The sequence below is a fragment of the Oncorhynchus nerka genome, linkage group LG4 (assembly GCF_034236695.1).
Source record: "Oncorhynchus nerka isolate Pitt River linkage group LG4, Oner_Uvic_2.0, whole genome shotgun sequence".
In the NCBI taxonomy this organism is placed as follows: domain Eukaryota; kingdom Metazoa; phylum Chordata; class Actinopteri; order Salmoniformes; family Salmonidae; genus Oncorhynchus; species Oncorhynchus nerka.
This window is the reverse complement of record NC_088399.1, coordinates 101121630-101193718: the sequence shown is the minus strand read 5'-3', so window position 1 is coordinate 101193718 and position 72089 is coordinate 101121630. Positions and strand designations below refer to the sequence as shown.

General features: G+C 42.1%; 2 protein-coding genes across 2 annotated transcripts in view; one reads left to right on the top strand and one right to left on the bottom strand.

The window, feature by feature from the left end:
* necab1 (N-terminal EF-hand calcium binding protein 1) overlaps positions 1–19437 on the bottom strand; it is a 163984-nt gene extending 144547 nt beyond the window's left edge. The window contains exon 1 of the mRNA XM_065018070.1: positions 19193–19437. Within this exon, the coding sequence (XP_064874142.1) occupies positions 19193–19282 (90 nt within the window). The 5' untranslated portion in view covers positions 19283–19437. The remainder of the gene's footprint in view (positions 1–19192) is intronic.
* An 8401-nt stretch (positions 19438–27838) lies between these two features.
* tmem64 (transmembrane protein 64) lies at positions 27839–71447 on the top strand. The gene is made up of 3 exons (XM_065018068.1): positions 27839–29296; positions 66326–66481; positions 68602–71447. Exons 1-3 carry the CDS (start codon positions 28580–28582, stop codon positions 68788–68790), a joined length of 1062 nt encoding a protein of 353 aa, XP_064874140.1. The 5' UTR covers positions 27839–28579; the 3' UTR covers positions 68791–71447.
* The last annotated feature ends 642 nt before the right edge of the window (positions 71448–72089 follow it).

Below are 72089 nucleotides of genomic sequence, written 5' to 3'. Positions count from 1 at the left end.
GAGTGTCCTGTTTCCTGTCTGTGGTGTCTCTCCTGTGTCCTGCCTGTGGTGTCTCTGCTGGTTGAGTGTCCTGTTTCCTGCCTGTGGTGTCTCTCCTGGTTGAGTGTCTTTATGATGTGTTGTGGTGTCTCTCTTGGTTGAGTGTCCTGTTTCCTGTCTGTGGTGTCTCTCCTGGTTGAGTGTCCTGTTTCCTGTCTGTGGTGTCTCTCCTGGTTGAGGGTCCTGTTTCCTGTCTGTGGTGTCTCTACTGGTTGAGTGTCCTGTTTCCTGTCTGTGGTGTCTCTCCTGGTTGAGTGTCTTTATGATGTGTTGTGGTGTCTCTCCTGGTTGAGTGTCCTGTTTCCTGCCTGTGGTGTCTCTCCTGGTTGAGTGTCCTGTTTCCTGTCTGTGGTGTCTCTACTGGTTGAGTGTCCTGTATCCTGTCTGTGGTGTCTCTCCTGGTTGAGTGTTCTGTTTCCTGTCTGTGGTGTCTCTCCTGGTTGAGTGTCCTGTTTCCTGTCTGTGGTGTCTCTCCTGGTTGAGTGTCCTGTTTCCTGTCTGTGGTGTCTCTCCTGGTTGAGTGTCCTGTTTCCTGCCTGTGGTGTCTCTCCTGGTTGAGTGTCCTGTTTCCTGCCTGTGGTGTCTCTCCTGGTTGAGTGTCCTGTTTCCTGTCTGTGGTGTCTCTCCTGGTTGAGTGTCCTGTATCCTGTCTGTGGTGTCTCTCCTGGTTGAGTGTCCGGTTTCCTGTCTGTGGTGTCTCCTGGTTGAGTGTCCTGTTTCCTGTCTGTGGTGTCTCTCCTGGTTGAGTGTCCTGTTTCCTGCCTGTGGTGTCTCTCCTGGTTGAGTGTGTCCTGTTTCCTGTCTGTGGTGTCTCTCCTGGTTGAGTGTCCTGTTTCCTGCCTGTGGTGTCTCTCCTGGTTGAGTGTCCTGTTTCCTGCCTGTGGTGTCTCTCCTGGTTGAGTGTCCTGTTTCCTGCCTGTGGTGTCTCTCCTGGTTGAGTGTCCTGTGTCCTGCCTGTGGTGTCTCTCCTGGTTGAGTGTCCTGTTTCCTGTCTGTGGTGTCTCTCCTGTGTCCTGCCTGTGGTGTCTCTGCTGGTTGAGTGTCCTGTTTCCTGCCTGTGGTGTCTCTCCTGGTTGAGTGTCTTTATGATGTGTTGTGGTGTCTCTCTTGGTTGAGTGTCCTGTTTCCTGTCTGTGGTGTCTCTCCTGGTTGAGTGTCCTGTTTCCTGTCTGTGGTGTCTCTCCTGGTTGAGGGTCCTGTTTCCTGTCTGTGGTGTCTCTACTGGTTGAGTGTCCTGTTTCCTGTCTGTGGTGTCTCTCCTGGTTGAGTGTCTTTATGATGTGTTGTGGTGTCTCTCCTGGTTGAGTGTCCTGTTTCCTGCCTGTGGTGTCTCTCCTGGTTGAGTGTCCTGTTTCCTGTCTGTGGTGTCTCTACTGGTTGAGTGTCCTGTTTCCTGTCTGTGGTGTCTCTCCTGGTTGAGTGTTCTGTTTCCTGTCTGTGGTGTCTCTCCTGGTTGAGTGTCCTGTTTCCTGTCTGTGGTGTCTCTCCTGGTTGAGTGTCCTGTTTCCTGTCTGTGGTGTCTCTCCTGGTTGAGTGTCCTGTTTCCTGCCTGTGGTGTCTCTCCTGGTTGAGTGTCCTGTTTCCTGCCTGTGGTGTCTCTCCTGGTTGAGTGTCCTGTTTCCTGTCTGTGGTGTCTCTCCTGGTTGAGTGTCCTGTATCCTGTCTGTGGTGTCTCTCCTGGTTGAGTGTCCGGTTTCCTGTCTGTGGTGTCTCCTGGTTGAGTGTCCTGTTTCCTGTCTGTGGTGTCTCTCCTGGTTGAGTGTCCTGTTTCCTGCCTGTGGTGTCTCTCCTGGTTGAGTGTCCTGTTTCCTGTCTGTGGTGTCTCTCCTGGTTGAGTGTCCTGTTTCCTGCCTGTGGTGTCTCTCCTGGTTGAGTGTCCTGTTTCCTGCCTGTGGTGTCTCTCCTGGTTGAGTGTCCTGTTTCCTGCCTGTGGTGTCTCTCCTGGTTGAGTGTCCTGTGTCCTGCCTGTGGTGTCTCTCCTGGTTGAGTGTCCTGTTTCCTGTCTGTTGTGTCTCTCCTGGTTGAGTGTCTTTATGATGTGTTGTGGTGTCTCTTGTCGTGATGTGTGTTTTGTCCTATGTTTTTTTTTTTTTAATCCAAGCCCCCGTCCGTGCAGGAGGCCTTTTGTCTTTTGGTAGGCCGTCATTGTAAATAAGAATATGTTCTGTTTACGTGCAGCTATGCGGTTTGTTGCTAATGTTACTTTGCTACTTCACAGTTTTATTTTTTCCCCTCACTCAAATTGTTATATTAAACATTTTCACCCCGGTTGATTTATCTGGAAGTGGTTCTACAGGACCTCCACCACCCGAAACTAAGTAGTAACATTAACATGATGCCTTCTAATTGCAGTCGCTGTACTCATAATATACAGGAGAAAGATCGCCTTAAGGCGAGGATAGCTGTGCTGCAAGCCCGGCTTCAGACGCAATCATTAGGCAAGGGTAATTTCAGTGTAGGAGAGGATGAAACAGCGTCTGTCCCACCATTTAGCTCTGACAAATTGATAACTCTAGTCATTGGCGACTCCATTACCTGCAGTATTAGACTTAAAGCGAATCATCCAGCGATCATACACTGTTTACCAGGGGGCAGGGCTACCGACGTTAAGGCTAATCTGTTTACCAGGGGGCAGGGCTACCGACGTTAAGGCTAATCTGTTTACCCGGGGGCAGGGCTACCGACGTTAAGGCTAATCTGTTTACCAGGGTGCAGGGCTACCGACGTTAAGGCTAATCTGTTTACCCGGGGGCAGGGCTACCGACGTTAAGGCTAATCTGTTTACCAGGGGGCAGGGCTACCGACGTTAAGGCTAATCTGTTTACCAGGGGGCAGGGCTACCGACGTTAAGGCTAATCTGTTTACCAGGGGGCAGGGCTACCGACGTTAAGGCTAATCTGAAGATGGTGCTGGCTAAAGCTAAAACTGGCGAGTGTAGAGAGTATAGCGATATTGTTATCCACATCGGCACCAACAATGTTAGGATGAAACAGTCAGAGATCACCAAGCTTCAGCGTGTAAATCAGCTAGAAAGATGTGTCGGCATCGAGTAATTGTCTCTGGCCCCCTCCCAGTTATGGGGAGTGATGAGCTCTACAGCAGTCTCACAACTCAATCGCTGGTTGAAAACTGGTTTCTGCCCCTCCAAAAAGATAGAATTTGTAGATAAGTGGCCCTCTTTCTGGGACTCACCCACAAACAGGACCAAGCCTGGCCTGCTGAGGAGTGACGGACTCCATCCTAGCTGGAGGGGTGCTCTCATCTTATCTACCAACATAGACAGGGCTCTAACTCCTGTAGCTCCCCAATGAGATAGGGTGCAGGCCAGGCAGCAGGCTGTTAGCCAGCCTGCCAGCTTAGTGGAGTCTGCCACTAGCACAGTCAGTGTAGTCAGCTCAGCTATCCCCATTGAGACCGTGTCTGTGCCTCGATCTAGGTTGGGCAAAACTAGATTGCTTTAGCAATCTCACTGGATTAAAGACCTCCATTCCTGTCATTATTGAAAGAGATCGAGATACCTCACATCTCAAAATAGGGCTACTTAATGTTAGATCGCTCACTTCCAAGGCAGTTATAGTTTATGAACTAATCACTGATCATAATCTTGATGTGATTGGCCTGACTGAAACATGGCTTAAGCCTGATGAATTTACTGTGTTAAATGAGGCCTCTCCTCCTGGTTACACTAGTGACCATATCCCCTGGGCATCCCGCAAAGGCGGAGGTGTTGCTAACATTTACGATAGCAAATTGTAATTTACCAACAAACATTACCACTTTTTATAGCTACTGTTTACAGGCCTCCTGGGCCATATACAGCGTTCCTCACTGAGTTCCCTGAATTCCTATCGGACCTGTAGTTATGGCAGATAATATTCACATTTTTGGTGACTTTAATTTTCACATGGAAAAGTCCAAAAAGCTTTCGGAGCCATCATCGACTCAGTGGGTTTTGTCCAACATGTCTCCGGACCTACTCACTGCCACAGTCATACTCTGGACCTAGTTTTGTCCTGTGGAATAAATATTGTGGATCTAAATGGTTTTCCTCATAATCCTGGACTATCGGACCACCGTTTTATTACATTTGTAATCTCAACAACTAATCTGCTCAGACCCCAACCAAGGAGCATCAAAAGTCGTGCTATAAATTCCCGGACAACCCAAAGATTCCTAGATGCCCTTCGAGACTCCCTCCACCTACCCAAGGACGTCAGAGTACAAACATCAGTTAACCACCTAACTGAGGAACTCAATTTAACATTGTGTAATACCCTAGGTGCAGACACACACCTAAAAACTAAAAACATTTGTCATAAGAAACTTGGTATACAGAAAATACCGGTGACCTGAAGCTAGCTTCCAGAAAATTGGAACGGAAATGGCCCCACACCAAACTGGAAGTCTTCCGACTAGCTTGGAAAGACAGTACCATGCAGTATCGAAGAGCCCTCACTGCTGCTACACCAAACTGGAAGTCTTCCGACTAGCTTGGAGAGACAGTACCGTGCCGTATCGAAGAGCCCTCACTGCTGCTACACCAAACTGGAAGTCTTCCGACTAGCTTGGAGAGACAGTACCGTATCGAAGAGCCCTTACTGCTGCTCCACCAAACTGGAAGTCTTCTGACTAGCTTGGAAAGACAGTACCGTGCAGTATCGAAGAGCCCTCACTGCTGCTACACCAAACTGGAAGTCTTCCGAGTAGCTTGGAAAGACAGTACCGTGCCGTATCGAAGAGCCCTCACTGCTGCTCGATCATCCTATTTTTCCAACTTAATTGAAGAGAATAAGAACAATCCAAAATGTATTTTTGATACTGTCGCAAAGATAACTAAAAAGCTGCATTCCCAAGAGAGGATGGCTTTCACTTCAGCAGTGTTAAATTCATGAACTTCTTTGACGAAAATATCATTAGAAAGCAAATTACGGACTCTTCTTTGAATCTGCGTATTTCTCCAAAGCTCAGTTTTTTTTCACCTTTATTTAACCAGGTAGAGAACAAGTTCTGGCGACCTGGCCAAGATAAAGATCACTGCACCTGTACCTGCCCATCTGTAAACAGCACGAGTATGATGTATGATGTATAAGAAACGCTTCAGTCTGGTTTTAGACCCCATCATAGCACTGAGACTGCATATACATTTCAATGAAACTTGGTGAATCCCCAAAATTACCCTCGCTAGAAGCCTGTGTTTCAGGCATAAGGAAGTGGATGGTGGCAAATGTTTTACTTTTAAACTCAAAACAGAGATGCTAGTTCTAGGTCCCAAGAAACAAAGCGATCTTCTGTTGGATCTGACAATTAATCTTGATGGCTGTACAGTCATCTCAAATAAAACTGTGAAGGACCTCGGCATCACTCTGGACCCTGGTCTCTCTTTTGACTGTTTCAAGGACAGCTTTTTTCCATCTACGTAACATTGCAAAAATCTGAAACTTTCTATCCAAAGATTATGCTAAAAAAATTATCCATGCTTTTGTCACTTCTAGGTTAGACTACTGCAATGCTCTAGTCTCCGGATACCTGGATAAAAGACTAAATAAACTTCAGTTAGTGTTAAATACGGCTGCTAGAATCCTGACTAGAACCAAAAAATGTGATCATATTACTCCAGTGCTAGCCTCCCTACACTGGCTTCCTGTGGCTTCTGTGGCTTCCTGATTTCAAGGTTTTACTGATAACCTACAAAGCATTACATGGGCTTGCTCCTACCTATCTTTCTGATTTGGTCCTGTCCTTTAAGTCATTATTGAAGACTCATCTCTTCAGTAGGTCCTATGATTGAGTGTAGTCTGGCCCAGAAGTGTGAAGGTGAACGGAAAGGCACTGGAGCGACCAAGCACCCTTACTGTTTCTGCCTGACCGGTTCCCCTCTTTCCACTGCGATTCTCTGCCTCTAACCCTATTACAGGGGCTGAGTCACTGGCTTACTGGTGCTCTTCCATGCCGCCCCTAGGAGGGGTGCGTCACTTGAGTGGGTTGAGTCACTGACGTGATCTTCCTGTCCGGGTTGGCGCCCTCCTCGGGTTCGTGCCGTGAGGGAGATCCTCTTTGGCTATACTCGGCCTTGTCTCAGAGTAGTAAGTTGGTGGTTGAAGATATCCCTCTAGTGGTGTGGGAGCTGTGCTTTGGCAAAGTGGGTGGGGTTATATCCTGCCTGGTTGGCCCTGTCCGGTATTGTCAGACGGGGCCACAGTGTCTCCTGACCCCTCCTGTCTCAGCCTCCAGTATTTATGCTGCAGTAGTTTATGTGTCGGGGGGCAGTCTGTTATATCTGGAGTATTTCATCCGTCTTATCAGGTGTCCTGTGTGAATTTTAATATGCTCCCTCTAATTCTCTCTCTCTTTCTCTCTCTTTCTTTCTCTCTCTCGGAGGACCTCTCTCTCCCTTCCCTCTCGGAGGACCTGAGCCCTAGGACCATGCCTCAGGACTTCCTGGCATGATGACTCCTTGCTGTGCCCAGTCCACCTGGCTGTGCTGCTGCTCCAGTTTCAACTGTTCTGCCTGCAGCTATGCAACCCTGACCTGTTCACCGGACGTGCTACCTGTCCCAGACCTGCTGTTTTCAACTCTCTAGAGACAGCAGGTGTGGTAGAGATACTCTGAATGATCGGCGATGAAAAGCCAATTTACTCCTGAGGTGCTGACCTGTTGCACCCTCTACAACTACTGTGATTATTATTATTTGACCCTGCTGGTCATTTATGGACATTTGAACATCTTGGCCATGTTCTGTTCTAATCTCCACCCAGCACAGCCAGAAGAGGACTGGCCACCCCACATAGCCTGGTTCCTCTCTAGGTTTATTCCTAGGTTCCTGCCTTTCTAGGGAGTTTTTCCTAGCCCCACCTTGCTTCTACATCTGCATTGCTTGCTGTTTGGGTTTTTAGGCTGTGTTTCTGTACGGCACTTTGTGACATCAGCTGATGTAAAAAGGGATTTATAAATACATTTGATTAATTTGATCTTAACAGACTTAGATAAATAAACGGAAAATAAAAAATATCCAGCAACTTCCCATCGAAGAGGAGTTGGACAACATTCCACAGCCATCGAAGAGGAGTTGGACAACATTCCCACAGCCATCGAAGAGGAGTTGGACAACATTCCCACAGCCATCGAAGAGGAGTTGGACAACATTCCACAGCCATTGAAGAGGAGTTGGACAACATTCCACAGCCATCGAAGAGGAGTGGGGCAACATTCCACAGCCATCGAAGAGGAGTGGGACAACATTCCACAGCCATTGAAGAGGAGTGGGGCAACATTCCACAGCCGTTGAAGAGGAGTGGGGACAACATTCCACAGCCATCGAAGAGGAGTTGGACAACATTCCACAGCCATCGAAGAGGAGTTGGACAACATTCCCACAGCCATCGAAGAGGAGTTGGACAACATTCCCACAGCCATCGAAGAGGAGTGGGGCAACATTCCACAGCCATTGAAGAGGAGTGGGGCAACATTCCACAGCCATCGAAGAGGAGTTGGACAACATTCCACAGCCATCGAAGAGGAGTGGGGCAACATTCCACAGCCATTGAAGAGGAGTGGGGCAACATTCCACAGCCATCGAAGAGGAGTGGGGACAACATTCCACAGCCATTGAAGAGGAGTGGGGCAACATTCCACAGCCATCGAAGAGGAGTGGGGACGACATTCCACAGCCATTGAAGAGGAGTGGGGACAACATTCCACAGCCGTTGAAGAGGAGTGGGGACAACATTCCACAGCCATTGAAGAGGAGTGGGGCAACATTCCACAGCCATCGAAGAGGAGTGGGGACAACATTCCACAGCCATCGAAGAGGAGTTGGACAACATTCCACAGGGCCACAATCAACAGCCTGATCAACTCTATACGAAAGAAGAAGTGTTGCGTGAGGTAAATGGTGGTCACACCAGATACTGACTGGTTTTCTGATCCACGCCCCTACTTTTTAAAAAAGGTACAGTATCTGTGACCAACAGATGCATATCTGTATTCCCAGTCATGTGAAATCCATAGATTAGGGCCTAATTCATTTTTATTTCAATTGACAAATTTCCTTATGTGAACTGTAACTCAGTAAAATCTTTAAAATTGTTGCATTTTGTAATTATATTTTTGTTCAGTGTATAAATACAGACTGCCAAAGACAACCTCCTGGGTATTCAGTGGCACTATGCCTTTATAAACAGTACTGACCAGTGATTAATTTGTCAACAGGAGGTGAGCTGGGGAGCTCTGAGGTACCGGAACGCATTAGAGTCAAAATCCATTTTATAATAAGCATTTGAATCATTATGATTGCTTTTGCGTACTGGCACAGAGAGGAAGAGTAGAGAGAGGCGCTTGCAGAAGTTGAACACATGGGGAACATTTTTTGTGGCCTAAGGTCCGGGGGAAAGAATGGCCCTTTATGAGATTTTTTAGATGACTGGAGACTTCAACAGAATCTTATGAATTCTTCACAAATGATGGAAATGACAGGCCACACATTGACACTGACAAACTGAGAATCTGAGATCAATGAAAACAACCATGTCTTGCATCAATCAATAACCTAGGACGAGGTCTGTGGAGACACACATATTGTACAATATGAGGAAGAAATTCTAGGCCTAAAACAGCGTTCCAGTTTCACTGGCTCACCCAATGATGCGCAGCTTCACTCACCAGCGATGGCCAACGTTCTCGTGCCAAAATCTTATACTGCTCTTGTTTAACTTTGCTCAATAGGTCTATCTGGAAGTTGATAACGTGGTAGCCGACAGACAGACAGTCTTCTCTCTTCAGCAGACCAACACAGGGCAAACCATAACCTCGGGCCAGCCCAACACAGGGCAAACCATAACCCCAGGCCAGCCCAACACAAGGCAAACCATAACCCCAGGCCAGCCCAACACAGGGCCAACCATAACCCCGGGCCAGCCCAACACAGGGCAAACCATAACCCCGGTCCAGCCCAACACAAGCCAAACCATAACCCCGGGCCAGCCCAACACAGGGCAAACCATAACCCCGGGCCAGCCCAACACAGGGCAAACCATAACCCCGGGCCAGCCCAACACAGGGCAAACCATAACCCCGGGCCAGCCCAACACAGGGCAAACCATAACCCCGGGCCAGCCCAACACAGGGCAAACCATAACCCCGGGCCAGCCCAACACAGGGCAAACCATAACCCCGGGCCAGCCCAACACAGGGCCAACCATAACCCCGGGCCAGCCCAACACAGGGCCAACCATAACCCCGGGCCAGCCCAACACAGGGCAAACCATAACCCCGGGCCAGCCCAACAAAGGGCAAACCATAACCCCGGGCCAGCCAAACATGAATCAATTCTTAGGATATCAGGCACTACTTTCACATCACATTTTTTGTTTGTTTTTGAATGAACTCTGATTGCTTTAATTATAATTTTTACATTGCAAACAGAGCCATCCAGGACCTCTCTACCAGGCGGTGTCAGAGGATGGCCCAAAAAATTGTCAGAGATTCCAGTCACCCAAGTCATAGACTGTTCTCTATGCAACTGCACAGCAAGCGGTACCGGAGTGCCAAGTCTATGACCAAGAGGCTCCTTAACAGCTTCCACCCCCAAAGCCATGAGACTGCTGAACAATTAAACAAATGGCCACCCGGACTCTCCCGTTCCACGTCTCACCACCACTACCTTGGATTCCCCTCAGGACCTGTTCACCCTGTTCTACTCAGCCAACTCCAACCTCAGTCTCCACGTCTCACCACCACTACCTTGGATTCCCCTCAGGACCTGTTCACCCTGTTCTACTCAGCCAACTCCAACCTCAGTCTCCACATCTCACCACCACTACCTTGGATTCCCCTCAGGACCTGTTCACCCTGTTCTACTCAGCCAACTCCAACCTCAGTCTCCACGTCTCACCACCACTACCTTGGATTCCCCTCAGGACCTGTTCACCCTGTTCTACTCAGCCAACTCCAACCTCAGTCTCCACATCTCACCACCACTACCTTGGATTCCCCTCAGGACCTGTTCACCCTGTTCTACTCAGCCAACTCCAACCTCAGTCTCCACATCTCACCACCACTACCTTAGATTCCCCTCAGGACCCGTTCACCCTGTTCTACTCAGCCAACTCCAACCTCAGTCTCCACATCTCACCACCACTACCTTAGATTCCCCTCAGGACCCGTTCACCCTGTTCTACTCAGCCAACTCCAACCTCAGTCTCCACATCTCACCACCACTACCTTAGATTCCCCTCAGGACCTGTTCACCCTGTTCTACTCAGCCAACTCCAACCTCAGTCTCCACATCTCACCACCACTACCTTGGATTCCCCTCAGGACCTGTTCACCCTGTTCTACTCAGCCAACTCCAACCTCAGTCTCCACATCTCACCACCACTACCTTAGATTCCCCTCAGGACCTGTTCACCCTGTTCTACTCAGCCAACTCCAACCTCAGTCTCCACATCTCACCACCACTACCTTGGATTCCCCTCAGGACCTGTTCACCCTGTTCTACTCAGCCAACTCCAACCTCAGTCTCCACGTCTCACCACCACTACCTTGGATTCCCCTCAGGACCTGTTCACCCTGTTCTACTCAGCCAACTCCAACCTCAGTCTCCACATCTCACCACCACAACCTTGGATTCCCCTCAGGACCCGTTCACCCTGTTCTACTCAGCCAACTCCAACCTCAGTCTCCACATCTCACCACCACAACCTTGGATTCCCCTCAGGACCCGTTCACCCTGTTCTACTCAGCCAACTCCAACCTCAGTCTCCACATCTCACCACCACAACCTTGGATTCCCCTCAGGACCTGTTCACCCTGTTCTACTCAGCCAACTCCAACCTCAGTCTCCACATCTCACCACCACTACCTTGGATTCCCCTCAGGACCTGTTCACCCTGTTCTACTCAGCCAACTCCAACCTCAGTCTCCACATCTCACCACCACTACCTTGGATTCCCCTCAGGACCTGTTCACCCTGTTCTACTCAGCCAACTCCAACCTCAGTCTCCACATCTCACCGCCACAACCTTGGATTCCCCTCAGGACCCGTTCACCCTGTTCTACTCAGCCAACTCCAACCTCAGTCTCCACATCTCACCACCACAACCTTGGATTCCCCTCAGGACCTGTTCACCCTGTTCTACTCAGCCAACTCCAACCTCAGTCTCCACATCTCACCACCACTACCTTAGATTCCCCTCAGGACCTGTTCATCCTGTTCTACTCAGCCAACTCCAACCTCAGTCTCCTCAATCTGTTTTTTCTGCAACTCATCCGAGCTTCCCCGAATCTGTACTCCGTATCCTCCCTGTGTAACAATAAATATTGTGGTTCAATCATCCTTGTTTCCTCATCTGAGGGACAGGTTCCCCTGTGTCGCTCCGCTTAACACCCCCTGTATATAGCCTCGTTATTGTTATTTTATTTTGTTACTTTTTTACTTTAGTTTATTTTGAAAATATTTCCTTAACTTCATTGTTGGTTAAGGGCTTGTGAGTAAGCATTTCACTTTTAAGGTCTACGCCTGTTGTATTCCACGCATGTGCCAAATAACATTTAATTTGAAAATAATGTTTTCATGTCACGAGAGGTATTGGATCCTGGTAAATGGGATACCGGATCCTGGTAAATGGGATACTGGATCCTGGTAAATGGGATACCGGATCCTGGTAAATGGGATACTGGATCCTGGTAAATGGGATACCGGATCCTGGTAAATGGGATACCGGATCCTGGTAAATGGGATACTGGATCCTGGTAAATGGGATACCGGATCCTGGTAAATGGGATACTGGATCCTGGTAAATGGGATACCGGATCCTGGTAAATGGGATACCGGATCCTGGTAAATGGGATACGGGATCCTGGTAAATGGGATACCGGATCCTGGTAAATGGCATACCGGATCCTGGTAAATGGGATACGGGATCCTGGTAAATGGGATACCGGATACTGGTAAATGGGATACCGGATCCTGGTAAATGGGATACCGGATACTGGTAAATGGGATACGGGATCCTGGTAAATGGGATACGGGATCCTGGTAAATGGGATACGGGATCCTGGTAAATGGGATACCGGATCCTGGCAAATGGGATACCGGATCCTGGTAAATGAGATACCGGATGCTGGTAAATGGGATACTGGATCCTGGTAAATGGGATACCGGATCCTGGTAAATGGGATACCGGATCCTGGTAAATGGGATACCGGATCCTGGTAAATGAGATACCGGATCCTGGTAAATGGGATACCGGATCCTGGTAAATGAGATACCGGATCCTGGTAAATGGGATACCGGATCCTGGTAAATGGGATACCGGATCCTGGTAAATGAGATACCGGATCCTGGTAAATGGGATACCGGATCCTGGTAAATGGGATACCGGATCCTGGTAAATGGGATACGGGATCCTGGTAAATGGGATACTGGATCCTGGTAAATGAGATACCGGATGCTGGTAAATGGGATACCGGATCCTGGTAAATGGGATACCGGATCCTGGTAAATGGGATACCGGATCCTGGTAAATGAGATACCGGATCCTGGTAAATGGGATACCGGATCCTGGTAAATGGGATACCGGATCCTGGTAAATGAGATACCGGATCCTGGTAAATGGGATACCGGATACTGGTAAATGGGATACCGGATCCTGGTAAATGGGTTCTGGAAAGAAATAGTCCGAAACGCGTCTTTTTCCCGGCACAGTTCAGAAGAAAGGTTAAGCCAAAACCAACGCCCCGTTATTCAGAGAGGAGTTCTAGAAGGCCCTAACCCTAACCCTAACCCTATTCAGAGAGGAGTTCTACAAGGCCCTAACCCTATTCAGAGAGGAGTTCTACAAGGCCCTAACCCTAACCCTATTCAGAGAGGAGTTCTACAAGGCCCTAACCCTATTCAGAGAGGAGTTCTACAAGGCTTTGAGCCTATTCAGAGAGGAGTTCTACAAGGCCCTAACCCTATTCAGAGAGTTCTACAAGGCTTTGAGCCTATTCAGAGAGGAGTTCTACAAGGCTTTGAGCCTATTCAGAGAGGAGTTCTACAAGGCTTTGAGCCTATTCAGAGAGGAGTTCTACAAGGCTTTGAGCCTATTCAGAGAGGAGTTCTACAAGGCTTTGAGCCTATTCAGAGAGGAGTTCTACAAGGCCCTAACCCTATTCAGAGAGGAGTTCTACAAGGCTTTGAGCCTATTCAGAGAGGAGTTCTACAAGGCTTTGAGCCTATTCAGAGAGGAGTTCTACAAGGCCCTAAGCCTATTCAGAGAGGAGTTCTACAAGGCTTTGAGCCTATTCAGAGAGGAGTTCTACAAGGCTTTGAGCCTATTCAGAGAGGAGTTCTACAAGGCTTTGAGCCTATTCAGAGAGGAGTTCTACAAGGCTTTGAGCCTATTCAGAGAGGAGTTCTACAAGGCCCTAACCCTATTCAGAGAGGAGTTCTACAAGGCTTTGAGCCTATTCAGAGAGGAGTTCTACAAGACTTTGAGCCTATTCAGAGAGGAGTTCTACAAGGCTTTGAGCCTATTCAGAGAGGAGTTCTACAAGGCCCTAAGCCTATTCAGATAGGAGTTCTACAAGGCTTTGAGCCTATTCAGAGAGGAGTTCTACAAGGCCCTAAGCCTATTCAGAGAGGAGTTCTACAAGGCTTTGAGCCTATTCAGAGAGGAGTTCTACAAGGCTTTGAGCCTATTCAGAGAGGAGTTCTACAAGGCTTTGAGCCTCTTCAGAGAGGAGTTCTACAAGGCTTTGAGCCTCTTCAGAGAGGAGTTCTACAAGGCTTTGAGCCTATTCAGAGAGGAGTTCTACAAGGCTTTGAGCCTCTTCAGAGAGGAGTTCCACAAGGCTTTGAGCCTCTTCAGAGAGGAGTTCTACAAGGCTTTGAGCCTCTTCAGAGAGGAGTTCTACAAGGCTTTGAGCCTATTCAGAGAGGAGTTCTACAAGGCTTTGAGCCTCTTCAGAGAGGAGTTCTACAAGGCTTTCAGCCTCTTCAGAGAGGAGTTCTACAAGGCTTTGAGCCTCTTCAGAGAGGAGTTCTACAAGGCTTTGAGCCTATTCAGAGAGGAGTTCTACAAGGCTTTGAGCCTATTCAGAGAGGAGTTCTACAAGGCTTTGAGCCTCTTCAGAGAGGAGTTCAACAAGGCTTTGAGCCTCTTCAGAGAGGAGTTCTACAAGGCTTTGAGCCTCTTCAGAGAGGAGTTCTACAAGGCTTTGAGCCTCTTCAGAGAGGAGTTCTACAAGGCTTTGAGCCTCTTCAGAGAGGAGTTCTACAAGGCTTTCAGCCTCTTCAGAGAGGAGTTCTACAAGGCTTTGAGCCTCTTCAGAGAGGAGTTCTACAAGGCTTTGAGCCTCTTCAGAGAGGAGTTCTACAAGGCTTTGAGCCTCTTCAGAGAGGAGTTCTACAAGGCTTTGAGCCTATTCAGAGAGGAGTTCTACAAGGCTTTGAGCCTCTTCAGAGAGGAGTTCTACAAGGCTTTTAGCCTCTCCAGAGAGGAGTTCTACAAGGCTTTGAGCCTATTCAGAGAGGAGTTCTACAAGGCTTTGAGCCTCTTCAGAGAGGAGTTCTACAAGGCTTTGAGCCTCTTCAGAGAGGAGTTCTACAAGGCTTTGAGCCTCTTCAGAGAGGAGTTCTACAAGGCTTTGAGCCTATTCAGAGAGGAGTTCTACAAGGCTTTGAGCCTATTCAGAGAGGAGTTCTACAAGGCTTTGAGCCTATTCAGAGAGGAGTTCTACAAGGCCCTAACCCTATTCAGAGAGGAGTTCTACAAGGCTTTGAGCCTATTCAGAGAGGAGTTCTACAAGGCTTTGAGCCTATTCAGAGAGGAGTTCTACAAGGCCCTAAGCCTATTAGTTCTCAAGGCTTTGAGCCTATTCAGAGGAGTTCTACAAGGCTTTGAGCCTATTCAGAGAGGAGTTCTACAAGGCTTTGAGCCTATTCAGAGAGAGGAGTTCTACAAGGCTTTGAACCCTATTCAGAGAGGAGTTCTACAAGGCTTTGAGCCTATTCAGAGAGGAGTTCTACAAGACTTTGAGCCTATTCAGAGAGGAGTTCTACAAGGCTTTGAGCCTATTCAGAGAGGAGTTCTACAAGACTTTAAGCCTATTCAGATAGGAGTTCTACAAGGCTTTGAGCCTATTCAGAGAGGAGTTCTACAAGGCCCTAAGCCTATTCAGAGAGGAGTTCTACAAGGCTTTGAGCCTATTCAGAGAGGAGGAGTTCTACAAGGCAGAGAGGAGTTCTACAAGGCTTTGAGCCTATTCAGAGAGGAGTTCTACAAGGCTTTGAGCCTCTTCAGAGAGGAGTTCTACAAGGCTTTGAGCCTCTTCAGAGAGGAGTTCTACAAGGCTTTGAGCCTATTCAGAGAGGAGTTCTACAAGGCTTTGAGCCTCTTCAGAGAGGAGTTCCACAAGGCTTTGAGCCTCTTCAGAGGAGTTCTACAAGGCTTTGAGCCTCTTCAGAGAGGAGTTCTACAAGGCTTTGAGCCTATTCAGAGAGGAGTTCTACAAGGCTTTGAGCCTCTTCAGAGAGGAGTTCTACAAGGCTTTCAGCCTCTTCAGAGAGGAGTTCTACAAGGCTTTGAGCCTCTTCAGAGAGGAGTTCTACAAGGCTTTGAGCCTATTCAGAGAGGAGTTCTACAAGGCTTTGAGCCTATTCAGAGAGGAGTTCTACAAGGCTTTGAGCCTCTTCAGAGAGGAGTTCAACAAGGCTTTGAGCCTCTTCAGAGAGGAGTTCTACAAGGCTTTGAGCCTCTTCAGAGAGGAGTTCTACAAGGCTTTGAGCCTCTTCAGAGAGGAGTTCTACAAGGCTTTGAGCCTCTTCAGAGAGGAGTTCTACAAGGCTTTCAGCCTCTTCAGAGAGGAGTTCTACAAGGCTTTGAGCCTCTTCAGAGAGGAGTTCTACAAGGCTTTGAGCCTCTTCAGAGAGGAGTTCTACAAGGCTTTGAGCCTCTTCAGAGAGGAGTTCTACAAGGCTTTGAGCCTATTCAGAGAGGAGTTCTACAAGGCTTTGAGCCTCTTCAGAGAGGAGTTCTACAAGGCTTTTAGCCTCTCCAGAGAGGAGTTCTACAAGGCTTTGAGCCTATTCAGAGAGGAGTTCTACAAGGCTTTGAGCCTCTTCAGAGAGGAGTTCTACAAGGCTTTGAGCCTCTTCAGAGAGGAGTTCTACAAGGCTTTGAGCCTCTTCAGAGAGGAGTTCTACAAGGCTTTGAGCCTCTTCAGAGAGGAGTTCTACAAGGCTTTGAGCCTCTTCAGAGAGGAGTTCTACAAGGCTTTGAGCCTCTCCAAGCCCGGAAGTGAATATCACACAGCGGGAAATTTCAGTCATTGATTAATAACATTTTCTCTTCAAGATTGAATAACAACATAATGTTGTGGACTGCAGTGTGCTCCAGTCTCCAGCAGGGGGCAGTAAAACCCTATGGACCTGAAAGGGACTGCAGTGTGCTCCAGTCTCCAGCAGGGGGCTTTAACGTCCCTTAACGCTCAAAGACAGATTCAATGGCTGGAGCGTAGTGGATAATAAGCATATGTTTTAACCTGATAACAGACTACTAATGACAATAAAAACAACTTCAAATACCGACCTAGCAACGTTAAGTAGTAGTCTCGATTAACTTAGCTGACCTTCAATACAGGGAATTCAGCAGACTTCTCTGAGACATTTTTACAACTCATTGAAACTGAAAATAAATACATGGGCAAATGTTACCGGACATGATCACAGGCCCGCATTACGGTAGGTCGCTAATTGTTCAATTATCTTGGAAGGTCACTGTGTCTCATGCGCTGATCGGCTGTGAGCGAGACAACGCTAGCTAGCCAATGGGAGCGTAGAAGAATGCCTCTCTGAATAACGGGGCGTGGTTTTTGGCTTAAATGCGCTGGGGGAAAAAGACACGTCCGGCGAAACTGAGAGGTGCCGGATCCTGTTCCGGATCCCGTTGCGGATCCCGTTCCGGATCCCGTTCCGGATCCTGTTCTGGTAGGATCCGGCTGAAATGAATCACTGGTAGTGATATGTAATGTCAATAGTATTGACATTTCAATTCAATATCACTCATCACCAGATTTCCATGACTAATGACTCCAACCAAGAATAAATCTGTTTTAATTATACAGACTTCTGATTAAAGCAACTCTATCGTTCATCATTAGATGATCATAAAACAGAACATCTCATCTCCTAAACCACCGTATGAGAGGTTGGTGACATTAATCCGGACTATGCAAATAGACGGGAATTGGCTGACAACATCAGGAAAATGATGCGCTGTCATCGATGCCGTGCTTTGATATGATTCTCAGTGGTCAGATAGCAACGAGGTCAAGAATCTGCCAAGAGGGGAATCCTTGATCGTTTCATGTTATTTTGTGTTGTTCTTGATACCATGTCGTGTTTTGAGGTGTTATGACTGATTTCAATCTAAACAAACCCCGTCTGTTTTTTCCCCACAACCCAGTCTGTTTTTGCCCCACAACCCAGTCTGTTTTTGCCCCACAACCCAGTCTGTTTTTGCCCCACAACCCAGTCTGTTTTTTCCCCACAACCCTGTCTGTTTTTGCCCCACAACCCAGTCTGTTTTTGCCCCACAACCCTGTCTGTTTTTGCCCCACAACCCAGTCTGTTTTTGCCCCACAACCCAGTCTGTTTTTTCCCCACAACCCCGTCTGTTTTTTCCCCACAACCCAGTCTGTTTTTTCCCCACAACCCAGTCTGTTTTTTCCCCACAACCCAGTCTGTTTTTTCCCCACAACCCTGTCTGTTTTTGCCCCACAACCCCGTCTGTTTTTTCCCCACAACCCCGTCTGTTTTTGCCCCACAACCCCGTCTGTTTTTGCCCCACAACCCAGTCTGTTTTTGCCCCACAATCCAGTCTGTTTTTGCCCCACAACCCAGTCTGTTTTTGCCCCACAACCCAGTCTGTTTTTGCCCCACAACCCCATCTGTTTTTTCCCCACAACCCCGTCTGTTTTTGCCCCACAACCCCATCTGTTTTTGCCCCACAACCCCATCTGTTTTTGCCCCACAACCCTGTCTGTTTTTGCCCCACAACCCCGTCTGTTTTTGCCCCACAACCCAGTCTGTTTTTGCCCCACAATCCAGTCTGTTTTTGCCCCACAACCCAGTCTGTTTTTGCCCCACAACCCAGTCTGTTTTTGCCCCACAACCCAGTCTGTTTTTGCCCCACAAGCCCGTCTGTTTTTTCCCCACAACCCCGTCTGTTTTTGACCCACAACCCCATCTGTTTTTGCCCCACAACCCAGTCTGTTTTTGCCCAATAGTTGTGCACCAACCTGTCTATAGCCTACAAAATATGTCCATTATTTATATAGCAAATACATAATAAAGATCTGTAGGGATCCGTGTGAAATCAATCCAGCTAATTGGAGCAGCATGTATTGGTGAGAATGAGTTAGAAGTGCTAACACGCCAAATGATGGTCAAACAACTATGACGCACCCAGCAGGTGATGCATTAACGGGAAAAGGTCAACTTTTGCAGTACTCCCAAATGGCACCCTATTCCCTACACAGTGCACTACTTTTTTTGTCAAATGTGATGCACTATATAGGGAATAGGGTGGCACACATGAATTCACTTTATAACACTGTGTGAACTGAACACGTCTGGTGCTAGCCAGCCCTGCCAGCAGACAGACCCTCTGGGGATTTAACAGGCACAGCATAGTGTAATAAAACGTGTCAAATCATTCATCTATGTGTTACATAATATATGGCATCGAATAGATATAGTGTAAGTATACATAAATAAACGTATACATGTATGGAATATATAGCGATACAAATAATGAATCTATGAGTTACATAAGACAAAGTAGCTAGCCTATAAATGAAACATCATAGCCCAAGAAGGACGGATTGGAAATATTATTGAATTTTGCCGATGAAATGCATTGCATTTGTTCTGCTTAAATTAAAGAGAGGTATGTAAAATCAGTTAAAAAAAATGATGAATACATTTCTTTATCGATTAGTCTATCGAGAAGTTATTTGAAACTTGGCAAAACTGCTAAGCATTCTGTTTTCCCTGTCGATGAAACTATAGCCTGCGGTCTCACAGTCACAGTATCAGGGGGAATAACGTTAACAATACACATGTTTCTGGATGAAGACCGCATGCCTCAAGTCATACATAGTACTTACATCCAGGAATATGGACATTCCTTTTTTCAATTCCATTGGAGCGGTGGCTTCATCCGAAAGCAACTGCACCGCCTCAGAAGAACAATCCATTTTACAGGTTATCTTTTTCTTATGTTGGTAATAAACTAGTTGTGTTCAGTTGAATGAATCTAGTCTAAAAGTCAACGGGAAAAAACGACCTAAAGATCAGCTGATATGTTCCGACAGAATTCATACAACTGCTACCGCTGTGCGTTTCACCTCGCGTTGCGTTCTACAGGTTGCCGTTGCGCGTCTCGATAGAAGGTGCGGCGGGAGGGTACGCGTTTTTCCGTCATAAAAGGGGAAAGACGGTGATGTTGAGCAGTGGGCTGCTGTAACTATGTTTCAGTATGTCGCTTGCATCCCAATGAGGATCATTATTTATGTTTCTTATAATGATGTTACGTTAAAACAAATGTAGCACTATTGTTTTTTTGTATATTTCAACAAGTCATAATAGGCAGGCCATAATGGATCCTAATTAGTGTAGCTGTGTGATTACTTACGTATTTTATTTCACAGTGTAAGCAAATGCTAATGTTATTTGATAGTGATGAGAGTAAATGTAATCTTACAAGATACCTTACAAATATATATATATATATTTTAAATGTAGCCTACCCTATTTAGGTGAATGATCCAATGTATTTAGCAAGCGTGTATTTTGTGAGTGATTTCGGAATAAGGACCAGATGGCCTGAAACAGGTTGTGATCTGACAAATACATAAACATAATCTACAGGACTCGGGACTTTTTCTTAGAACAGTCTTACCTCTTCCTACTTTTTTTCCCAGACACATTTTACATTAGTAGTCTGCTACTAATATACACAGAGTTCCTCCTCTGTGATTTAAAACGAGATATTCAGGAGCAACACGACTGACTGTTGTGAGACGTGAGAACTCAGAGGAGATGTTAAACGCTGTAAAAGAAGCCTGTGCAACAGCGATCTCTAGTGGTGTTTTAATAGAATGCACACAAACATACATTCCACAGATTATATCAGAGTAAACAGAACATTTACTTTTTTTTTTGTCGCTTTGGTGCAATTTTCACAAGCACGTAGAACATTTCAACAACTCTTACTAAAAACTCAGACAGATCGTCAAAAAAAGAGAGTTGTTTCAAAACTCTAAGCACATTTTCAATTGACTAATAAGTACAACACACAAAATCATACAGTCACTATTTCACCAAACTGAATCAGTGTTTAATCTAGAAATACATGTTTCACATTGCAATACATGGTCATATGAAGGCATTGCCTTTTTAATAATGCAATGCTCTGAACGTGGATGGATAAAGAGATCATGACATAACAGTGGACACAGTTGTGACAAGAGAAATTACCATCAGGAATGATAGACATGAAATACGATGCTTTTTTTTCTTAGGCTAACCCGATTTAACAATGCCGTAAATGTGAGGGTCTCTTATAGCAAAACGTCTATTAACCACTTCCTTGGTCGACCTTGAAATGGGACTGTATGTAACAGTCCGTCCCTCTCCTCGACACAAACTGGGCTCGATCCAGCCACCCTCGAAGCATCGTTACCCATCGCGCCACAAAATCCGCAGCCCTTGCAGAGCAAATGAAACAACTACTTCAAGGTCTCAGAGCAAGTGACGTCACCGATTGAAACGCTATTAGTGCGCACCACCGCTAACTAGCTAGCCATTTCACATCGGTTACATGTAGGTGGACACCAAAGTTGCAGAGGGATTCATTTGACATGGTTAGCATAATGCATGCAGCACAGTCTGTCTTACTCTCTTAATAAGGCAATTGTCCAATAATTCTTCTTTATACCCTCTTGTTTTTAATCGTTCACATACATCTTTGGCATCTACATCAAAGGATAAATCAGAGTCACAAAAGCGCCTAAGGCAAGGAGTTGGCCACATGGTAAACTATGTCAATGAAGATAACTGCTGAAATGAAGAAAGGTATATATATATATATATATCAGTGGAGGCTCATCGGAGGAGGAATCCTCAGTCAATATCTTAAAAATAAAAATAGTGAAATATTTAAAAAGTTACACTGTCAACAAATAATGTATTACAACACACTGTTTCGTAATGAAGGTCTACAGTAGCCTCAACAGCACTCTGTAGGGTAGCACCATGGTGTAGCAAGAGGACAGATAGCTTCCATCCTCCTCTGGGTACATTGACTTCAATACGAAACCTAGGAGGCTCTTGGTTCTCACCCCCTTCCATAGACTTACACAGTAATTATGACAACTTCCGGAGGACATCCTCCAACCTATCAGAGCTCTTGCAGCACGAACTGACATGTTTTCCACACAATCAAAAGAATCAGAGAATGAATCTAGTACTGAAAGCACAAGCTACAGCTAGCTAGCACTGCAGTGCATAAAAAAGAGAGAGAGAGAAAGACAATAGTTTAACAGTTTTGAACAAATTCATTTTAAAAATGAAGGTGGAGCAAGAAAAAGAAAGAGAGCTAGCTATATTTTGTTTAAAAAAATATCACTTTCACTTAGTTAACAAATGCAGCTAGCTAGTTTAGCCTACTCAAACACCTGGCTCAAACAGAGGGATGCTATGTTACCTAGCTGGCTATAACAGTGGGATGCTATGTGACCTAGCTGGCTATAACAGTGGGATGCTATGTGACCTAGCTGGCTATAACAGAAGGATGCTATGTTACCTAGCTGGCTATAACAGAGGGATGCTATGTTACCTAGCTGGCTATAACAGAGGGATGCTATGTTAGCTAGCTGGCTATAACAGAGGGATGCCATGTTACCTAGCTGGCTATAACAGAAGGATGCTATGTTACCTAGCTGACTATAACAGAGGGATGCTATGTTACCTAGCTGGCTATAAGAGGGATGCTATGTTACCTAGCTGGCTATAACAGAAGGATGCTATGTTACCTAGCTGGCTATAACAGAGGGATGCTATGTTAGCTAGCTGGCTATAACAGAGGGATGCTATGTTACCTAGCTGGCTATAACAGAAGGATGCTATGTTACCTAGCTGGCTATAACAGAGGGATGCTATGTTAGCTAGCTGGCTATAACAGAGGGATGCTATGTTAGCTAGCTGGCTATGACAGAGGGATGCTATGTTGCTAGCTGGCTATAACAGAGGGATGTTATGTTAGCTAGCTGGCTATAACAGAGGGATGCTATGTTAGCTAGCTGGCTATACCAGAGGGATGCTATGTTAGCTAGCTGGCTATGACAGAGGGATGCTATGTTAGCTAGCTGGCTATAACAGAGGGATGCTATGTTAGCTAGCTGGCTATAACAGAGGGATGCTATGTTAGCTAGCTGGCTATAACAGAAGGATGCTATGTTAGCTAGCTGGCTATAACAGAGGGATGCTATGTTAGCTAGCTGGCTATAACAGAGGGGTGCTATGTTACCTAGCTGGCTATAACAGAACATTTACATTTAACATTTAAGTCATTTAGCAGACGCTCTTATCCAGAGCGACTTACAAATTGGTGCATTCACCTTATGACCTCCAGTGGAACAGTAGTGCATCTAAATCTTTTCAGGGGGAGGGGGGGTGAGAGGGATTACTTTATCCTATCCTAGGTATTCCTTAAAGAGGTGGGGTTTCAGGTGTCTCCGGAAGGTGGTGATTGACTCCGCTGTCCTGGCGTCGTGAGGGAGTTTGTTCCACCATTGGGGGGCCAGAGCAGCGAACAGTTTTGACTGGGCTGAGCGGGAACTGTACTTCCTCAGTGGTAGGGAGGCGAGCAGGCCAGAGGTGGATGAACGCAGTGCCCTTGTTTGGGTGTAGGGCCTGATCAGAGCCTGGAGGTACTGAGGTGCCGTTCCCCTCACAGCTCCGTAGGCAAGCACCATGGTCTTGTAGCGGATGCGAGCTTCAACTGGAAGCCAGTGGAGGGAGCGGAGGAGCGGGGTGACGTGAGAGAACTTGGGAAGGTTGAACACCAGACGGGCTGCGGCGTTCTGGATGAGTTGTAGGGGTTTAATGGCACAGGCAGGAGCCCAGCCAACAGCGAGTTGCAGTAATCCAGACGGGAGATGACAAGTGCCTGGATTAGGACCTGCGCCGCTTCCTGTGTGAGGCAGGGTCGTACTCTGCGGATGTTGTAGAGCATGAACCTACAGGAACGGGCCACCGCCTTGATGTTAGTTGAGAACGACAGGGTGTTGTCCAGGATCACGCCAAGGTTCTTAGCGCTCTGGGAGGAGGACACAATGGAGTTGTCAACCGTGATGGCGAGATCATGGAACGGGCAGTCCTTCCCGGGAGGAAGAGCAGTTCCGTCTTGCCGAGGTTCAGCTTGAGGTGGTGATCCGTCATCCACACGGATATGTCTGCCAGACATGCAGAGATGCGATTCGCCACCTGGTCATCAGAAGGGGGAAAGGAGAAGATTAATTGTGTGTCGTCTGCATAGCAATGATAGGAGAGACCATGTGAGGTTATGACAGAGCCAAGTGACTTGGTGTATAGCGAGAATAGGAGAGGGCCTAGAACAGAGCCCTGGGGGACACCAGTGGTGAGCACGTGGTGTGGAGACGGATTCTCGCCACGCCACCTGGTAGGAGCGACCTGTCAGGTAGGACGCAATCCAAGCGTGGGCGCGCCGGAGATGCCCAACTCGGAGAGGGTGGAGAGGAGGATCTGATGGTTCACAGTATCGAAGGCAGCCGATAGGTCTAGAAGGATGAGAGCAGAGGAGAGAGAGTTAGCTTTAGCAGTGCGGAGCGCCTCCGTGATACAGAGAAGAGCAGTCTCAGTTGAATGACTAGTCTTGAAACCTGACTGATTTGGATCAAGAAGGTCATTCTGAGAGAGATAGCGGGAGAGCTGGCCAAGGACGGCACGTTCAAGAGTTTTGGAGAGAAAAGAAAGAAGGGATACTGGTCTGTAGTTGTTGACATCGGAGGGATCGAGTGTAGGTTTTTTCAGAAGGGGTGCAACTCTCGCTCTCTTGAAGACGGAAGGGACGTAGCCAGCGGTCAGGGATGAGTTGATGAGCGAGGTGAGGTAAGGGAGGAGGTCTCCGGAAATGGTCTGGAGAAGAGAGGAGGGGATAGGGTCAAGCGGGCAGGTTGTAGGGCGGCCGGCCGTCACAAGACGCGAGATTTCATCTGGAGAGAGAGGGAGAAAGAGGTCAGAGCACAGGGTAGGGCAGTGTGAGCAGAACCAGCGGTGTCGTTTGACTTAGCAGACGAGGATCGGATGTCGTCGACCTTCTTTTCAAAATGGTTGACGAAGTCATCTGCAGAGAGGGAGGAGGGGGGAGGGGAGGAGGATTCAGGAGGGAGGAGAAGGTTGCAAAGAGCTTCCTAGGGTTAGAGGCAGATGCTTGGAATTTAGAGTGGTAGAAAGTGGCTTTAGCAGCAGAGAGAAGAGGAAAATGTAGAGAGGAGGGAGTGAAAGGATGTCAGGTCCGCAGGGAGGCGAGTTTTCCTCCATTTCCGCTCGGCTGCCGGAGCCCTGTTCTGTGAGCTCGCAATGAGTCGTCGAGCCACGGAGCGGGAGGGGAGGACCGAGCCGGCCTGGAGGATAGGGGACATAGAGAGTCAAAGGATGCAGAAAGGGAGGAGAGGAGGGTTGAGGAGGCAGAATCAGGAGATAGGTTGGAGAAGGTTTGAGCAGAGGGAAGAGATGATAGGATGGAAGAGGAGAGAGTAGCGGGGGGAGAGAGAGCGAAGGTTGGGACGGCGCGATACCATCCGAGTAGGGGCAGTGTGGGAAGTGTTGGATGAGAGCGAGAGGGAAAAGGATACAAGGTAGTGGTCGGAGACTTGGAGGGGAGTTGCAACGAGGTTAGTGGAAGAACAGCATCTAGTAAAGATGAGGTCGAGCGTATTTCCTGCCTTGTGAGTAGGGGGAAGGTGAGAGGGTGAGGTCAAAGAGGAGAGGAGTGGAAAGAAGGAGGCAGAGAGGAATGAGTCAAAGGTAGGCGTGGGGAGGTTAAAGTCGCCCAGAACTGTGAGAGGTGAGCCGTCCTCAGGAAAGGAGCTTATCAAGGCATCAAGCTCATTGATGAACTCTCCGAGGGAACCTGGAGGGCGATAAATGATAAGGATGTTAAGCTTGAAAGGGCTGGTAACTGTGACAGCATGGAATTCAAAGGAGGCGATAGACAGATGGGTAAGGGGAGAAAGAGAGAATGACCACTTGGGAGAGATGAGGATCCCGGTGCCACCACCCCGCTGACCAGAAGCTCTCGGGGTGTGCGAGAACACGTGGGCAGAAGGATGCTATGTTACCTAGCTGACTATAACAGAGGGATGCTATGTTAGCTAGCTGGCTATAACAGAGGGATGCTATGTTAGCTAGCTGGTTATAAGAGGGATGCTATGTTACCTAGCTGGCTATAAGAGGGATGCTATGTTACCTAGCTGGCTATAACAGAGGGATGCTATGTTAGCTAGCTGGCTATAACTGAGGGATGCTATGTTACCTAGCTGGCTATAACAGAAGGATGCTATGTTACCTAGCTGGCTATAACAGAGGGATGCTATGTTACCTAGCTGGTTATAAGAGGGATGCTATGTTACCTAGCTGGCTATAACAGAAGGATGCTATGTTACCTAGCTGGCTATAACAGAAGGATGCTATGTTAGCTAGCTGGCTATAACAGAGGGATGTTACCTAGTTGGCTATAACAGAAGGATGCTATGTTAGCTAGCTGGCTATAACAGAGGGATGCTATGTTACCTAGCTGGCAATGACTGTCCAACACTGGAACTCTTCCAAGTCAAGGTAAGCTTTTGGTTTTACTAATGTATTGCCACTGGGGCCTGCTGGAGTAACTGCTAAACTGCTTACTGACTGTACACTGTACTGCATGATCGTAGCGGGTTTACTAAGTTATTTCTAGTAGATATGTTGACTATGACGTTACTCTAGCTAATATGGTGACAACAATGTAGGCTGTGTGGAGCGGTTATTATATGGAGGTTTTGCTTGGAAAGTTTTTTTTCCGCCTAGTGACAGACAGCTGCTATGTTGTGCACTGAAGTCCACAAGCAAAGGGAAAATGTGAGAGAGTGCAGATGCATGAAGAAATACAACGAGCTGTTAGTCTGCCTATACAAATGAACTGTATTTGCGTGGGATCAGTGGTGTATTGATTCTGCCGATTCTGTTGAAAAAAAAAAAGTTTCTTAAACGTAAAACAAAACGGAACGAAATGGAGATAAACATACCTGAATCTGTCCAATAGAAACTCAGGATTTAATGATTACACACTAGATCAGCTAGATACAGGTAAGAGTGTGCAAGGCGGTATTGAAAGTGTCACTGTCACCTCAAATATTTATCTCGACCTGTGTGAACCTACGTTGCAAACTTTCATTCGTAGTCTAGGTTGTATCAACCTAGGGGAAATGTGAGTATCAATCGATGTTACATTGAACTGGGTGAATGAAATCAGAATGAACGTCGTCCGATTATAGAAATAAGGTCATACAAAAAAATCATACTTGTCCGCCCTCATCTTAAACAGCAGCTGATTTCTATCCGTTCTTTTCTATACACCTCAAGTGTGCAAAGTGCAGTACCTCAAGGACCTTCTTCTCTGGGTAGAGAGCTTGGACAGCCTGGTTGGAGCCTTGCTGTTCATAGTTGGTCTGATCACTGTGTCCTTCCCATTCGGCTGGGGGTACATCGTACTGAACGTGGCTGGGGGATACCTCTACGGCAATTGCCATCTTTCTTAACCAAAACATCCCAAAAATGTAAATATTTTCTTTGCCTGATACGAATGTAAATTTCACGGATGGATTCCTGCAATTCATGATCATCACCACCTGACCAAATGATTTTTTTTTTTAATCAATACATCTGATAAACTATTCCTACTCGAGAGAGTTTAGACACGATTAAACATTATTTGAATCAAAGAACAGAAATGGACTTACCGCTGAGCTTGTCTAATGAAATATTGACTAATAATTATATTACGTTTGAATGTTGTTATTATCTTCAGGATCAAGGACCTGAAGTGGATCACAATGTATTTATGGGGACATTTGATTTAGACTTTGAACACAATAATAATAATAACAATAATAATCCACATTCTAGGTTTATCAAAGTGTAATGTTTAGTACGGGGCCACTTGTTTTATCATTGTTTATGTCCTAAATGGCCCCCGTATTACCTAAATCGGGCACTACTTTTGACCAGGGGGCTATTCAGACTTGTTCTTCTTTGCCTGAACTTGGACATCTTGTTGATAAATACCTACTGTAGACTGAGTTGTGTCTGCTAAGAATTACATTCGTCTATCTGAGGAACGAAGTCTCACTTGATAATGGACAACTGTCAAGTGAACATGTGTTTACATTTGTGAACCTAACGAACTAAACACATAACTGTTTTTCAAATACAGAACTTGCTGACTGTACTGACACTACCAAACAACAGAATGGACAAAACATGAATAAATACTAATACAGATATATAAAATACAAATGAATAACACCATTATACCTGTTATAACCGTCTCTTGAAACATTGAAATGTTCTGTGTTCGCCATGTACCAGACTCGTTGTCTGATTGGTCCAGAACGGCAGTAGTCTGGTTCTTGGCATTGTGGGAAATAAACAGAGCAGTATCTGGTGTATCAGTAGCATGTAGCGTCGATCAGCACTTACTATTCTGGATGAAGCGAGATATAACACGTAGTTGGCTGTCAGACTGACGTCGGTGCTCCGGTTATCACTTTGCCCCGGGAAGAGAAAATAAAGAGTTTTTTTTTCTCGGGCGAATCGCGCGTCGGAATGAATTTCCAGGACTTTGACCACACAGCAGCTCGTAAAGTGGAGTAGAAACCCGCGGCAACGTTTTACCAAATAGGACCGAAGACTTGCAAAAGTCTTGCACGGATTTATCTTTCAACCGTTTTATTGAAACGAATAGTAAACATGATCTGACGTTTCTTTAGTAATAACGTGACTTTGTTGTCAGTTTGCTGCTGCCGTTACCTAATTTATGGCGTTTGACTCCTAGGCGATGTGAACGGTATTTATAAATCATTGAACTGCATGTCTCCCAATTGGTGAACACCAGATAACTGTCCCACTGGACGAGGATTTGTACCATGGCAACTCGGATTGGAATAATCTTTATTTTTCAAGTCTATGTAAACAATTGTCCTCTGTACTGATAAAGTGGTGGGTCCGCAGCACACAAGACATCGATAACCTCTTGTGTCAGCACGTTCTTTACCCTCCTGATCTTTCTCAGTTGTCATTCTATTTTATGTTCAAGCTTTTTTCGTTTCTACAATGGAAACGGTCGTATTGAAGTTGCAACGCTCATCGTTAATCTGAGCACCACCGTCAGAGCGACTCGTTTATCTTCCCGAGACGCCGTTGTAAGGACAGTCATGTGGGGCCCTGCGCCACCATCCCTGCAGGTCGCCGTAAAAGTCCTGAAACACGCCGCTGTCAAAGGACAAATGCAGCTGAACCGCTGGCTCCAGAGACCCTCCCCGGACGAGTGCGATAAAATGGACCTCTTGATATGCAACACCTTTGACGAGAGAGGAGGCGCCGTCGGCAAGTCTGATGGAGACCCGGAGAGCATCGTTGACACTGGCGTGTCATTCACCGGTGGCGCCACCAACAGGGAGTTCAGACACCCGTGTTGTATTACCACGTGTTGCTTCAAGAGCAGCCTCCTGGCATGCATTCTGACAGCTGTGTGCTTCTCCTCCGTGGCTCTAGTCCGACAGTACCTCAAGGACCTTCTTCTCTGGGTAGAGAGCTTGGACAGCCTGGTTGGAGCCATGCTGTTCATAGTTGGTCTGATCACTGTGTCCTTCCCATTCGGCTGGGGGTACATCGTACTGAACGTGGCTGCGGGATACCTCTACGGCTTCGTGCTGGGTATGGGACTGGTGATGGTGGGCGTGCTCATAGGTACCTTCGTGGCTCACCTGGTGTGTAAGAGACTGTTGACGGACTGGGTGGTCAACAAGGTGGGGAACTCTGAACAGCTCAGTGCTGTAATACGGGTGGTGGAGGGGGGAAGTGGACTCAAAGTGGTGGCCTTAGCGAGACTCACACCCATTCCCTTTGGACTCCAGAATGCAGTGTTCTCAGTGAGTATGGTTGAAATTCTTATTTATTGCAAGTGAAGTTGCTGATGGTGTCTGTGAAGATGCTGATGGTGTCCGTGGTCTGTGAAGTTGCTGATGGTGTCTGTGGTCTGTGAAGTTGCTGATGGTGTCCGTGGTCTGTGAAGTTGCTGATGGTGTCCCTGGTCTGTGAAGTTGCTGATGGTGTCTGTGGTCTGTGAAGTTGCTGATAGTGTCCGTGGTCTGTGAAGTTGCTGATGGTGTCCGTGGTCTGTGAAGTTGCTGATGGTGTCCCTGGTCTGTGAAGTTGCTGATGGTGTCTGTGAAGTTGCTGATGGTGGCCGTGGTCTGTGAAGTTGCTGATGGTGTCCGTGGTCTGTGAAGTTGCTGATGGTGTCTGTGAAGTTGCTGATGGTGGCCGTGGTCTGTGAAGTTGCTGATGGTGTCCGTGGTCTGTGAAGTTGCTGATGGTGTCTGTGGTCTGTGAAGTTGCTGATGGTGTCCCTGGTCTGTGAAGTTGCTGATGGTGTCCCTGGTCTGTGAAGTTGCTGATGGTGTCCCTGGTCTGTGAAGTTGCTGATGGTGGCCGTGGTCTGCAGATCAAGTGAGTAACGGGACCAAGATGTATGGATCCCTAATGGGACCCTGTTCCCATAGTGTGCTATAAAGGCATCTGCGTGGGTGGTCGACCTCGTTCCTGGAGAGCCTGGTGGATGTGCAGACCTCCAGCTCCAACATATTTAAATGATTCAGCTGATGTAGCCTAGGTCCTGATGAAAAGCTGATTTGCAGTATCAGGTGTGTTCAAGCAGGGTTGGAACACAAGCCTGCACACTTAGGAGAACAAGGCATGTATCTATTGAAGGAGGGATGTCCATCTCTGGGCAAGAAGGTAATGACCTATAAGAAAATTCAGTTTGAGCAAGTTATTGACCTATAAACTGTACTCCAATACGTAGTATGTGTCCTCAGCATATGTTTTTTTATTTATTTTATTTATCCGTTATTTTACCAGGTAAGTTGACTGAGAATACGTTCTCATTTGCAGCAACGACCTGGGGAATAGTTACAGGGGAGAGGAGGAGGGATGAATGGGCCAATTTGGAATCTGGGGATTATTAGGTGACCGTGATGGTTTGAGGGCCAGATTTGGGAATGTAGGGCCTATTGTCATACATTTATCTGGGTCTTGTCTCTAATAGTTAGCCCACTGCCTTGACAAAAGGACAGCAAGGCAAAGTCCTTTTTTGGGTAGAAGTTCTTTTAGACAGTGACCATCACTAGGCCTACACTTGACAGTCATGTGACTGAGTGTGGATCCCAAATGGCACCCTAGTCCCATAGGGCTCTGGTCTAAAGTAGCGCACTATATAGGGAAGAGGGTGTTATTTGGGATCCCTCATCTGTCTCCCAACACACCAAGGACATGATATTGCTGCCACCTCAGTCTTTTCGGCAACCTGACGCACTTGACCTCCAATCACTGTTTGAATTATTGATTGACCTTGATGACTCCCCATTTCTTTCTCTTCCTAGTATAATCTGCAATGAGGTAGCTATCTACCATCTACCAAGATGGTATGATGGCACAAGCATCTACCAAGATGGTATGATGGCACAAGCATCTACCAAGATGGCATGATGGCACAAGCATCTACCAAGATGGTATGATGGCACAAGCATCTACCAAGATGGTATGATGGCACAAGCATCTACCAAGATGGTATGATGGCACAAGCATCTACCAAGATGGTATGATGGCATGATGGCACAAGCATCTACCAAGATGGCATGATGGCACAAGCATCTACCAAGATGGTATGATTGCACAAGCATCTACCAAGATGGTATGATGGCACGATGGCACAAGCATCTACCAAGATGGCATGATGGCACAAGCATCTACCAAGATGGTATGTTGGCACAAGCATCTACCAAGATGGTATGATGGCACAAGCATCTACCAAGATGACATGATGGCACAAGCATCTACCAAGATGACATGATGGCACAAGCATCTACCAAGATGGTATGATGGCACAAGCATCTACCAAGATGGTATGATGGCACAAGCATCTACCAAGATGGCATGATGGCACAAGCTTCTACCAAGATGGTATGATGGCACAAGCTTCTACCAAGATGGTATGATGGCACAAGCATCTACCAAGATGACATGATGGCACATGTTTCTACCAAGATGGTATGATGGCACAAGCTTCTACCAAGATGGCACGATGGCACATGTTTCTACCCACGCAGGCTAGCAATTAGACTACGTATAAAGTATTTCCAAAAACAAACATGGCATTTCAAATCAAAATGTTATTCGTCACCTGCTTGGTAAACAACAGGTGTAGACATAACAGGTGTAGACACAACAGGTGTAGACACAACAGGTGTAGACATAACAGGTGTAGACATAACAGGTGTAGACACAACAGGTGTAGACACAACAGGTGTAGACAAGAGGTGTAGACATAACAGGTGTAGACACAACAGGTGTAGACACAACAGGTGTAGACATTACAGGTGGAGACATAACAGGTGTAGACACAACAGGTGTAGACATAACAGGTGTAGACATAACAGGTGTAGACAACAGGTGTAGACACAACAGGTGTAGACATAACAGGTGTAGACACAACAGGTGTAGACATAACAGGTGTAGACATAACAGGTGTAGACAACAGGTGTAGACACAACAGGTGTAGACATAACAGGTGTAGACACAACAGGTGTAGACACAACAGGTGTAGACATAACAGGTGTAGACACAACAGGTGTAGACAACAGGTGTAGACAACAGGTGTAGACATAACAGGTGTAGACATAACAGGTGTAGACACAACAGGTGTAGACACAACAGGTGTAGACAACAGGTGTAGACATAACAGGTGTAGACATAACAGGTGTAGACATAACAGGTGTAGACACAACAGGTGTAGACACAACAGGTGTAGACACAACAGGTGTAGACACAACAGGTGTAGACAACAGGTGTAGACATAACAGGTGTAGACACAACAGGTGTAGACACAACAGGTGTAGACACAACAGGTGTAGACATAACAGGTGTAGACACAACAGGTGTAGACATAACAGGTGTAGACATAACAGGTGTAGACAACAGGTGTAGACAACAGGTGTAGACATAACAGGTGTAGACGAACAGGTGTAGACATAACAGGTGTAGACACAACAGGTGTAGACATAACAGGTGTAGACATAACAGGTGTAGACACAACAGGTGTAGACATAACAGGTGTAGACACAACAGGTGTAGACACAACAGGTGTAGACACAACAGGTGTAGACAACAGGTGTAGACATAACAGGTGTAGACACAACAGGTGTAGACACAACAGGTGTAGACATAACAGGTGTAGACATAACAGGTGTAGACACAACAGGTGTAGACATAACAGGTGTAGACATAACAGGTGTAGACAACAGGTGTAGACAACAGGTGTAGACATAACAGGTGTAGACACAACAGGTGTAGACATAACAGGTGTAGACACAACGTAGACACAACAGGTGTAGACAACAGGTGTAGACACAACAGGTGTAGACACAACGTAGACACAACAGGTGTAGACAACAGGTGTAGACATAACAGGTGTAGACATAACAGGTGTAGACACAACGTAGACACAACAGGTGTAGACAACAGGTGTAGACACAACAGGTGTAGACAACAGGTGTAGACACAACAGGTGTAGACAACAGGTGTAGACATAACAGGTGTAGACATAACAGGTGTAGACACAACGTAGACACAACAGGTGTAGACAACAGGTGTAGACATAACAGGTGTAGACATAACAGGTGTAGACATAACAGGTGTAGACACAACGTAGACACAACAGGTGTAGACAACAGGTGTAGACATAACAGTGAAATGCTTCCTGACAGGCCTTCACAACAATGCAAAGAGAAAAGAGAAACAATGGATAACTTGGCTATATAGATGGGTTAGCTGACTCATATCAATGATGTGATAACTTGGCTATATAGATGGGTTAGCTGACTCATATCAATGATGTGATAACTTGGCTATATAGATGGGTTAGCTGACTCATATCAATGATGTGATAACTTGGCTATATAGATGGGTTAGCTGACTCATATCAATGATGTGATAACTTGGCTATATAGATGGGTTAGCTGACTGTCATATACATGATGTGATAACTTGGCTATATAGATGGGTTAGCTGACTCATATCAATGATGTGATAACTTGGCTATATAGATGGGTTAGCTGACTGTCATATACATGATGTGATAACTTGGCTATATAGATGGGTTAGCTGACTCATATCAATGATGTGATAACTTGGCTATATAGATGGGTTAGCTGACTCATATCAATGATGTGATAACTTGGCTATATAGATGGGTTAGCTGACTCATATCAATGATGTGATAACTTGGCTATATAGATGGGTTAGCTGACTCATATCAATGATGTGATAACTTGGCTATATAGATGGGTTAGCTGACTCATATCAATGATGTGATAACTTGGCTATATAGATGGGTTAGCTGACTCATATCAATGATGTGATAACTTGGCTATATAGATGGGTTAGCTGACTCATATCAATGATGTGATAACTTGGCTATATAGATGGGTTAGCTGACTCATATCAATGATGTGATAACTTGGCTATATAGATGGGTTAGCTGACTCATATCAATGATGTGATAACTTGGCTATATAGATGGGTTAGCTGACTCATATCAATGATGTGATAACTTGGCTATATAGATGGGTTAGCTGACTCATATCAATGATGTGATAACTTGGCTAAATAGATGGGTTAGCTGACTCATATCAATGATGTGATAACTTGGCTATATAGATGGGTTAGCTGACTCATATCAATGATGTGATAACTTGGCTATATAGATGGGTTAGCTGACTCATATCAATGATGTGATAACTTGGCTATATAGATGGGTTAGCTGACTCATATCAATGATGTGATAACTTGGCTATATAGATGGGTTAGCTGACTCATATCAATGATGTGATAACTTGGCTATATAGATGGGTTAGCTGACTCATATCAATGATGTGATAACTTGGCTATATAGATGGGTTAGCTGACTCATATCAATGATGTGATAACTTGGCTATATAGATGGGTTAGCTGACTCATATCAATGATGTGATAACTTGGCTATATAGATGGGTTAGCTGACTCATATCAATGATGTGATCACTTGGCTATATAGATGGGTTAGCTGACTCATATCAATGATGTGATAACTTGGCTATATAGATGGGTTAGCTGACTCATATCAATGATGTGATAACTTGGCTATATAGATGGGTTAGCTGACTCATATCAATGATGTGATAACTTGGCTATATAGATGGGTTAGCTGACTCATATCAATGATGTGATAACTTGGCTATATAGATGGGTTAGCTGACTGTCATATACATGATGTGATAACTTGGCTATATAGATGGGTTAGCTGACTCATATCAATGATGTGATAACTTGGCTATATAGATGGGTTAGCTGACTCATATCAATGATGTGATAACTTGGCTATATAGATGGGTTAGCTGACTCATATCAATGATGTGATAACTTGGCTATATAGATGGGTTAGCTGACTCATATCAATGATGTGATAACTTGGCTATATAGATGGGTTAGCTGACTCATATCAATGATGTGATAACTTGGCTATATAGATGGGTTAGCTGACTGTCATATACAATGATGTGATAACTTGGCTATATAGATGGGTTAGCTGACTCATATCAATGATGTGATAACTTGGCTATATAGATGGGTTAGCTGACTCATATCAATGATGTGATAACTTGGCTATATAGATGGGTTAGCTGACTCATATCAATGATGTGATAACTTGGCTATATAGATGGGTTAGCTGACTCATATCAATGATGTGATAACTTGGCTATATAGATGGGTTAGCTGACTCATATCAATGATGTGATAACTTGGCTATATAGATGGGTTAGCTGACTCATATCAATGATGTGATAACTTGGCTATATAGATGGGTTAGCTGACTCATATCAATGATGTGATAACTTGGCTATATAGATGGGTTAGCTGACTCATATCAATGATGTGATAACTTGGCTATATAGATGGGTTAGCTGACTCATATCAATGATGTGATAACTTGGCTATATAGATGGGTTAGCTGACTCATATCAATGATGTGATAACTTGGCTATATACAGTGGGGCAAAAAAGTATTTAGTCAGCCACCAATTGTGCAAGTTCTCCCACTTAAAAAGATGAGAGAGGCCTGTAATTTTCATCATAGGTACACTTCAACTATGACAGACAAAATGAGGGAAAAAAATACAGAAAATCACATTGTAGGATTTTAAATGAATTTATTTGCAAATTATGGTGGAAAATAAGTATTTGGTCAATAACAAAAGTTTATCTCAATACATTGTTATATACCCTTTGTTGGGTATGTGATGAGTTAAAATAATTAGTGCTAAAAGGATCAATGCAGATAGTCTGCTATTGGTTAACTATTTATCTCACTATTTAGCAGTCGTATGGCCTGGTGTTAGAAGCTGTTTATCTCACTATTTAGCAGTCGTATGGCCTGGTGTTAGAAGCTGTTTATCTCACTATTTAGCAGTCGTATGGCCTGGTGTTAGAAGCTGTTTGTCTCACTATTTAGCAGTCGTATGGCCTGGTGTTAGAAGCTGTTTATCTCACTATTTAGCAGTCGTATGGCCTGGTGATAGAAGCTGTTTATCTCACTATTTAGCAGTCGTATGGCCTGGTGTTAGAAGCTGTTTAGACAGACTGTTGGTTACAGACTGTTGGTTACATACTGTTGGTTATAGACTGTTGGTTACAGACTGTTGGTTACAGACTGTTGGTTACAGACTGTTGGTTACAGACTGTTGATTACAGACGGTTGGCTACAGACTGTTGATTACAGACGGTTGGCTACAGACTGTTGGTTACAGACTGTTGGTTACAGACTGTTGGTTACAGACTGTTGGTTACATACTGTTGGTTATAGACTGTTGGTTATAGACTGTTGGTTACAGACTGTTGGTTACAGACTGTTGGTTACAGACTGTTGGTTACAGGTTACAGACTGTTGGTTACAGACTGTTGGTTATAGACTGTTGGTTACATACTGTTGGTTACAGACTGTTGGTTACAGACTGTTGTTTACATACTGTTGGTTATAGACTGTTGGTTATAGACTGTTGGTTACAGACTGTTGGTTACAGACTGTTGGTTACATACTGTTGGTTATAGACTGTTGGTTATAGACTGTTGGTTACAGACTGTTGGTTACAGACTGTTGGTTACAGACTGTTGGTTACAGACTGTTGGTTACAGGTTACAGACTGTTGGTTACAGACTGTTGGTTATAGACTGTTGGTTATAGACTGTTGGTTACAGACTGTTGGTTACAGGTTACAGACTGTTGGTTACATACTGTTGGTTATAGACTGTTGGTTATAGACTGTTGGTTACAGACTGTTGGTTACAGGTTACAGACTGTTGGTTACAGACTGTTGGTTACATACTGTTGGTTATAGACTGTTGGTTATAGACTGTTGGTTACAGACTGTTGGTTACAGACTGTTGGTTACAGACTGTTGGTTACAGGTTACAGACTGTTGGTTACAGACTATTGGTTACAGACTGTTGGTTACAGACTGTTGGTTACAGACTGTTGGTTACAGACGGTTGGTTACAGACTGTTGGTTACAGACTGTTGGTTACAGACTGTTGTTTACAGACTGTTGGTTACAGACTGTTGGTTACAGACTGTTGGTTAGACTGTTGGTTACAGACTGTTGGTTACAGACTGTTGTTTACAGACTGTTGGTTACAGACTGTTGGTTAGACTGTTGGTTACAGACTGTTGGTTACAGACTGTTGGTTACAGACTGTTGTTTACAGACTGTTGTTTACAGACTGTTGGTTACAGACTGTTGGTTACAGACTGTTGGTTACAGGTTACAGACTGTTGGTTACAGACTGTTGGTTACAGACTGTTGGTTACAGGTTACAGACTGTTTTTTACAGACTGTTGGTTACAGACTGTTGGTTACAGACTGTTGGTTACAGACTGTTGGTTACAGGTTACAGACTGTTGGTTACAGACTGTTGGTTACAGACTGTTTGTTACAGACTGTTGGTTACAGACTGTTGATTACAGACTGTTGGTTACAGACTGTTGGTTACAGACTGTTGGTTACAGACTGTTTGTTACAGACTGTTGGTTACAGGTTACAGACTGTTGGTTACAGACTGTTGGTTACAGACTGTTGGTTACAGACTGTTGGTTACAGGTTACAGACTGTTGGTTACAGACTGTTGGTTACAGACTGTTGGTTACAGACTGTTGGTTACAGGTTACAGACTGTTGGTTTCAGACTGTTGATTACAGACTGTTGGTTACAGACTGTTGGTTACAGACTGTTGGTTACTGGTTACAGACTGTTGGTTACAGACTGTTGGTTACAGACTGTTGGTTACAGGTTACAGACTGTTGGTTACAGGTTACAGACTGTTGGTTACAGGTTACAGACTGTTTGTTACAGACTGTTGGTTACAGGTTACAGACTGTTTGTTACAGACTGTTGGTTACAGACTGTTGATTACAGACTGTTGATTACAGACTGTTGGTTACAGACTGTTGGTTACAGGTTACAGACTGTTGGTTACAGGTTACAGACTGTTTGTTACAGACTGTTGGTTACAGGTTACAGACTGTTTGTTACAGACTGTTGGTTACAGACTGTTGGTTACAGGTTACAGACTGTTGGTTACAGACTGTTGGTTATAGACTGTTGGTTACAGACTGTTTGTTACAGACTGTTGGTTACAGACTGTTTGTTACAGACTGTTGGTTACAGACTGTTGGTTACAGGTTACAGACTGTTTGTTACAGACTGTTGGTTACAGACTGTTGGTTACAGACAAGGTGCATCAGTCCAGCTTGCTGTGTGAAAAGAGAGAACAGTTCATGACTTGGGAGGCTGGAGTCTTTGACAATTTTTAAGGCTTTCCTCTGACACCGCCTGGTATAGAGGTCCTGGATGGCAGGAAGCTTGGCCCCAGTGATGTACTGGGCCGTTTGCACTACCCTCTGACACCACCTGGTATAGAGGTCCTGGATGGCAGGAAGCTTGGCCCCAGTGATGTACTGGGCCGTACGCACTACCTTCTGAAGTGCCTTGCGTTGTCATTGAATCATTGCTCTCTCAGGCACACCAGATGTTCGGTCTAGGATGGGTAGATTGTTCTGATAGGCTGATCAGATATGATCTACTGAACGAGCCTATCAGGAATGGAGCTTACCTAACCACAAAACATGTCCCTTTTTAAATCATACACATCATTTATGCATTCTATCAGCATAGATAACAAGCTAGCTTGCTAGCTAGCTCACAAGACTACCGAACTTGCTAGCTCACAAGACTACCAAACTAGCTAGCTCACAAGACTACCGAACTTGCTAGTTCACAAGACTACCGAACTTGCTAGCTCACAAGACTACCGAACTAGCTAGCTCACAAGACTACCGAACTAGCTAGCTCACAAGACTACCGAACTTGCTAGCTCACAAGACTACCGAACTTGCTAGCTCACAAGACTACCGAACTTGCTAGCTCACAAGACTAGCCAAGTTAGTTGAGTTGTTCCTTGCATATGATTGCATGTTGTCTTGGGGACGGAGCTGCTTGTTAGGCCAATAAAAGGTCAAATAGACATCGTTCAGGGCTTAAATACCTCACGCATTGTGATCACAGGGCTCCTTGATGACGTGGGGATCATTCATTTCAACAAATTAATGGGTGATGCATTTTATCTCGATCTCCACAAAACATAACGAGGGAATTATTATAATATTTTTACCCCGTTTTCTCCCCAATTTTGTGTTTCCCAATTAGTAGTTACAGTCTTGACCCATCGCTGCATTTCCCCTACGGACTCGGGAGAGGCGAAGGTCGAGAGCCGCTCCTCCGAAACACGACCCTGACAAGCCGCACTGCTTCTTGAGAATACTACTCGCTTAACCTGGAAGCCAGAAGCACCAATGTGTCGGAGGAAACATCCCAGCAGGCTAAACCCTCCTCTAACCCGGACGACGCTGGGCCAAACCCTCCTCTAACCCGGACGACGCTGGGCCAAACCCTCCTCTATCCCGGACGACGCTGGGCCAAACCCTCCTCTAACCCGGACGACGCTGGGCCAAACCCTCCTCTAACCCGGACGACGCTGGGCCAAACCCTCCTCTAACCCGGACCAAACCCTCCTCTATCCCGGACGACGCTGGGCCAAACCCTCCTCTATCCCGGACGACGCTGGGCCAAACCCTCCTCTATCCCGGACGACGCTGGGCCAAACCCTCCTCTAACCCGGACGACGCTGGGCCAAACCCTCCTCTAACCCGGACGACGCTGGGCCAAACCCTCCTCTATCCCGGACGACGCTGGGCCAAACCCTCCTCTATCCCGGACGACGCTGGGCCAAACCCTCCTCTATCCCGGACGACGCTGGGCCAAACCCTCCTCTATCCCGGACGACGCTGGGCCAAACCCTCCTCTATCCCGGACGACGCTGGGCCAAACCCTCCTCTATCCCGGACGACGCTGGGCCAAACCCTCCTCTATCCCGGACGACGCTGGGCCAAACCCTCCTCTATCCCGGACGACGCTGGGCCAATTGTGCTCCGCCTCATGGGTCTCCCAGTCGCAGCCGACTGTGATGCAGCCTGGGATCGAACCCGGGTCAAGTAGTGATGCCTCAAGCACTGAGGTGCAGTGCCTTAGATCGCTGTGCCACTCGTTGTGACCAGAGGATTCGTCCCAAATGGCACACTATTCATTACATAGTGCACTAACATGGGAATAGGGTACCGTTTATGGGATGCTGGCTGAGTGAGTCGTATAGGATTGTAGCTTCCAACCAGTCAGCAGCAGGTCATACTTTTCAAAGTAGTGCACTATGTAGGAAATAAAATGCCATTTGGGACAGGGACACTGTGATGTTGGATTTGGAAGTTCCCTGTCCAAAAGGTTATCGCGTCCCATGAGTAGGAGTGCTAATATAGGATCACCCCCCCCACACATAATCTTATGCACTTTAATCTAAAAGGTGTAACTGATTCCACTATCAGCACTCTGAGTCTATTTAAATAAGGCTTCCATGGCTGGGAAGGAAGGGGGTGAATTCCATGCCAGCGTAGCCCGGAAATCTTTTCGGTATCTCCAATTTCTTCTGCCAATTTTCACAGTAACTTTACATTTGAGTCGGCAGACTCAATAGCCTCGGTTTCTCGGATGACTGCCTTGCCTGGTTCACCAATTACTTTGCAGACAGAGTTCAGTGTGTCAAATCGGAGGGCATGCTGTCCGGTCCTCTGGCAGTCTCTATGGGGGTGCCACAGGGTTCAATTCTCGGGCCGACTCTTTTCTCTGTATATATCAATGATGTTGCTCTTGCTGCGGGCGATTCCCTGATCCACCTCTACGCAGACGACACCATTCTATATACTTTCGGCCCGTCATTGGACACTGTGCTATCTAACCTCCAAACGAGCTTCAATGCCATACAGCACTCCTTCCGTGGCCTCCAACTGCTCTTAAACGCGAGTAAAACCAAATGCATGCTTTTCAACCGATCGCTGCCTGCACCCGCATGCCCGACTAGCATCACCACCCTGGATGGTTCCGACCTTGAATATGTGGACATCTATAAGTACCTAGGTGTCTGGCTAGACTGCAAACTCTCCTTCCAGACTCACATCAAACATCTCCAATCGAAAATCAAATCAAGAGTCGGCTTTCTATTCCGCAACAAAGCCTCCTTCACTCACGCCGCCAAGCTTACCCTAGTAAAACTGACTATCCTACCGATCCTCAATTTCGGCGATGTCATCTACAAAATGGCTTCCAACACTCTACTCAGCAAACTGGATGCAGTCTATCATAGTGCCATCCGTTTTGTCACCAAAGCACCTTATACCACCCACCACTGCGACTTGTATGCTCTAGTCGGCTGGCCCTCGCTACATATTCGTCGCCAGACCCACTGGCTCCAGGTCATCTACAAGTCCATGCTAGGTAAAGCTCCGCCTTATCTCAGTTCACTGGTCACGATGGCAACACCCATCCGTAGCATACGCTCCAGCAGGTGTATCTCACTGATCATCCCTAAAGCCAACACCTCATTTGGCCGCCTTTCGTTCCAGTACTCTGCTGCCTGTGACTGGAATGAACTGCAAAAATCGCTGAAGTTGGAGACTTTTATCTCCTCACCAACTTCAAACATCAGCTATCCGAGCAGCTAACCGATCGCTGCAGCTGTACATAGTCTATTGGTAAATAGCCCACCCATTTTCACCTACCTCATCCCCATACTGTTTTTATACTGTTTTTTTATTTTATTTATTTATTTACCTTTCTGCTCTTTTGCACACCAATATCTCTACCTGTACATGACCATCTGATCATTTATCACCCCAGTGTTAATCTGCAAAATTGTATTATTCGCCTACCTCCTCATGCCTTTTGCACACATTGTATATAGACTGCCCATTTTTTTTCTACTGTGTTATTGACTTGTTAATTGCTTACTCCATGTGTAACTCTGTGTTGTCTGTTCACACTGCTATGCTTTATCTTGGCCAGGTCGCAGTTGCAAATGAGAACTTGTTCTCAACTAGCCTACCTGGTTAAATAAAGGTGAAATAAAAATAAAAAAATAAAAAACATTTTCTTCCCGGGAGAGAATCATGATGAGTGGCCTTTTGTAGACCTAAAAATGCCTCCTGAAAGACCCTGTGAACCGTACATGATGTACAAGACTACATCTTGTTGTCGTTGTTCTCCTTATAGTGTTGCTCGAAGGGAGTGTCTAGATTGTGAAATACACTTTTTTTTTTCTTTAATTAGCAGAGAGCCTCCAGTAGATGGATCATACCTCCTGAATTAGCAGAGAGCCTCCAGTAGATGGTTCATACCTCCTGAATTAGCAGAGAGCCTCCAGTAGATGGATCATACCTCCTGAATTAGCAGAGAGCCTCCCGTAGATGGTTCATACCTCCTGAATTAGCAGAGAGCCTCCAGTAGATGGTTCATACCTCCTGAATTAGCAGAGAGCCTCCAGTAGATGGATCATACCTCCTGAATTAGCAGAGAGCCTCCAGTAGATGGATCATTCCTCCTGAATTAGCAGAGAGCCTCCAGTAGATGGTTCATACCTCCTGAATTAGCAGAGAGCCTCCAGTAGATGGATCATACCTCCTGAATTAGCAGAGAGCCTCCAGTAGATGGTTCATACCTCCTGAATTAGCAGAGAGCCTCCAGTAGATGGTTCATACCTCCTGAATTAGCAGAGAGCCTCCAGTAGATGGATCATACCTCCTGAATTAGCAGAGAGCCTCCAGTAGATGGTTCATACCTCCTGAATTAGCAGAGAGCCTCCAGTAGATGGATCATACCTCCTGAATTAGCAGAGAGCCTCCAGTAGATGGATAATTCCTCCTGAATTAGCAGAGAGCCTCCAGTAGATGGATCATTCCTCCTGAATTAGCAGAGAGCCTCCAGTAGATGGATCATACCTCCTGAATTAGCAGAGAGCATATTGCAGATGGATCATACCTCCTGAATTAGCAGAGAGCGTATTATAGATGCGTCATACCTCCTGAATTAGCAGAGAGCCTCCAGTAGATGGTTCATACCTCCTGAATTAGCAGAGAGCCTCCAGTAGATGGATCATACCTCTTGAATTAGCAGAGAGCCTCCAGTAGATGGATCATACCTCCTGAATTAGCAGAGAGCCTCCAGTAGATGGATCATACCTCCTGAATTAGCAGAGAGCCTCCAGTAGATGGTTCATACCTCCTGAATTAGCAGAGAGCCTCCAGTAGATGGATCATACCTCCTGAATTAGCAGAGAGCCTCCAGTAGATGGTTCATACCTCCTGAATTAGCAGAGAGCCTCCAGTAGATGGATCATACCTCCTGAATTAGCAGAGAGCCTCCAGTAGATGGATCATTCCTCCTGAATTAGCAGAGAGCCTCCAGTAGATGGATCATTCCTCCTGAATTAGCAGAGAGCCTCCAGTAGATGGATCATACCTCCTGAATTAGCAGAGAGCGTATTGCAGATGGATCATACCTCCTGAATTAGCAGAGAGCGTATTATAGATGCATCATACCTCCTGAATTAGCAGAGAGCCTCCCGTAGATGGTTCATACCTCCTGAATTAGCAGAGAGCCTCCAGTAGATGGATCATACCTCCTGAATTAGCAGAGAGTGTATTGGAGATATTCAATGTATATTATACTTCTTATATTATATATATATTTCTTAAAATGAACAAAATCAAAAAAGCGTACCTTTCTTTTGAGATATTGATAATTATGTTGAATACATGTGAGCACACTAAGGAGTATATTGACAACAATGTTATCAATATCATGTACTGTACATAGGGTCTTTCCAGGAGGCATGTATAAGCCTAAAATAACCACATTCATCATCATTTTCTCAATGATAATGGATAATGGATGTCAAACATCCTTCCTCCCAATGAAGTTTACCAGAACAAATTGAGATACCAAAAAACTAATATGGTCTATGCATGGAATCGCCCTTGGGTGACGTTCTCTGTCTGTCCAAAGGTTACAACGTCCCTCCCAGGACAGGAGCCGAGACGAGACGGCTCTTTGACCCTCCACACTGTTGAACAGACAGACGCTTTCAAATCACACCATTGTACAAGTAGTGGATACTTGTAATAAAGAATAAACGTTGTTCCCCTTCGATGTTTGCTGATCTGATGGTTCTGGGTATAATCAGAATATAGTGGGAAATATTTCTTACCGATCAGCAAACATTTTAACGTATTTTATTTCAGCTTTATTTAACCAGGTATTTATATATATAACCCTAACCCTTTATTTAACCAGGTATTTATATATATAACCCTAACCCTTTATTTAACCAGGTATTTATATATATATAACCCTAACCCTTTATTTAACCAGGTATTTATATATATAACCCTAACCCTTTATTTAACCAGGTATTTATATATATAACCCTAACCCTTTATTTAACCAGGTATTTATATATATAACCCTAACCCTTTATTTAACCAGGTATTTATATATATAACCCTAACCCTTTATTTAACCAGGTATTTATATATATAACCCTTTATTTAACCAGGTATTTATATATATAACCCTAACCCTTTATTTAACCAGGTATTTATATATATAACCCTAACCCTTTATTTAACCAGGTATTTATATATATATATAACCCTTTATTTAACCAGGTATTTATATATATAACCCTAACCCTTTATTTAACCAGGTATTTATATATATATATAACCCTTTATTTAACCAGGTATTTATATATATATAACCCTAACCCTTTATTTAACCAGGTATTTATATATATATAACCCTTTATTTAACCAGGTATTTATATATATAACCCTAACCCTTTATTTAACCAGGTATTTATATATATAACCCTAACCCTTTATTTAACCAGGTATTTATATATATATATATAACCCTTTATTTAACCAGGTATTTATATATATAACCCTAACCCTTTATTTAACCAGGTATTTATATATATAACCCTAACCCTTTATTTAACCAAGTATTTATATATAACCCTAACCCTTTATTTAACCAGGTATTTATATATATAACCCTAACCCTTTATTTAACCAGGTATTTATATATATAACCCTAACCCTTTATTTAACCAGGTATTTATATATATAACCCTTTATTTAACCAGGTATTTATATATATATAACCCTTTATTTAACCAGGTATTTATATATATAACCCTTTATTTAACCAGGTATTTATATATATAACCCTAACCCTTTATTTAACCAGGTATTTATATATATAACCCTAACCCTTTATTTAACCAGGTATTTATATATATAACCCTAACCCTGTATTTAACCAGGAAGGCCAAGTTGAGAACAAGTTCTCATTTACAACTGCGACCTGGCCAAGATAAAGCAAAGCAGTGCGACACAAACAACGACACAGAGTTACACATGGAGTAAAACAAACATACAAAAAAATAAGTCTATATACAATGTGAGCAAATGAGGTAGGATAAGAGAGGTAAGGCAATAAATAGGCCATGGTGGCGAAGTAATTACAATATAGCAATTAAAACACTGGAACGGTAGATCGAAGGGAACAGGTTTAGTATTGTCGGGAATCTGGAGGGTTGCTATCTTGTAGTAGACGCCTGCTGCTGGTTGGAACAATATAGACTAGTAGTTAGTCATTAATTCAATCCCAGACAATGTAACCGGTTTACATTAGTCGCTAAGTGATAGATTGGCTTACAACTGAGCCAATTGTAGTGTATAGCTGATTTAGGAAGGCCTATCCTTGAGACGCTTCTGTTAGTATACTAGAGATCTATCCTATATATGTCATTAGGGCTGGGCCTACTAGGGCCGGGCTGGGCCTACTAGGGCTGGGCCTACTAGGGCTGGGCTGGGCCTACTAGGGCTGGGCCTACTAGGGCTGGGCCTACTAGGGCTGGGCCTACTAGGGCTGGGCTGGGCCTACTAGGGCTGGGCTGGGCCTACTAGGGCTGGGCCTACTAGGGCTGGGCCTACTAGGACTGGGCCTACTAGGGCTGGGCCTACTAGGGCTGGGCCTACTAGGGCTGGGCCTACTAGGGCTGGGCTGGGCCTACTAGGGCTGGGCTGGGCCTACTAGGGCTGGGCCTACTAGGGCTGGGCCTACTAGGGCCGGGCTGGGCCTACTAGGGCTGGGCCTACTAGGGCTGGGCCTACTAGGGCTGGGCCTACTAGGGCTGGGCTAGGCCTACTAGGGTTGGGCTGGGCCTACTAGGGCTGGGCCGGGCCTACTAGGGCTGGGCCGGGCCTACTAGGGTTGGGCCTACTAGGGCTGGGCCTACTAGGGCTGGGCCGGGCCTACTAGGGCTGGGCTGGGCCTACTAGGGCTGGGCTGGACCTACTAGGGTTGGGCTGGGCCTACTAGGGCTGGGCCGGGCCTACTAGGGTTGGGCCTACTAGGGCTGGGCCTACTAGGGCTGGGCCGGGCCTACTAGGGCTGGGCTGGGCCTACTAGGGCTGGGCTGGACCTACTAGGGCTGGGCTGGGCCTACTAGGGCTGGGCTGGGCCTACTAGGGCTGGGCTGGGCCGGGCCTACTAGGGCTGGGCCTACTAGGGCTGGGCGACATAGCCAAAATATCACATCACTGTATTTTTAAAAGATTAGATGGTATGATGTTTTTTTGTGTTATTGAATAATAAAACTTCAAAATGTGCCCTGGAGTGTCAACACAAAACGAGTGATTTCAATGGATCTTTCTCCATTCTGAGTGTTTTATACAGTTCAATTCAACTGCAACCCAAAATAATTTTCTGAATTTCCTGCACTCGTTAGAGGTCGACACTGCCACTCGTTAGAGGTCGACACTGCCACTCGTTAGAGGTCGACACTGCCACTCGTTAGAGGTCGACACTGCCACTCGTTAGAGGTCGACACTGCCACTCGTTAGAGGTCGACACTGCCACGTAGGGCTGCAGGATATGGCCAAAACAATCTAGGCCTCGTGTTTAACCAAGTGTTGCAATTGCGATTTGACTTGGATTGTAGAGCAAAACACTTCGGTGAACTGTTCATTACATGCATAATCACACTTTTTATAGTGGTGTTTTCCCGCTAATGGAACATTCGCCCTTATAGCCTACTGCCATGTAGCCTACTGCCATGTAGCCTACTGCCATGTAGCCTACTGCCATGTGCACATTTAAAGCTAAACTTTCTGCTTGGTTGCGTCAGTCATATATATTTATTTTATGCTAGTGGTTGTATTAATTTGGGATCTATCGCATCCCACAACTGTCCCAGACTATGTTTTTGAAATATTTATTTTGCGAAACAGAATAAAATTGGTTGACTTGTATACTATGGGGGATAGTAGATTGACGTAGGCCAGTGTTTTTGCTGTTCGTTAGTCCTCGTTACTACTCATCTCGTTGGCAAAAAAAACGAAAAGTCAATGTGGACAGTTGTTCCAATATCTTCAATATGCACTTCGGAATTGGATAAAGACGTACGCAGTAGCGTCCCCGATGTGTCTGTCTTCACTTGTAGCCTGTGAGAAAGACCCGATCATGTGATGGGGCTCAGGGAGAAGGGCGCAACGGCCCCTGGCCACAAAAGGCATTGATTTTTTTTCGGGGGGGGGGGGGGGGGGGGGGGGGGGGTACGTTACGCCAACACAAAGGGGGATGCCGCCATATCAAGTGTTTGTCAAATTGTGAATGAGAGACTGATGTAGTGTGTACAGCCTGCGCAACAACATAAAAAACTAAGCAGAGCTCATACCTTTTCAAGAGACTTTTTTTTCCAAATCATCATTAGTCTTACAATGTATGAAACATCAACCTTTGTTCAATTGTATCTTTCATTCTATAAAATAACGCCACGGAATTATAAGCAGATCTTGTCTGCTAAATGAACTAGTGTAGCCCACAGCCATATGGCATAGCCAGATCAGGGCCTAACATAATGAACTAGTGTAGCCCACAGCCATATGGCATAGCCAGATCAGGGCCTGACATAATGAACTAGTGTAGCCCACAGCCATATGGCACAGCCAGATCAGGACCTAACATCAGGACAACTAAATGAACTAGTGTAGCCCACAGCCATATGGCATAGCCAGATCAGGGCCTAACATAATGAACTAGTGTAGCCCACAGCCATATGGCACAGCCAGATCAGGGCCTAACATAAGGACAACTAAATGAACTAGTGTAGCCCACAGCCATTTGGCATAGCCAGATCAGGACCTAACATCAGGACAACTAAATGAACTAGTGTAGCCCACAGCCATATGGCACAGCCAGATCAGGACCTAACATAATGAACTAGTGTAGCCCACAGCCATATGGCACAGCCAGATCAGGGCCTAACATAAGGACAACTAAATGAACTAGTGTAGCCCACAGCCATTTGGCATAGCCAGATCAGGACCTAACATCAGGACAACTAAATGAACTAGTGTAGCCCACAGCCATATGGCACAGCCAGATCAGGACCTAACATAATGAACTAGTGTAGCCCACAGCCATATGGCACAGCCAGATCAGGACCTAACATAAGGACAACTAAATGAACTAGTGTAGCCCACAGCCATATGGCACAGCCAGATCAGGGCCTAACATAATGAACTAGTGTAGCCCACAGCCATATGGCACAGCCAGATCAGGGCCTAACATAAGGACAACTAAATGAACTAGTGTAGCCCACAGCCATATGGCACAGCCAGATCAGGGCCTAACATAAGGACAACTAAATGAACTAGTGTAGCCCACAGCCATTTGGCATAGCCAGATCAGGACCTAACATCAGGACAACTAAATGAACTAGTGTAGCCCACAGCCATATGGCACAGCCAGATCAGGACCTAACATAATGAACTAGTGTAGCCCACAGCCATATGGCACAGCCAGATCAGGACCTAACATAAGGACAACTAAATGAACTAGTGTAGCCCACAGCCATATGGCATAGCCAGATCAGGGCCTAACATAATGAACTAGTGTAGCCCACAGCCATATGGCACAGCCAGATCAGGACCTAACATAAGGACAACTAAATGAACTAGTGTAGCCCACAGCCATATGGCACAGCCAGATCAGGGCCTAACATAATGAACTAGTGTAGCCCACAGCCATATGGCATAGCCAGATCAGGACCTAACATAATGAACTAGTGTAGCCCACAGCCATATGGCATAGCCAGATCAGGACCTAACATAATGAACTAGTGTAGCCCACAGCCATATGGCATAGCCGGATCAGGGCCTAACATAATGAACTAGTGTAGCCCACAGCCATATGGCACAGCCAGATCAGGACCTAACATAAGGACAACTAAATGAACTAGTGTAGCCCACAGCCATATGGCATAGCCAGATCAGGACCTAACACAAGGACAACTCAGAGTATGTTATTCTGTTCTTCTGAAATAAACTACATTTTCTTCATATCATGTTTCTTTAGACCTGTCTAAAATAAATAATGGAGTTATTGTGATGGTGTAGACTATATTACATGGATTTATTGTGATGGTGTAGAATATATTACATGGATTTATTGTGATGGTGTAGACTATATTACATGGATTTATTGTGATGGTGTAGACTATATTACATGGATTTATTGTGATGGTGTAGACTATATAACATGGATTTATTGTGATGGTGTAGACTATATTACATGGATTTATTGTGATGGTGTAGACTATATTACATGGATTTATTGTGATGGATTTTGTAGACTAAATTACATGGATTTATTGTGATGGTGTAGACTATATTACATGGATTTATTGTGATGGTGTAGACTATATTACATGGATTTATTGTGATGGTGTAGACTATATTACATGGATTTATTGTGATGGTGTAGACTATATTACATGGATTTATTGTGATGGTGTAGACTATATTACATGGATTTATTGTGATGGTGTAGACTATATTACATGGAGTTATTGTGATGGTGTAGACTATATCACATGGATTTATTGTGATGGTGTAGACTATATTACATGGATTTATTGTGATGGTGTAGACTATATTACATGGATTTATTGTGATGGTGTAGACTATATTACATGGATTTATTGTGATGGTGTAGACTATATTACATGGATTTATTGTGATGGTGTAGACTATATTACATGGATTTATTGTGATGGTGTAGACTATATTACATGGATTTATTGTGATGGTGTAGGTAGACTATATTACATGGATTTATTGTGATGGTGTAGGTAGACTATATTACATGGATTTATTGTGATGGTGTAGACTATATTACATGGATTTATTGTGATGGTGTAGACTATATTACATGGATTTATTGTGATGGTGTAGGTAGACTATATTACATGGATTTATTGTGATGGTGTAGGTAGACTATATTACATGGATTTATTGTGATGGTGTAGGTAGACTATATTACATGGATTTATTGTGATGGTGTAGGTAGACTATATCACATGGATTTATTGTGATGGTGTAGACTATATTACATGGATTTATTGTGATGGTGTAGACTATATTACATGGATTTATTGTGATGGTGTAGGTAGACTATATTACATGGATTTATTGTGATGGTGTAGGTAGACTATATTACATGGATTTATTGTGATGGTGTAGGTAGACTATATTACATGGATTTATTGTGATGGTGTAGGTAGACTATATCACATGGATTTATTGTGATGGTGTAGACTATATTACATGGATTTATTGTGATGGTGTAGACTATATAACATGGATTTATTGTGATGGTGTAGACTATATTACATGGATTTATTGTGATGGTGTAGACTATATTACATGGATTTATTGTGATGGTGTAGACTATATTACATGGATTTATTGTGATGGATGGTGTAGACTAAATTACATGGATTTATTGTGATGGTGTAGACTATATTACATGGATTTATTGTGATGGTGTAGACTATATTACATGGATTTATTGTGATGGTGTAGACTATATTACATGGATTTATTGTGATGGTGTAGACTATATTACATGGATTTATTGTGATGGTGTAGACTATATTACATGGATTTATTGTGATGGTGTAGGTAGACTATATTACATGGATTTATTGTGATGGTGTAGGTAGACTATATCACATGGATTTATTGTGATGGTGTAGACTATATTACATGGATTTATTGTGATGGTGTAGACTATATTACATGGATTTATTGTGATGGTGTAGACTATATTACATGGATTTATTGTGATGGTGTAGACTATATTACATGGATTTATTGTGATGGTGTAGACTATATTACATGGATTTATTGTGATGGTGTAGACTATATTACATGGATTTATTGTGATGGTGTAGACTATATTACATGGATTTATTGTGATGGTGTAGACTATATTACATGGATTTATTGTGATGGTGTAGGTAGACTATATTACATGGATTTATTGTGATGGTGTAGACTATATTATATGGATTTATTGTGATGGTGTAGACTATATTACATGGATTTATTGTGATGGTGTAGACTATATTACATGGATTTATTGTGATGGTGTAGGTAGACTATATTACATGGATTTATTGTGATGGTGTAGACTATATTACATGGATTTATTGTGATGGTGTAGACTATATTACATGGATTTATTGTGATGGTGTAGGTAGACTATATTACATGGATTTATTGTGATGGTGTAGGTAGACTATATTACATGGATTTATTGTGATGGTGTAGGTAGACTATATCACATGGATTTATTGTGATGGTGTAGACTATATTACATGGATTTATTGTGATGGTGTAGACTATATTACATGGATTTATTGTGATGGTGTAGACTATATTACATGGATTTATTGTGATGGTGTAGACTATATTACATGGATTTATTGTGATGGTGTAGACTATATTACATGGATTTATTGTGATGGTGTAGACTATATTACATGGATTTATTGTGATGGTGTAGACTATATAACATGGATTTATTGTGATGGTGTAGACTATATTACATGGATTTATTGTGATGGTGTAGACTATATTACATGGATTTATTGTGATGGATTTTGTAGACTAAATTACATGGATTTATTGTGATGGTGTAGACTATATTACATGGATTTATTGTGATGGTGTAGACTATATTACATGGATTTATTGTGATGGTGTAGACTATATTACATGGATTTATTGTGATGGTGTAGACTATATTACATGGATTTATTGTGATGGTGTAGACTATATTACATGGATTTATTGTGATGGTGTAGGTAGACTATATTACATGGATTTATTGTGATGGTGTAGGTAGACTATATCACATGGATTTATTGTGATGGTGTAGACTATATTACATGGATTTATTGTGATGGTGTAGACTATATTACATGGATTTATTGTGATGGTGTAGACTATATTACATGGATTTATTGTGATGGTGTAGACTATATTACATGGATTTATTGTGATGGTGTAGACTATATTACATGGAGTTATTGTGATGGTGTAGACTATATTACATGGATTTATTGTGATGGTGTAGACTATATTACATGGATTTATTGTGATGGTGTAGACTATATTACATGGATTTATTGTGATGGTGTAGACTATATTACATGGAGTTATTGTGATGGTGTAGACTATATTACATGGATTTATTGTGATGGATGGTGTAGACTAAATTACATGGATTTATTGTGATGGTGTAGACTATATTACATGGATTTATTGTGATGGTGTAGACTATATTACATGGATTTATTGTGATGGTGTAGACTATATTACATGGAGTTATTGTGATGGTGTAGACTATATTACATGGATTTATTGTGATGGTGTAGACTATATTACATGGATTTATTGTGATGGTGTAGACTATATTACATGGATTTATTGTGATGGTGTAGGTAGACTATATTACATGGATTTATTGTGATGGTGTAGACTATATTACATGGATTTATTGTGATGGTGTAGACTATATTACATGGATTTATTGTGATGGTGTAGACTATATTACATGGATTTATTGTGATGGTGTAGGTAGACTATATTACATGGATTTATTGTGATGGTGTAGACTATATTACATGGATTTATTGTGATGGTGTAGGTAGACTATATTACATGGATTTATTGTGATGGTGTAGACTATATTACATGGATTTATTGTGATGGTGTAGACTATATTACATGGATTTATTGTGATGGTGTAGACTATATTACATGGATTTATTGTGATGGTGTAGGTAGACTATATTACATGGATTTATTGTGATGGTGTAGACTATATTACATGGATTTATTGTGATGGTGTAGACTATATTACATGGATTTATTGTGATGGTGTAGACTATATTACATGGATTTATTGTGATGGTGTAGACTATATCACATGGATTTATTGTGATGGTGTAGACTATATTACATGGATTTATTGTGATGGTGTAGGTAGACTATATTACATGGATTTATTGTGATGGTGTAGGTAGACTATATTACATGGATTTATTGTGATGGTGTAGGTAGACTATATTACATGGATTTATTGTGATGGTGTAGGTAGACTATATTACATGGATTTATTGTGATGGTGTAGGTAGACTATATTACATGGATTTATTGTGATGGTGTAGGTAGACTATATTACATGGATTTATTGTGATGGTGTAGGTAGACTATATTACATGGATTTATTGTGATGGTGTAGGTAGACTATATCACATGGATTTATTGTGATGGTGTAGACTATATTACATGGATTTATTGTGATGGTGTAGACTATATTACATGGATTTATTGTGATGGTGTAGACTATATTACATGGATTTATTGTGATGGTGTAGACTATATTACATGGATTTATTGTGATGGTGTAGACTATATTACATGGATTTATTGTGATGGTGTAGACTATATTACATGGATTTATTGTGATGGTGTAGACTATATTACATGGATTTATTGTGATGGTGTAGACTATATTACATGGATTTATTGTGATGGTGTAGGTAGACTATATTACATGGATTTATTGTGATGGTGTAGGTAGACTATATTACATGGATTTATGGTGATGGTGTAGACTATATTACATGGATTTATTGTGATGGTGTAGACTATATCACATGGATTTATTGTGATGGTGTAGACTATATTACATGGATTTATTGTGATGGTGTAGACTATATTACATGGATTTATTGTGATGGTGTAGACTATATTACATGGATTTATTGTGATGGTGTAGACTATATTACATGGATTTATTGTGATGGTGTAGGTAGACTATATTACATGGATTTATTGTGATGGTGTAGGTAGACTATATTACATGGATTTATTGTGATGGTGTAGACTATATTACATGGATTTATTGTGATGGTGTAGACTATATTACATGGATTTATTGTGATGGTGTAGGTAGACTATATTACATGGATTTATTGTGATGGTGTAGGTAGACTATATTACATGGATTTATTGTGATGGTGTAGACTATATTACATGGATTTATTGTGATGGTGTAGGTAGACTATATTACATGGATTTATTGTGATGGTGTAGACTATATTACATGGATTTATTGTGATGGTGTAGGTAGACTATATTACATGGATTTATTGTGATGGTGTAGGTAGACTATATTACATGGATTTATTGTGATGGTGTAGACTATATTACATGGATTTATTGTGATGGTGTAGGTAGACTATATTACATGGATTTATTGTGATGGTGTAGACTATATTACATGGATTTATTGTGATGGTGTAGGTAGACTATATTACATGGATTTATTGTGATGGTGTAGACTATATTACATGGATTTATTGTGATGGTGTAGACTATATTACATGGATTTATTGTGATGGTGTAGGTAGACTATATTACATGGATTTATTGTGATGGTGTAGACTATATTACATGGAGTTATTGTGATGGTGTAGACTATATTACATGGATTTATTGTGATGGTGTAGGTAGACTATATTACATGGAGTTATTGTGATGGTGTAGACTATATTACATGGAGTTATTGTGATGGTGTAGGTAGACTATATTACATGGAGTTATTGTGATGGTGTAGACTATATTACATGGATTTATTGTGATGGTGTAGGTAGACTATATTACATGGATTTATTGTGATGGTGTAGACTATATTACATGGATTTATTGTGAAGGTGTAGGTAGACTATATTACATGGATTTATTGTGATGGTGTAGACTATATTATATGGATTTATTGTGATGGTGTAGACTATATTACATGGATTTATTGTGATGGTGTAGGTAGACTATATTACATGGATTTATTGTGATGGTGTAGAATATATTACATGGATTTATTGTGATGGTGTAGACTATATTACATGGATTTATTGTGATGGTGTAGACTATATTACATGGATTTATTGTGATGGTGTAGACTATATTACATGGATTTATTGTGATGGTGTAGACTATATAACATGGATTTATTGTGATGGTGTAGACTATATTACATGGATTTATTGTGATGGTGTAGACTATATTACATGGATTTATTGTGATGGATTTTGTAGACTAAATTACATGGATTTATTGTGATGGTGTAGACTATATTACATGGATTTATTGTGATGGTGTAGACTATATTACATGGATTTATTGTGATGGTGTAGACTATATTACATGGATTTATTGTGATGGTGTAGACTATATTACATGGATTTATTGTGATGGTGTAGACTATATTACATGGATTTATTGTGATGGTGTAGACTATATTACATGGAGTTATTGTGATGGTGTAGACTATATCACATGGATTTATTGTGATGGTGTAGACTATATTACATGGATTTATTGTGATGGTGTAGACTATATTACATGGATTTATTGTGATGGTGTAGACTATATTACATGGATTTATTGTGATGGTGTAGACTATATTACATGGATTTATTGTGATGGTGTAGACTATATTACATGGATTTATTGTGATGGTGTAGACTATATTACATGGATTTATTGTGATGGTGTAGGTAGACTATATTACATGGATTTATTGTGATGGTGTAGGTAGACTATATCACATGGATTTATTGTGATGGTGTAGACTATATTACATGGATTTATTGTGATGGTGTAGACTATATTACATGGATTTATTGTGATGGTGTAGGTAGACTATATTACATGGATTTATTGTGATGGTGTAGGTAGACTATATTACATGGATTTATTGTGATGGTGTAGGTAGACTATATTACATGGATTTATTGTGATGGTGTAGGTAGACTATATCACATGGATTTATTGTGATGGTGTAGACTATATTACATGGATTTATTGTGATGGTGTAGACTATATAACATGGATTTATTGTGATGGTGTAGACTATATTACATGGATTTATTGTGATGGTGTAGACTATATTACATGGATTTATTGTGATGGTGTAGACTATATTACATGGATTTATTGTGATGGATGGTGTAGACTAAATTACATGGATTTATTGTGATGGTGTAGACTATATTACATGGATTTATTGTGATGGTGTAGACTATATTACATGGATTTATTGTGATGGTGTAGACTATATTACATGGATTTATTGTGATGGTGTAGACTATATTACATGGATTTATTGTGATGGTGTAGACTATATTACATGGATTTATTGTGATGGTGTAGGTAGACTATATTACATGGATTTATTGTGATGGTGTAGGTAGACTATATCACATGGATTTATTGTGATGGTGTAGACTATATTACATGGATTTATTGTGATGGTGTAGACTATATTACATGGATTTATTGTGATGGTGTAGACTATATTACATGGATTTATTGTGATGGTGTAGACTATATTACATGGATTTATTGTGATGGTGTAGACTATATTACATGGATTTATTGTGATGGTGTAGACTATATTACATGGATTTATTGTGATGGTGTAGACTATATTACATGGATTTATTGTGATGGTGTAGGTAGACTATATTACATGGATTTATTGTGATGGTGTAGACTATATTATATGGATTTATTGTGATGGTGTAGACTATATTACATGGATTTATTGTGATGGTGTAGACTATATTACATGGATTTATTGTGATGGTGTAGGTAGACTATATTACATGGATTTATTGTGATGGTGTAGACTATATTACATGGATTTATTGTGATGGTGTAGACTATATTACATGGATTTATTGTGATGGTGTAGGTAGACTATATTACATGGATTTATTGTGATGGTGTAGGTAGACTATATTACATGGATTTATTGTGATGGTGTAGGTAGACTATATCACATGGATTTATTGTGATGGTGTAGACTATATTACATGGATTTATTGTGATGGTGTAGACTATATTACATGGATTTATTGTGATGGTGTAGACTATATTACATGGATTTATTGTGATGGTGTAGACTATATTACATGGATTTATTGTGATGGTGTAGACTATATTACATGGATTTATTGTGATGGTGTAGACTATATTACATGGATTTATTGTGATGGTGTAGACTATATAACATGGATTTATTGTGATGGTGTAGACTATATTACATGGATTTATTGTGATGGTGTAGACTATATTACATGGATTTATTGTGATGGATTTTGTAGACTAAATTACATGGATTTATTGTGATGGTGTAGACTATATTACATGGATTTATTGTGATGGTGTAGACTATATTACATGGATTTATTGTGATGGTGTAGACTATATTACATGGATTTATTGTGATGGTGTAGACTATATTACATGGATTTATTGTGATGGTGTAGACTATATTACATGGATTTATTGTGATGGTGTAGACTATATTACATGGATTTATTGTGATGGTGTAGGTAGACTATATTACATGGATTTATTGTGATGGTGTAGGTAGACTATATCACATGGATTTATTGTGATGGTGTAGACTATATTACATGGATTTATTGTGATGGTGTAGACTATATTACATGGATTTATTGTGATGGTGTAGACTATATTACATGGATTTATTGTGATGGTGTAGACTATATTACATGGATTTATTGTGATGGTGTAGACTATATTACATGGAGTTATTGTGATGGTGTAGACTATATTACATGGATTTATTGTGATGGTGTAGACTATATTACATGGATTTATTGTGATGGTGTAGACTATATTACATGGATTTATTGTGATGGTGTAGACTATATTACATGGATTTATTGTGATGGTGTAGACTATATTACATGGATTTATTGTGATGGTGTAGACTATATTACATGGATTTATTGTGATGGTGTAGGTAGACTATATTACATGGATTTATTGTGATGGTGTAGGTAGACTATATCACATGGATTTATTGTGATGGTGTAGACTATATTACATGGATTTATTGTGATGGTGTAGACTATATTACATGGATTTATTGTGATGGTGTAGGTAGACTATATTACATGGATTTATTGTGATGGTGTAGGTAGACTATATTACATGGATTTATTGTGATGGTGTAGGTAGACTATATTACATGGATTTATTGTGATGGTGTAGGTAGACTATATCACATGGATTTATTGTGATGGTGTAGACTATATTACATGGATTTATTGTGATGGTGTAGACTATATAACATGGATTTATTGTGATGGTGTAGACTATATTACATGGATTTATTGTGATGGTGTAGACTATATTACATGGATTTATTGTGATGGATGGTGTAGACTAAATTACATGGATTTATTGTGATGGTGTAGACTATATTACATGGATTTATTGTGATGGTGTAGACTATATTACATGGATTTATTGTGATGGTGTAGACTATATTACATGGAGTTATTGTGATGGTGTAGACTATATTACATGGATTTATTGTGATGGTGTAGACTATATTACATGGATTTATTGTGATGGTGTAGACTATATTACATGGATTTATTGTGATGGTGTAGGTAGACTATATTACATGGATTTATTGTGATGGTGTAGACTATATTACATGGATTTATTGTGATGGTGTAGACTATATTACATGGATTTATTGTGATGGTGTAGACTATATTACATGGATTTATTGTGATGGTGTAGACTATATTACATGGATTTATTGTGATGGTGTAGACTATATTACATGGATTTATTGTGATGGTGTAGACTATATTACATGGATTTATTGTGATGGTGTAGGTAGACTATATTACATGGATTTATTGTGATGGTGTAGACTATATTACATGGATTTATTGTGATGGTGTAGACTATATTACATGGATTTATTGTGATGGTGTAGACTATATTACATGGATTTATTGTGATGGTGTAGGTAGACTATATTACATGGATTTATTGTGATGGTGTAGACTATATTACATGGATTTATTGTGATGGTGTAGACTATATTACATGGATTTATTGTGATGGTGTAGACTATATTACATGGATTTATTGTGATGGTGTAGACTATATCACATGGATTTATTGTGATGGTGTAGACTATATTACATGGATTTATTGTGATGGTGTAGGTAGACTATATTACATGGATTTATTGTGATGGTGTAGGTAGACTATATTACATGGATTTATTGTGATGGTGTAGGTAGACTATATTACATGGATTTATTGTGATGGTGTAGGTAGACTATATTACATGGATTTATTGTGATGGTGTAGGTAGACTATATTACATGGATTTATTGTGATGGTGTAGGTAGACTATATTACATGGATTTATTGTGATGGTGTAGGTAGACTATATCACATGGATTTATTGTGATGGTGTAGACTATATTACATGGATTTATTGTGATGGTGTAGACTATATTACATGGATTTATTGTGATGGTGTAGACTATATTACATGGATTTATTGTGATGGTGTAGACTATATTACATGGATTTATTGTGATGGTGTAGACTATATTACATGGATTTATTGTGATGGTGTAGACTATATTACATGGATTTATTGTGATGGTGTAGACTATATTACATGGATTTATTGTGATGGTGTAGGTAGACTATATTACATGGATTTATTGTGATGGTGTAGGTAGACTATATTACATGGATTTATGGTGATGGTGTAGACTATATTACATGGATTTATTGTGATGGTGTAGACTATATCACATGGATTTATTGTGATGGTGTAGACTATATTACATGGATTTATTGTGATGGTGTAGACTATATTACATGGATTTATTGTGATGGTGTAGGTAGACTATATTACATGGATTTATTGTGATGGTGTAGGTAGACTATATTACATGGATTTATTGTGATGGTGTAGACTATATTACATGGATTTATTGTGATGGTGTAGACTATATTACATGGATTTATTGTGATGGTGTAGGTAGACTATATTACATGGATTTATTGTGATGGTGTAGACTATATTACATGGAGTTATTGTGATGGTGTAGACTATATTACATGGATTTATTGTGATGGTGTAGGTAGACTATATTACATGGAGTTATTGTGATGGTGTAGACTATATTACATGGAGTTATTGTGATGGTGTAGGTAGACTATATTACATGGAGTTATTGTGATGGTGTAGACTATATTACATGGATTTATTGTGATGGTGTAGGTAGACTATATTACATGGATTTATTGTGATGGTGTAGACTATATTACATGGATTTATTGTGAAGGTGTAGGTAGACTATATTACATGGATTTATTGTGATGGTGTAGACTATATTACATGGATTTATTGTGATGGTGTAGACTATATTACATGGATTTATTGTGATGGTGTAGACTATATTACATGGATTTATTGTGATGGTGTAGACTATATTACATGGATTTATTGTGATGGTGTAGACTATATTACATGGATTTATTGTGATGGTGTAGACTATATTACATGGAGTTATTGTGATGGTGTAGACTATATTACATGGATTTATTGTGATGGTGTAGACTATATTACATGGATTTATTGTGATGGTGTAGACTATATTACATGGATTTATTGTGATGGTGTAGACTATATAACATGGATTTATTGTGATGGTGTAGACTATATTACATGGATTTATTGTGATGGTGTAGACTATATTACATGGATTTATTGTGATGGTGTAGACTATATTACATGGAATATTGTGATGGTGTAGGTAGACTAAATTACATGGATTTATTGTGATGGTGTAGGTAGACTATATTACATGGATTTATTGTGATGGTGTAGGTAGACTATATTACATGGATTTATTGTGATGGTGTAGGTAGACTATATTACATGGATTTATTGTGATGGTGTAGACTATATTACATGGATTTATTGTGATGGTGTAGACTATATTACATGGATTTATTGTGATGGTGTAGGTAGACTATATTACATGGATTTATTGTGATGGTGTAGACTATATTACATGGAGTTATTGTGATGGTGTAGACTATATTACATGGATTTATTGTGATGGTGTAGGTAGACTATATTACATGGAGTTATTGTGATGGTGTAGACTATATTACATGGAGTTATTGTGATGGTGTAGGTAGACTATATTACATGGAGTTATTGTGATGGTGTAGACTATATTACATGGATTTATTGTGATGGTGTAGACTATATTACATGGATTTATTGTGAAGGTGTAGGTAGACTATATTACATGGATTTATTGTGATGGTGTAGACTATATTACATGGATTTATTGTGATGGTGTAGGTAGACTATATTACATGGATTTATTGTGATGGTGTAGGTAGACTATATCACATGGATTTATTGTGATGGTGTAGACTATATTACATGGATTTATTGTGATGGTGTAGACTATATTACATGGATTTATTGTGATGGTGTAGACTATATTACATGGATTTATTGTGATGGTGTAGACTATATTACATGGATTTATTGTGATGGTGTAGACTATATTACATGGATTTATTGTGATGGTGTAGACTATATTACATGGATTTATTGTGATGGTGTAGACTATATTACATGGATTTATTGTGATGGTGTAGACTATATTACATGGATTTATTGTGATGGTGTAGACTATATTATATGGATTTATTGTGATGGTGTAGACTATATTACATGGAGTTATTGTGAAGGTGTAGGTAGACTATATTACATAGATTTATTGTGATGGTGTAGACTATATTACATGGATTTATTGTGATGGTGTAGACTATATTACATGGATTTATTGTGATGGTGTAGACTATATTACATGGATTTATTGTGATGGTGTAGACTATATTACATGGATTTATTGTGATGGTGTAGACTATATTACATGGATTTATTGTGATGGTGTAGACTATATTACATGGATTTATTGTGATGGTGTAGACTATATTACATGGATTTATTGTGATGGTGTAGGTAGACTATATTACATGGATTTATTGTGATGGTGTAGACTATATTACATGGATTTATTGTGATGGTGTAGACTATATTACATGGAGTTATTGTGATGGTGTAGGTAGACTATATTACATGGATTTATTGTGATGGTGTAGACTATATTACATGGATTTATTGTGATGGTGTAGGTAGACTATATTACATGGATTTATTGTGATGGTGTAGACTATATTACATGGATTTATTGTGATGGTGTAGACTATATTACATGGATTTATTGTGATGGTGTAGACTATATTACATGGATTTATTGTGATGGTGTAGACTATATTACATGGATTTATTGTGATGGTGTAGACTATATTACATGGATTTATTGTGATGGTGTAGACTATATTACATGGATTTATTGTGATGGTGTAGGTAGACTATATTACATGGATTTATTGTGATGGTGTAGACTATATTACATGGATTTATTGTGATGGTGTAGACTATATTACATGGATTTATTGTGATGGTGTAGACTATATTACATGGATTCTTGTGATGGTGTAGACTATATTACATGGAGTTATTGTGATGGTGTAGACTATATCACATGGATTTATTGTGATGGTGTAGACTATATTACATGGATTTATTGTGATGGTGTAGACTATATTACATGGAGTTATTGTGATGGTGTAGGTAGACTATATTACATGGATTTATTGTGATGGTGTAGACTATATTACATGGATTTATTGTGATGGTGTAGACTATATTACATGGATTTATTGTGATGGTGTAGACTATATTACATGGATTTATTGTGATGGTGTAGGTAGACTATATTACATGGAGTTATTGTGAAGGTGTAGACTATATTACATGGATTTATTGTGATGGTGTAGGTAGACTATATTACATGGATTTATTGTGATGGTGTAGACTATATTATATGGATTTATTGTGATGGTGTAGACTATATTACATGGATTTATTGTGAAGGTGTAGGTAGACTATATTACATGGAGTTATTGTGAAGGTGTAGACTATATTACATGGATTTATTGTGATGGTGTAGGTAGACTATATTACATGGATTTATTGTGATGGTGTAGACTATATTACATGGATTTATTGTGATGGTGTAGGTAGACTATATTACATGGATTTATTGTGATGGTGTAGACTATATTACATGGATTTATTGTGATGGTGTAGACTATATTACATGGATTTATTGTGATGGTGTAGACTATATTACATGGAGTTATTGTGATGGTGTAGACTATATTACATGGATTTATTGTGATGGTGTAGGTAGACTATATTACATGGATTTATTGTGATGGTGTAGACTATATTACATGGAGTTATTGTGAAGGTGTAGACTATATTACATGGAGTTATTGTGATGGTGTAGACTATATTACATGGATTTATTGTGATGGTGTAGACTATATTACATGGATTTATTGTGATGGTGTAGACTATATTACATGGATTTATTGTGAAGTGTGTAGACTATATTACATGGATTTATTGTGATGGTGTAGACTATATTACATGGATTTATTGTGATGGTGTAGACTATATTACATGGAGTTATTGTGATGGTGTAGACTATATTACATGGATTTATTGTGATGGTGTAGACTATATTACATGGATTTATTGTGATGGTGTAGACTATATAACATGGATTTATTGTGATGGTGTAGACTATATTACATGGATTTATTGTGATGGTGTAGACTATATTACATGGAGTTATTGTGATGGTGTAGACTATATTACATGGATTTATTGTGATGGTGTAGACTATATTACATGGAGTTATTGTGATGGTGTAGACTATATTACATGGATTTATTGTGATGGTGTAGGTAGACTATATTACATGGATTTATTGTGATGGTGTAGACTATATTACATGGATTTATTGTGATGGTGTAGACTATATTACATGGATTTATTGTGATGGTGTAGACTATATTACATGGGTTTATTGTGATGGTGTAGGTAGACTATATTACATGGATTTATTGTGATGGTGTAGGTAGACTAAATTACATGGATTTATTGTGATGGTGTAGGTAGACTATATTACATGGATTTATTGTGATGGTGTAGACTATATTACAAGGATTTATTGTGATGGTGTAGACTATATTACATGGATTTATTGTGATGGTGTAGACTATATTACATGGATTTATTGTGATGGTGTAGACTATATTACATGGATTTATTGTGATGGTGTAGACTATATTACATGGATTTATTGTGATGGTGTAGACTATATTACATGGATTTATTGTGATGGTGTAGACTATATTACATGGATTTATGGTGTAGGTCGACTATATTACATGGATTTATTGTGATGGTGTAGGTAGACTATATTACATGGATTTATTGTGATGGTTTAGGTAGACTATATTACATGGAGTTATTGTGATGGTGTAGACTATATTACATGGAGTTATTGTGATGGTTTAGGTAGACTATATTACATGGAGTTATTGTGATGGTGTAGACTATATTACATGGAGTTATTGTGATGGTGTAGGTAGACTATATTACATGGAGTTATTGTGATGGTGTAGACTATATTACATGGATTTATTGTGATGGTGTAGACTATATTACATGGATTTATTGTGATGGTGTAGACTATATTACATGGATTTATTGTGATGGTGTAGACTATATTACATGGATTTATTGTGATGGTGTAGACATGGATTTATATTACATGGATTTATTGTGATGGTGTAGACTATATTACATGGATTTATTGTGATGGTGTAGGTAGACTATATTATATGGATTTATTGTGATGGTGTAGACTATATTACATGGATTTATTGTGATGGTGTAGACTATATTACATGGATTTATTGTGATGTAGGTAGACTATATTACATGGATTTATTGTGATGGTGTAGACTATATTACATGGATTTATTGTGATGGTGTAGACTATATTACATGGATTTATTGTGATGGTGTAGACTATATTACATGGATTTATTGTGATGGTGTAGACTATATTACATGGATTTATTGTGATGGTGTAGACTATATTACATGGATTCATTGTGATGGTGTAGACTATATTACATGGATTTATTGTGATGGTGTAGGTAGACTATATTACATGGATTTATTGTGATGGTGTAGACTATATTACATGGATTTATTGTGATGGTGTAGGTAGACTATATTACATGGATTTATTGTGATGGTGTAGACTATATTACATGGATTTATTGTGATGGTGTAGACTATATTACATGGATTTATTGTGATGGTGTAGGTAGACTATATTACATGGATTTATTGTGATGGTGTAGACTATATTACATGGAGTTATTCGACTTATTAACATGTAGATGTTCCAGAGGTCTTCATCAGTGGCTTGTAGGCTGTGTGTGGAAGCCAGGAGATGCTGAATGTGTTTTATGTTAATTAACGGTCCGTTACCGTGGGACCAACAGTTATTTGCTTGACAATCACCAGCTGACGAAATCTTGTGACCTCCACAGCCCTATCCCTCCCCACCAATATCTGCTAGGCTAGGGAACAGTAAGCATAATACCTGCAGTCTGTCTGTACCAAGGTAATTTCATCAGTCCTGGGATGTTCCAGGCCAAGGAGACTGAAACACCGTTCTATAGAGTAATGTAGTGATACGAAACAAGAGATTGAGCTAGGTGGAACTGTAATCTTCAATAATCTACGGCAGCCTGAGGCTTTAAAGTCGTTAACTTTTAAAAAATATATATGTTTTTAGATTAGTTAAGAGAAACGTGACACCACTTAGAGGTTATAGCTATTCACTAATCTGTAAGAGAGAAACCTCGGAAATAAAGGTTGAAAAACACAGACGCCTTCACTGTATCTTTCACCTTTTTAATATCTGAGATTGATTGTTTCCTCTACAGACTAGCGTCTTGTCCAAGTGGTGTACTTCGCCATGAAGCTGGCTACAGAAACAGGAAGTAGGCCGTTCTGGCCGGGACAAGACTCACTTTGAAACACTCTTCCTTTCAGATCACAGACGTGTCGTTGCCAAACTACCTGGTGGCGTCGTCAGTCGGCCTGCTGCCCACACAGCTCCTAAACTCCTACCTGGGCACCACGCTGCGCACAATGGAGGATGTCATCGCAGAACAGAGCATCAGCGGATACCTGGTCTTCAGTCTACAGGTGAGTCAGAGGATACCTGGTCTTCAGTCTACAGGTGAGTCAGAGGATACCTGGTCTTCAGTCTACAGGTGAGTCAGAACAGAGCGTCAGTGGATACCTGGTCTTCAGTCTACAGGTGAGTCAGAGGATACCTGGTCTTCAGTCTACAGGTGAGTCAGAGGATACCTGGTCTTCAGTCTACAGGTGAGTCAGAGGATACCTTGTCTTCAGTCTACAGGTGAGTCAGAGGATACCTTGTCTTCAGTCTACAGGTGAGTCAGAACAGCGCATCAGAGGATACCTTGTCTTCAGTCTACAGGTGAGTCAGAGGATACCTGGTCTTCAGTCTACAGGTGAGTCAGAGGATACCTGGTCTTCAGTCTACAGGTGAGTCAGAGGATACCTGGTCTTCAGTCTACAGGTGAGTCAGAGGATACCTTGTCTTCAGTCTACAGGTGAGTTAGAGGATACCTTGTCTTCAGTCTACAGGTGAGTCAGAACAGAGCATCAGAGGATACCTTGTCTTCAGTCTACAGGTGAGTCAGAGGATACCTGGTCTTCAGTCTACAGGTGAGTCAGAGGATACCTGGTCTTCAGTCTACAGGTGAGTCAGAGGATACCTGGTCTTCAGTCTACAGGTGAGTCAGAGGATACCTGGTCTTCAGTCTACAGGTGAGTCAGAGGATACATGGTCTTCAGTCTACAGGTGAGTCAGAGGATACCTTGTCTTCAGTCTACAGGTGAGTCAGAACAGAGCATCAGAGGATACCTTGTCTTCAGTCTACAGGTGAGTCAGAGGATACCTGGTCTTCAGTCTACAGGTGAGTCAGAGGATACCTGGTCTTCAGTCTACAGGTGAGTCAGAGGATACCTGGTCTTCAGTCTACAGGTGAGTCAGAGGATACCTGGTCTTCAGTCTACAGGTGAGTCAGAGGATACCTTGTCTTCAGTCTACAGGTGAGTTAGAGGATACCTTGTCTTCAGTCTACAGGTGAGTCAGAACAGAGCATCAGAGGATACCTTGTCTTCAGTCTACAGGTGAGTCAGAGGATACCTGGTCTTCAGTCTACAGGTGAGTCAGAGGATACCTGGTCTTCAGTCTACAGGTGAGTCAGAGGATACCTGGTCTTCAGTCTACAGGTGAGTCAGAGGATACCTGGTCTTCAGTCTACAGGTGAGTCAGAGGATACCTGGTCTTCAGTCTACAGGTGAGTCAGAGGATACCTGGTCTTCAGTCTACAGGTGAGTCAAAGGATACCTGGTCTTCAGTCTACAGGTGAACCAGCAGCAGGGGTCAGCGGTTACCTTGTCTACAGGTGAACCAGCAGCAGGGGTCTGTCCCCTGTCCTAAATCTGTGTGGTCCTAAATCTGTGTGGTCCTACATCTGTGTGGTCCTACATCTGTGTGGTCCTACATCTGTGTGGTCCTACATCTGTGTGGTCCTAAAACTGTATGGTCCTAAAACTGTATGGTCCTCATCCACTATGGTCCTAACACTGTATGGTTCTAAAACTGTATGGTCCTCATCCACTATGTTCCTCATCCACTATGGTCCTAACACTGTATGGTTCTAAAACTGTATGGTTCTAAAACTGTATGGTTCTAAAACTGTATGGTCCTCATCCACTATGGTCCTAACACTGTATGGTTCTAAAACTGTATGGTTCTAAAACTGTATGTTCCTCATCCACTATGGTCCTAACACTGTATGGTTCTAAAACTGTATGGTTCTAAAACTGTATGGTCCTAAAACTGTATGGTTCTAAAACTGTATGGTTCTAAAACTGTATGGTCCTAAAACGGTGGATCTTTATTTATTTATTTATTTTATTTTACCAGGTAAGTTGACTGAGAACACGATCTCATTTACAGCAACGACCTGGGGAATAGTTACAGGGGAGAGGAGGAGGGATGAATGGGCCAATTTGGAAGCTGGGGATGATTAGGTGACCATGATGGTATGAAGGCCAGATTGGGAATTTAGCCAGGACACCAGGGTTAACACCCCTACTCTGACGATAAGTGCCATGGGATCTTTAGTGACCACAGAGAGTCAGGTCACCCGTGTAACGTCCCTTCTAGACACTATGGTCCTAAACAGTATGGTTCTATAACACGGTTCTGTTTCCCTCTCTCTCAGATCATCATCAGTATAGGTCTGATGTTCTACGTGGTCCATCGGGCCCAGGTGGAGCTGAATGCGGCCATCGCTGCCTGTCAGATGGAGCTGAAGACATCACACATGAACGGCACTTCCACCAATCACAGCGGCTTCACGTACTGCAGCAAGAGGGCGTCGGCCGGGGGTGGGATCATCAACGTGGTCTGATAAATGTCTCAAAACCCTGATTGGACACGAGCAAATGGGATCAAAATGAACACTGATTGGCCAGTAGAGCAGATCTGATATCTTCCACGACGAGGAGGACCTACCAAATAGCGACGCTGATTGTGTGAATCTATGGGGCTTGTAGCTGCAGCTGAGGGCTACCAGGTGTTTAGTAGTCAGGTACAGTGGTGTTGTCATCACAGACTTAGCTACAACCTGAACACTCTATGCAGCACAGCTCACCATTCAGATCTCAATGAGACCAAGGGCTTCTCTTCTACAGCGTGGGGACCAGGGGCTAAGGGCTTCTCTTCTACAGCGTGGGACCAGGGGCTAAGGGCTTCTCTTCTACATTGAGGGACCAGTGGCTAAGGGCTTCTCTTCTACAGTGTGGGACCAGAGGCTAAGGGCTTCTCTTCTACATTGAGGGACCAGTGGCTAAGGGCTTCTCTTCTACAGCGTGGGACCAGAGGCTAAGGGCTTCTCTTCTACAGCGTGGAACCAGGGTGCTATGCTCTATGTTGACCTCATTTATAATGATGTCAAAAGGAAGAAATGGTTTAGCATACACTACGAGGCCTTTTTTCTATTGGTTCGTTTTCTTGTTTTTCTCTCACCATAAGAAGCAGTACGCCAACGTGTTGATCCTGCTCTGTTACTGGGGTAGAGGCTTACGGAACCATGCGTCATCATTACGTATGGTTTAATGATGAGGTATGGTTTAATGATGACGTATGGTTTAATGATGAGGTATGGTTTAATGATGACGTATGGTTTAATGATGACGTATGGCTTAATGATGACGTATGGTTTAATGATGAGGTATGGTTTAATGATGACGTATGGTTTAATGATGACATATGGTTTAATGATGAGGTATGGTTTAATGATGACGTATGGTTTAATGATGACGTATGGTTTAATGATGACGTATGGCTTAATGATGACGTATGGTTTAATGATGAGGTATGGTTTAATGATGACGTATGGTTTAATGATGACATATGGTTTAATGATGAGGTATGGTTTAATGATGACGTATGGTTTAATGATGAGGTATGGTTTAATGATGAGGTATGGTTTAATGATGAGGTATGGCTTAATGATGAGGTATGGTTTAATGATGAGGTATGGTTTAATGATGAGGTATGGTTTAATGATGAGGTATGGTTTAATGATGAGGTATGGCTTAATGATGAGGTATGGTTTAATGATGAGGTATGGCTTAATGATGAGGTATGGTTTAACGATGACGTATGGTTTAATGATGAGGTATGGCTTAATGATGAGGTATGGTTTAATGATGAGGTATGGTTTAATGATGAGGTATGGTTTAATGATAACGTATGGCTTAATGATGAGGTATGGTTTAATGATGAGGTATGGTTTAATGATGACGTATGGTTTAATGATGAGGTATGGTTTAATGATGAGGTATGGCTTAATGATGAGGTATGGCTTAATGATGAGGTATGGTTTAATGATGACGTATGGTTTAATGATGAGGTATGGCTTAATGATGACGTATGGCTTAATGATGAGGTATGGTTTAATGATGAGGTATGGTTTAATGATGAGGTATGGTTTAATGATGGTTTAATGATGACGTATGGCTTAATGATGACGTATGGTTTAATAATGAGGTATGGTTTAATGATGACGTATGGCTTAATGATGAGGTATGGCTCAATTAATGATGAGGTATGGCTTAATGATGAGGTATGGCTCAATTAATGATGAGGTATGGCTCAATTAATGATGACGTATGGTTTAATGATGAGGTATGGCTCAATTAATGATGACGTATGGTTTAATGATGGTTTAATGATGACGTATGGCTCAATTAATGATGAGGTATGGCTCAATTAATGATGACGTATGGTTTAATGATGAGGTATGGCTCAATTAATGATGACGTATGGTTTAATGATGAGGTATGGCTTAATGATGAGGTATGGCTTAATGATGACGTATGGTTTAATGATGAGGTATGGTTTAATGATGAGGTATGGTTTAATGATGAGGTATGGCTCAATTAATGATGACGTATGGTTTAATGATGAGGTATGGTTTAATGATGAGGTATGGTTTAATGATGACGTATGGTTTAATGATGACGTATGGTTTAATGATGAGGTATGGTTTAATGATGAGGTATGGCTCAATTAATGATGACGTATGGTTTAATGATGAGGTATGGTTTAATGATGAGGTATGGTTTAATGATGAGGTATGGCTCAATTAATGATGACGTATGGCTTAATGATGACGTATGGTTTAATGATGACGTAATTATGACGTATGGCTTAATGACCAAAGCTGACCAGGCACAACCTGGCTGGTCACAAATGGCCCCCTATTCAATATGCACTACTGTAGAGCCCTATGGTTCCTGGTCAAAAGTAGTGCGCTATATAGGGAATCCCTGTCTACCTGTCAGATGTACAATATGCTAATAATATGTGTGTAAAGTAGGAGGAGTTTGTTGTGTTCTGTTTCCATGTTCCATCCAAACTTCCCATGCAAATGATAGCTGTTTTAGTTACCAACAATTCTTGGGGGGTTAATTCATTGTTTTTTTTTAAATTATTTTTTTGCATTTTTTTCATCAATAGTAAAGGGCATTATTTGGATAGGTTTATCCGACTGTAGTTGAATTCTGTGTAATTGTGCCTTATTGCTTAGAATAGAGAGAGACAGAGGTCTCTGTTGGTGTTACCAAGCTAGGAGTACTGGAGTTCATTAGGTACCAAACGGGGAGGGACTAAACTTGTGCAGAAGTTTGTGAGAAATGTGATGACGGGACTATATTGATATTAATGGGCAGAACCTTAACGGGACTATATTGATATTAACGGGCAGAACCATAACGGGACTATATTGATATTAACGGGCAGAACCATAACGGGACTATATTGATATTAATGGGCAGAACCATAATGGGACTATATTGATATTAACGGGCAGAACCATAACGGGACTATATTGATATTAATGGGCAGAACCATAACGGGACTATATTGATATTAATGGGCAGAACCATAACGGGACTATATTGATATTAATGGGCAGAACCATAACGGGACTATATTGATATTAACGGGCAGAACCATAACGGGACTATATTGATATTAATGGGCAGAACCATAACGGGACTATATTGATATTAATGGGCAGAACCATAACGGGACTATATTGATATTAATGGGCAGAACCATAACGGGACTATATTGATATTAATGGGCAGAACCATAACGGGACTATATTGATATTAATGGGCAGAACCTTAACGGGACTAT

Bases quoted from the DNA above. Each gene is read 5' to 3' on its own strand.
- tmem64 (XM_065018068.1), top strand. From the start codon at position 28,580: ATGTGGGGCCCTGCGCCACCATCCCTGCAGGTCGCCGTAAAAGTCCTG. The intron at 29,297-66,325 runs GTGAGTATGGTT...TCTTCCTTTCAG, and splicing joins TCCAGAATGCAGTGTTCTCA to ATCACAGACGTGTCGTTGCC. The intron at 66,482-68,601 runs GTGAGTCAGAGG...CCTCTCTCTCAG, and splicing joins ACCTGGTCTTCAGTCTACAG to ATCATCATCAGTATAGGTCT.